Here is a 63,053-nt window from a genome sequence, read left to right as displayed (position 1 = left end):
CAATTTTATATATCTAAATTTCGTATTCTAACCAGCTAGTAATTACGGGAAATATGTACAGAATTGAGTTTGCTGTACACACTGTGTAACATATTTCTAGAAAAAAATCTTAAATAAATGTTATTTTGACTTTTCATGCTGTTTTAGCATTTGATGTTCCTTTCTCGAGAAATTGATATAAAACTGTCAAATTTCATATATATACAATTTTGTATAGAAATAGTAGGTTAAACAGATCATATTCAGCTAGTATGCAACCAATCTGAAAACGAAGATATCCCAGAGAAACCTTATTGTAACATACACCTCTGACCTGTTGCACCGGCTTAAAAACTAAAGAGTAAAACCAAATTAATTTTGGTTCTAAAATGTAAATATCTGTTGAGTTGAAAGTAAGTTACAGGGTGTCCCAAAAAACATGGGAATTCAGTGACGAATTCAATATCGTCTTTGCTATGAATTAGCATTGTAATACCTAATTTCAAAAGCCATAATATTATTATGTCTGCTAGAGTTTATTTTATGAAAAGGGTAAAAGACTTGTAAAGATGTGTCTATAATGTCTCTGCAAGATGAACAGTGAAGACTGACAAGTTTACTCTGTTTGTATACTGCAATTTTCTTGTTTTACTAAGTACAACCGTATGCAGTCAAAACAAAATGTAAACATAGCAGACGAAACTCTTACAGATTAAAGCTTTCTCAGTTGGTATCACTATACTAAATAAAAGAATTATTTAAAAAGACGATATCGAATTCGTCACTGAATTCCCATGTTTTTTGGGACACCCTGTAGATAAAGGCCAGCGCGCGTTGCAACTCTTAAAAGTCAGCCCAGTCTTGAGAAATAATGTAAATTGTCTCAGCAGCCTAGACACCTGGATCTGTATCTATGTGAACGATTTCTATGGGTATATCAAACATTTATAAATAATGGTTCTTTACATATTAAACGGTCTCCATTTTCTTTGTTGTTATGTGTCGAAACAATCTCACAAAATTCATTGTAAAACAGGAAATTTGTATCCAATAAACGTAAAACCGCTGGACCGATTAAGTTCAAAAGTACAAACAAACTCCGAAAATTTTGAAAATCCACGAAAAATGTTATTAAATCAAAAATTAAATTGAAAAATCCCTACAAGAACTGTCAGAGTTGGATCATTGTGTGCACAACTAAGTGTCACGTGATGCAAAGACGATTTTTAATCACTTAATAATCCTGTTAATTGGGACACCTGTGTCGTCTTCCAAATTCAACAAATTAGATCAGACAGGATTTTAATGAATGAGAAATCTTTATATTTTTAGTAGAAAATTAATTATATTCAATTTAGGTTTTAATGTTAAAGTAGCATGATTATTATTCAAATTTTAGAGCTTAAAGGGCACCATTTTATGACACTCTTTGACATTAATTTAAATTACATGAACAGTCCCTTTAAGGCCGTGTTCGATCGAGATGAAAACTGTTGAAATGATCACGTTTTTCTGTTTTACTGATAGATTTTGTTAATTAGGTCACGCAGTGTGCAGTATATTAAAGAACGGAGTTGTTGGAAAAATGAATTTTTGTATCGGGGCCTCAAATAAATACATTGCCTTGTATTTCATTAAAGGGATTGTATAAGTAAGTTCAAGTTACTCTTCATCTAAAGGTTGAATGTCCTATTATCCCTTACATTTCTATTCATTTTTTAAACAAAAATAATCTAGAAACCTAGATTGAAACTAATCACCTTTCTTTTTTAACAAAATAACGATATATCTCATTCGGACGTTTCTTTATGCTAAAGAGAGACCACTTAACAAATGACGCTTCTTTTATTTTCTTTTCCATATTATTATATTGTATTATTTTGGCATCAGTTTTTATTTTGTATTAAAAGATTTTCATAAAAGTAATTCTTCTGTAAATTGATTCACTTCATTGAATTTTGCTATAAGGGAGAGACCGGTAATTAGGGCTGGGCACGCTCCAACTTTATCAAGTCGTTTCGTTAACAATTGGTTCCTACCGTCTTTAAGAATAAAATCTTAGGTAGCCGTTTGTTTTTTAGGGTAAGAACAAAAATTAGTTTCGTTAAGGATATTTTCTGTTATTTCTTAAAGTTACCGTTAGTTAACGCTCTCAATTTTATTAACGGTGTTAACGGAACATTTTTCACTATTATTACACAATTTTCAGCGTTAAGAAAGACAAGCGCCGAAAAAAAATTTTAAGAATAAAATCACGTAATTATTTTCTTTTTTTTACAAGTTCAATGCAAATTTAAGCAGAACAAAAACAAAATTAACCGTTTAAAAAAATCCGTTTCATTTTTATTTTCAACCGTTATTTTTTTTTATAAACGTATATTTCCTGGATTTTTTAAAGAAAAGACGACATTCGAAGAATTTGAAGGAATCTACGATCAAAGGAATTGAGTCTTTGCCACAAACTCTGCTTTTCTAAACCCTATATTTTTGGATTCCAATGTTGTAAACCTTAGATATTTCAAACTATGAATTTTGTTAGATCAAACAATGTAAGCTTGAAATATCAAAAATTTGCGACATTGGGTTCCAAAGATATAGGGATTATAAATTCAGAGTTTGTGGCAAAGACTCAATTCCTTTGGAAAGAATAAGAAAATCAATTTAATGATGAAAAGGAAACAATTGATTTAGTTAATTATACTGAGAAATATGTTCCTTAACATCTTATTAGTTTACTGTAGAAATTTTTTTTTATATTTTTCTTTGTCGTTTTTGAATAATCTAAATAAAACCGATTCTCAAAATCATCCTTCCAAAATTTTCAATCAATGAGGATTTTAAATATTGAATTTGCGCCGTTGCTGAGTAAATATACACCGTAAAAACGTCTAATAGGTCTCAAATGAATCATAAAATAATCTCAGTAATACTGCAATCTCAGTTCAACAACCATACATTGCCGGCCACTCCCTTTAATTGAAACATTTATAAAACATATTATATTTTATTTTTATCTATTAATCAACATCAAAACACTACAAAAATAATTGTTAAATATTAAGAAAGACATTCAATATTAGTTCTTTAATTGAAACAAGTAAAAAGAATGTTAGATCAATGAAAATTTATTTATCACATATCAAATAATTTAAATAATGTACACAAGGCATATATTCTTTAAGAGATACAACATAAAACATAATCAATACAACATACAGTGGTACCCAGAAACCAGTGGGATAATTGTTGTCCTCTTAATCTATTCAAATAATTAAATAACTTCATGGATTTGTATATTATGACTGATTTGATTTCGATTTGAACAATTTAAAGTTTTAGTTATGTTCAGTTAAATTTAAAAGCAAAAGAAACAAATAAAACTGGAACTATTCAACAGGTTTCTAATTACCAATAAAGGATTCTCAAGCACTCATGGCCAGGTTAACAGATACAGGAAAATCTCCAATTACTTCAGGGTTAACTGACAGTAGCATTAACCTCCAAAGTACTCCAGGGTTAACTAATAGTAGTAAAGACCTCCAAAGTACTCCAGGGTTAAATAGCAGTAGTATAAACCTCCAAAGTACTTCAGTGTTAACTAATAGTAGTATAAACCTCCAAAGTACTCCAGGGTTAACTAACAGTAGTAAAGACCTCCAAAGTACTCCAGGGTTAACTAACACTAGTATGAACCTTCAAAGTACTCCATGGTTTATTAACAGTAGTATAAACCTCCAAAGTACTCCAGTGTTAACTAACAGTAGTATAAACCTCCAAATTACTCCAGGGTTAACTAACAGTAGTATAAACCTCCAAAGTACTCCAGGGTTAACTAACAGTAGTATGAACCTCCAAATTACTCCAGGGTTAACTAACAGTAGTATAAACCTCCAAAGTACTCCTGGGTTAACTAACAGTCGTAAAAACCTCTAAAGTACTCCAGGGTTGACTAACAGTAGCATTAACCTCCAAAGTACTCCAGGTTTAACCTACATGTATGTATGAACCTCCAAAGTACTCCAGGGTAAACTAACAGTAGTAAAAACCTCTAAAGTACTCCAGGGGTAACTAAAAGTAGTAAAAACCTCTAAAGTACTCCAGGTGTAACTAAAAGTAGTATAAACTTCAAAAGTACTCCAGGGGTTACTAAAAGTAGTATAAACCTTGAAATTACTCCAGGGTTAACTAACAGTAGCATAAACCTTCAAAGTACTCCAGGGTGAACTAACAGTAGTATAAACCTCCAAAGTACTCCAGTGTTAACAAACAGTAGTATAAACCTCCAAAGTACTCCAGGGTTAACTAACAGTAGTGTAAACCTTGAAAGTACTCCAGGGTTAACTAACAGTAGTATAAACCTCCAAAGTACTCCAGATTTAACTTACATGTATGTATGAACCTCCAAAGTACTCCAGGGTAAACTAACAGTAGTAAAAACCTCTAAAGTACTCCAGGGGTAACTAAAACTAGTAAAAACCTCTAAAGTACTCCAGGTGTAACTAAAAGTAGTATAAACTTCAAAAGTACTCCAGGGGTAAGTAAAAGTAGTATAAACCTTGAAAGTACTCCAGGGTTACCTAACAGTAGTATAAACCTCCAAAGTACTCCAGGGTTAAATAGCAGTAGTATAAACCTCCAAAGTACTTCAGTAGTAACTAATAGTAGTATAAACCTCCAAAGTACTCCAGGGTTAACTAACAGAAGTAAAGACCTCCAAAGTACTCCAGGGTTAACTAACACTAGCATAAACCTTCAAAGTACTCCATGGTTTATTAACAGTAGTATAAACCTTCAAAGTACTCCTGGGTTAACTAACAGTAGTAAAAACCTCTAAAGTACTCCAGGGTTAACTAACAGTAGTATAAACCTCCAAAGTACTCCAGGGTTAACTAACAGTAGTATAAACCTCTAAAGTACTCAAGGGTTAACTAACAGTAGTATAAACCTCCAAAGTACTCCAGTGCAATACAGGAGAATACCTTAAAAGGTTTATTATCAGGAGTATCTGCTACCTCCTGGAGTAGGTGAAGATGGATAAGATTGAAGAAGGAGCAGGGGGATAATACATAGTTCCACAACCACCTAATCGATAAAATAAATTAGTAAAGGAACTATAACCGTAATTTCAAGTGACCCTCCATGCAAAGATAAACTGGAGACATTTACTATTGAAAATTTAGAAATTTAATTGCTGGTACAATGTTTATTTTTAACATTCTATAGCAGCATTATTGTGGATTTTTTAAAAATACTATTGCGCATTTTGAACAAACTGATATGACTTAAACCATAACACTGCACTTCAAACAGAAATGTGCGCACGCAAAACTGAGAAGTATTTTGAAAAAAAACTCAATTCAAACTTACGCTAGAAAAAACTGCAATTTAAAAGTTGTCTAGATCTAGATGAAAAATTTGTATATGTATATGTATATGTATATGTTTATGTATATGTATATGTATTTGTATATGTATATGTATATATATATGTATTTGTATATTTATATGTGTATGATGTATACGTAATCTGCATCCCCCTGCTGCTATGGATTTGTTTCCTTGTTTTTGAACTTTTCCAAAATACATGTAGCCCGACCTTTACCCTGAACTTACCTGAGCTGGAAACTTAAGAATGAGATAACTTTTATCCAAAGAGAATAGAATATATATTAGAGGGGAATTTAATTAGCATATTTATGCTATATAACCTTTTGGGCCTTTAACATCATTTTCACTTTGAACTCCCTTTCAGGCTGAAAGGGACTGAAAAAATTCATACCGAGAGATTCGCTAAATTCCCCTCTAATATATATTCTATTCTCTATGCTTTTATCCCGACTTCTCAATCCGAAGATCTAATGTGGACACTTTTAATTTCTTGCTTAATCCAATCTTTTTTGAATGAAGTATAGAAAAATCAAAACCCGGTTTTTCAAAATCAGACAGTCATTCCCGTTTCTGTATAGTAATAATAATGGCGCCGCGCCAAATTTCAAATTTCCCGGCTTCATATACGAGACTCTGATTGGTTGAATTTTATACACTTTTCAGGATACAAGTAAAAGATTAGGTTAGTCTAGAGATTAAGAAAAAAGAGAGGATCAATCATTGATCTCGATATCCATGCCATTCTAAAGTTCCCAGCTCAGGGCAAGATGGGTTTGATTTCTTCAATCTTTAAACTTACAGAGTTTTCTTTTTTATGCTTTTCATCTACCAACAAGAAGCACGAGAAAAGTGAAAAATGTGTCATTAATTAGGATTTTAATTATTTTTCTCGATAAAGTCAACCCACTCAATTTAGAATCTTAAAACAAACCTAATAACATTTCCGTCCATGGCTTTACCGATTTCCCTAATAAAAATGTGAAAAAAATCGGTCCTTGGATTCCTGAGCTATAATCGGACAAACAAGCAAACAGAGTTTACAACTGTATAGTGTATATAAATAGATACCATGTACCTCCAGAATGTTCCGGAAATAAGGAATTCTACTTTGGATCCTGGAACCTTTTCTCGTGCAAGACCTAAACAAAGGAGTTGAGTCTTTGCCACATACGCTAATTTTTTTTCAATCCCTTTATCAATGCAACCCAATAGCGTAGATCTTAGAAATTTCGACCTATAAGTCCACTAGATCTAATAATTTAAGTGTAAAATATCTAAGGTTTACACCATCTTGTTGCTAAGATATAGGAATTAGAAAATTTGAGTTTGTGGCGAAGAATCAATTCCTTTACACTCGATGATATTTAAGAAAAAAGGTAAATATTTGAATTTCAACTACCCCCCCCCCCCCATCCTATTGCAAGAGTGAAGTCTTCAGTTTGTTCGTGTTTCACCATAGTATCAGTAGAAGTAAATATTTCCATTTAGTGATAGCGCCGATTGAAGGATTCTTATCTCTGATTGGATAATGTGATAGATAGAAGCATAGATGTTACCGCCATACTATTGGTTCAGAATAGACAACAAACACATGACTGAACCCTAATTGGATCAGGTGCTAATGAACTCGGCATACAGGAGTGGTTTAAGTCGTGTTTGGTCCATAATTTTCTTTCTGGGTCAAAGTTGACATTATGTGTTTTTAATTTTTTATTTTTTTATTCTGAACATTTTCTACTCCTGCACTATGTAGAGTGTTGACCTTGACAGAATAAAATATGCAAAAAAAACGATGCAAAACGATGTAACAACGATGTAAAAACGATGCAAAACGATGTAAAAACGATGTAAAAACGATGTAAAACGGTGTAAAAACAATGTAAAAACGATGCAAAACGATGTAAAAACGATGTAAAAACGATGTAAAAACGATGTAAAAACGATGAAAACGATGTAAAAACGATGTAAAAACGATGTAAAACGATGTAAAAACGATGTAAAAACGATGTAAAACGATTTAAAAACGATGTAAAAACGATGCAAAACGATGCAAAAACGATGTAAAAACGATGCAAAAACGATGTAAAAAACGATGCAACAACGATTCAATTACTAACGCTCGTATTTGGATAAATTAAAGATATTTTATAAAACCAAACTCTAAATTTGAAATTTTTGAAATTTTTTATTAAAATTTTAAAATATGTCTCTCACATATACTAAAAAAGTTTACATTGCATGAAATCTTAGATCTTTTTTAAACAAATCCCAACCCTACTCTCTAGCACTAGAATTATATCATTTTCTTCTCTGCCACTTGCATGAAATCTTATCGTATGGAATTATAAGAGAAATAAAAGAAAGTATTTTACCTGTAACGAAAATATCATCAACGAAATGAAAAGGTGTTTTACTGGCAGCAATGCCAATCTTTCTACACTCACAAAAAATATCAAATCTTAAATCAGAATTGAAATTAGAGCCGAAAACTTTTAAAGTGATAGAGGATTAGACCGATGAGGATTAAATAACTTTAACTCAATCCCTGTTTAAAAGTACCCATATTCGGTTCGATAAAAAACCTTCAGAATTTGCTTTTGAATTAATATTGTAATGTTTTGTTAGCTTCAAAAAAATCTTTTAATCTTTTGTGTGGATACTGTTAATCTTAAACGCTAGATATTGATATCAAGTGTGGACACTTGTAAATTTGAGGATTAACGCTTGATTTCTCCAGAAAAGGTAAAACCTGAGACTTGAAGAGGAATTAAATTAATCCTTAGATCTGCATGAAATAGAGATGTCGTCTTTTCAAGATTTAGTGATTTTTCAATAACCCTGAGGCAGAAGTCCAAAGGAGTTACGCGCATGCTCTCTCTCTCTCTATGTCTTGTAATTCAACGCTGCCTGCGCGGCACTCCTTGGGGCCTCAGGGTTATTGTGAACAAAAAACTCCTAAGCCTTAAAAAGACGACATCTAGTGTTATATCTGTGTTTTAATTAATCTATGTGTTGAAAACTCATAATCTCGATTTACCCAGCAGGCACTTATAATTTGAGGATCCATGCAAAATCTCTACATTTTAGTTATCCCTTCAGGGTACACTTACACTGCGGATATCGAAAAAAATATTAAATTGATCTGCAGTTTAACAAAAGATCAAGATAAAGCATTAATCTTGATATCCACAATACAAAAGCTCCCAGATCTGAGGGTATTGTAGAATTATTCAAAATTATAATTGTATTCTTTGCCTCGCTAATTTAACATCTAGCACATACAACCAACCGTTACAGTAGTCTGGGTATTTACTTCTAATTTAAGAAAAAGCGTCAAGGGTTCTTACCACAAAATTCAAATAGTATTACCCCTATATCTTCCCAACCTGATGGTGTAAACCTTTGATATTTCAAGCTTTGATTATTTGATCTTACGATATTCATAGTTTGAAATATCCAAGGTATATAACAAACGTAAACAAAAATCACTCGTCATATTTGGACATTATATGCAGTATTTGAGTAGGCCCCACTAGTGAATTATGAAGGGTTTCCCTACCGAAAGTCTGACCAATAGGAATGCTTCTATTAGATGTTTTATGTATATATATATCATCATATGGAGGGTTGATCATTCTTTCATGTACCGAAGACGACATGCCTGATCGTCTTTTTTGCGAATGTCGTCTTTGATGAGTAAAGACGACATTTATTCTACGGTTATGGTACCCCATTGTTCCCCTTCCCTCTACAGTTATTCCCCTGTCGGGTAGGGTTATCTTAAAGGGAGTGACTGGCTTGGTATTGTATAGTTAAACTGAATGAGAATGCAGTATTATTATTGACAAAATTATTATGATGCATTTGATGCCTCTATAAAACAATTTTAGGTTTTCTTTATGAACAGGTTGAGAAACTGAAATTAACTTATATCATCGAAAACAGGTGTCCCGTAAATTTCCTGCAATTTTGTTGCAAGCCAACATTAGAAGAAATTTGAAGAAATCTGCGAACACATTCATAAAGAATAAAGAATACAATATAAGGATTATAAAGAAGTAATTGATTCTACCATTGATTTCATCGTTGATTTTTATAAAAGATATATTCCGTAACAACAAATTAGTCTACCATACCTAGTCAGTCACTCCCTTTATAGTGCAAAACAAAATGACAAATTTCTTTAGTTTTTTCTTCCTTGGATATTCTGCTGTAGAAACTGACCATTTCTTGTTCAAAGAATCTTTTCTGCGTTCAGGCCTAAACATGTAAACAAGTAAACATATGAACATGTAAACAAGTAAACATATGAACATGTAAACAAGTAAACATATGAACATTTAAACAAGTAAACATATGGACATGTAAACAAGTAAACATATTAACATGTAAACAAGTAAACATATGAACATATAAACAAGTAAACATTTGAAAATGTAAACAAGTAAACATATGAACATGTAAACAAGTAAACATATGAACATGCAAACAAGTAAACATATGAACATGTAAACAAGTAAACATATGAATATGTAAGCAAGTAAACATATGAACATGTAAACAAGTAAACATATGAACATGCAAACAAGTAAACATATGTACATGTAAACAAGTAAACATATGGACATGTAAACAAGTAAACAAATGAACCGCAAACAAGTAAACATATGGACATGTAAACAAAGCTGTATGGGTCCCAGTTTAGTAAACTAATAGAAAAAGTATAAATAAATATATAATAAAGTAAAAGATAAAGCACTAAATATATGAAAAGTAATTGTAACTAATAATGGTGATCGTTATAAGGTTGTCCGTTTTTAAACATTCATGGATATTGAATCTTAGTCTCCACAAGAATCTGAGATGTGAAACCTATTTTTACATATTATGCTTGATTGTTAGTTTGCTTTATTAGATCCATTATGCCAAACATTATACAGAATAGTTTTGATAAATCATTTCGAAAAATGGTTAAGTAAAATATCTTTGGTTAGAGTAAAAATGTTGCATATTAATATAAAGCAAACATATAGAAAATCGAATTTCATTTTGCTGTGTAATAAACATCTACAAGAGCACATTTTAAGCAAAAACAAAAACCTTGGAAGTGTAACAACGGACCTTAAAGCGAAACCCATCCCTCAGATTGTCACCTGAAATTTCTGAAAACAGTGCAATGAATGATATTAGGATCCGGGATAGTATTTCTAGGATATTTTTCCTCAAGAATATTTACTAGCTTCCAGGTATCTATTTCCAAATCATCATCAATCTTCACTAAAATGTATTTATGATCAAGTATATCAATATGAACTATAATTAAAGATATATATTCCCGTATTAACATCAAGATCCACTGAATAATAATCATGATCAAGTATATTAATATGAACTATAATTACAGATATATATTCCCGTATTAACATCAAGATCCACTAAATAGTATTCATGATCAAGTATATTAATATCAACTAAATTGAAGGTATATATTCCCATATTAACATCAAGATCCACTTAATAGTATTCATGATCAAGTATATTAATATCAACTAAATTAAAGGTATACATTCCCGTATTAACATAAAGATCCACTAAATAATATTCATGATCAAGTATATTAATATCAACTAAATTAAAGGTATATATTCCCGTACATAAAGATCCACTAAATAATATTCATGATCAAGTATATTAATATCAACTAAATTAAAGGTATATATTCCCGTATTAACATCAAGATCCACTAAATAATATTCATGATCAAGTATATTAATATCTACTAAATTAAAGGTATATATTCCCGTATTAACATCAAGATCCACTAAATTAAAGGTATATATGCCCATATTAACATCAAGATCTACTAAATAATATTCATAATCAAGTATATTAATATCAACTAAATTTAAGATATATATTCCCATATTAACATCAAGATCCACTCAAAATTATTCAAGTATATCAATATTAACTAGTTCAAACGTATCTTGTTCAATTATACACTAATTATGATTACGATCAAATGATTGTGGATTAGGACTGTAAGACTTAGTGATGTCATTACACAGCCCAATATACACAAAACACAGCAAATTTGTTGTGTACACTGTTTATAAAACCTTTTCCTTTACAACAATATCAAATACTCATAAAATTGCAAAATGTCGTCTTCCTATTTTCCAGTCTGATGGATCTTACTGTACAAAATTTTACCTATATATCTAGGTGAGTAATTATCAGCGACCCAGAGAAATCCTGATATAGATTTATACGCTAGGTTCTGAATTATCATGTGATTCACTTGTTTCTGATTTCTTAAAGACATTGTTCTTGTAATTCCAAGTAAACCTTCATGTTGAGAGGGCCATGTTTGAATACAAATGGTATCTTTTAAATCATTGTCTTCCAATAAACATAAGAAATAAGTTACGGTTCCAATTCCTATGTTTACATGGTACACGTACCCGGCCTGTAGATATTCTCTTTTATTGCTGAAAAGGAATTGAGTCTTTGTCACAAACTCTGATTTGCTAATCCCTTTATATTTGCAACCCGAATTCGTAGACCTTTGATATCTCAAACTATTAATTCTGCGAGTAAAAAGGGTCTAGGTTTGAGATATCAATGGTTTACATCGTCAGGTTTCAAAGATATAGGGATTAGAAAATTTAAGTTTTTGGCAAAAACTAAATTCCTTTAGTCCATGGAAAGTTGAATTGTAATTGTACCCAGTGTGGATATCGTGATCAAACGATCGGGATGCTGAGTATCCGGCACAAAAAGTTACTTAAAAACCAACCCAACCTGCCTATAAACCAACCCAACCTGCCTATAAACCAACCCAACCTACCTAAAAACCAACCCAACCTGCCTTTAAACCAACCCAACCTGCCTTTAAACCAACCCAACCTGCCTTTAAACCAATAACCTGCCTATAAAACCAACCCAACCTGCCTATAAAACCAACCCAACCTGCCTATAAAACCAACCCAACCTGCCTATAAACCCAACCCAACCTGCCTATAAAACCAACCCAACCTGCCTATAAAACCAACCCAACCTGCCTATAAAACCAACCCAACCTGCCTATAAAAGTTAGAGATCTAAGAACTCTAGAACTCAGGAAAAGTATCTAGAAATTAACAAAAATTAAGATGTGAATCACCCTGTATCTGTCAGGAACTGAAACTTGAAGAATATCTCCATACTTTGAACTCTCCTCTTCCAAACCAGCCTGATATACAGATATACAGATATACAGATATACAGATATACAGATACAGATATACAGATATACAGATCACACCTCCCCGGAAGCGATTTTGACCTCGTGTTACGACCACCTCTAAAATTTTATAAGTTGAATGAAACACATGGGAATACAAATCTGTTTTTATCAAATTATTTCATCGGGCCCACTGGATTTTATGGTTAAAATAGCATTGTATCTAAATTAAGAAAATTTTGAGGAAGCCCAGGAATTAGAAAAAAAACTTCTTGAATCTATTTTTGTTTATATTGTGTTTTTGAAACCCCATTTTACAGTTTTGAAGGAAAAGAAGAAAAAAATTGATAAAAATTTATGCCTTGAGTTACCAATTAATGCTGGATTTTTGACTTAGTCCAGGATATTTCAGCACGATACCAGCTTATGTAAATATCAAGCTAATAACCCACTATACATTTCTGTTGGTTTCCATTTCACTGAATCAAAGAAATTGAGGGAAAAGATATTTTTTTCATCTACTCCTTATAAGATCAGAAATTCGAAATAATTAATTTTTTCCAATTCATACCAAACAATGTAGAAAAAATACAAGACAGAATTTTTTTTTTCGTGATTTTCTATTCCAAAACTGAATCTACATAGAAATTACCAAAGAACTTATGTTGAGAGTTGTATCCCTGTATCCCTGCTTCCCTGTATCCCTGTATCTCTGAATCCCTGTATCCGTGTATCCGTGTATCCCTGTATCCTTGTATCCTTGTATCTCTGTATCCCTGTATCCCTGTATCCCTGTATCCCTGTATCCCTGTATCCCTGCATCCCTGTATCCCTGTATACCTGTATTCCTGTATCCCTGTCTCTCTGTATATCTGTATCCCTGTATCCCTGTATCCTTGTATCCCTGTATCCCTGCTTCCCTGTATCCCTGTATCTCTGTATCCCTGTATCCCTGTATCCTGTATCCCTGTATCTCTGTATCTCTGTATCCCTGTATCCCTGTATCCCTGTATCCCTGTATCCCTGTATCCATGTATCCCTGTATCCCTGTATCCGTGTATCCCTGTATCCCTGTATCTCTGTATCCCTGTATCCCTGTATCCTGTATCCCTGTATCTCTGTATCTCTGTATCCCTGTATTTCTGTTGTATCCCTGTATCCTTGTATCCCTGTATCCGTGTATCCCTGTATCCCTGTATCCCTGTATCCCTGTATCTCTGTACCCTGTATCCTTGTATCCCTGTATCCCTGTATCCCTGTTGTATCCCTGTATCCTTGTATCCCTGTATCCCTGTATCTCTGTACCCTGTATCCCTGTATCCCTGTATCCCTGTATAAATAACTAAAAGTATCTGAAGGGATTGTCCTATTAATAACATATAATAATGCTTTATATATATATATACATCATTATATAAATATATAGCATGATGATATATACATATATATATATATATAGCATTATAATATATACATATATATACATATATATAGCATTATATAAATATTATATTGGCTAATATAATCAGAATGACATCTAATGGTTTGATTATTGCTTAATTGCATCTTTTTCTAGGGACTTGGGACAAATTTCCTCTAAGAAAATAGTACATGTACTGTACTTTTGTAGTTGGGTGCTGTACTGTACAATAAAGATAAGTACTGTACCTGTACAGTTAGGTTCTGTACTGTACAAAAATCGTGTACTTTACCTACAGTTTCTGTCCTGTAATGTACAATAAACATGTACTGTAGCTAAGTTGGATCCTGTTCTGATAAACATATTAACTGTACCTACACAGTTAAGTTGTATTGTACAATAAACATGTACTTCACCTGTAAAGTTGTATCTTTTACTTTACAGTAAACATGTGTACTGTACCTGTACAGTTGGGTCCTGTACTGTACCCAAGATAAAGACATGTTTGACTATTCCTCTGTACTCCGGAGTATTCTCCGGGTACCAGGATACACTCCTAGCTCTCCTTCTCTCCTCCCAGTGGGTTGGAGCTGATAGAACCAGGACCAGGAGATATATTTCATCCTTCTCCAGGTCAGGTTCAAGTAATATATCTTCATATCTATCTATACACCTAGATATAAACCAGGAGATATATTTCATCCTTCTCTAGTACAGGTTCAAGCAATATATTTTCATATCTATCTATACACCTAGATACAAGGAGATATGTTTCATCCTTCTCTAGTACAGGTTCAAGTAATATATCTTCATAATCTATCTATACACCTAGATATAAACCAGGAGATATATGTTGTGTAATTTATTTAATGGTTCTCAATAATTTGTTAAATGTTGTTGGAACGCGGTTTGTAAATTGAGAACAGTCCCTTAGCGAACTTTGTAAATTTAGAGCAATCCCATAAATAGCTTGATTAAATTCGTGATTTGGTTCTGAATAATAATATTCTCAATATTTTTTACATATTCTGTTTGTTTATTTACTGTTTGTTTACAACTTTAAACCAGTTTGCACTAAATTCTGTGCAGTATCCTTGGTCATCTGGTCTCACTACCAGGTTAGAACGATTGATCAAATTTTTCCACATAAAGTCAAATTGGTTAAAATTGTTAAAATATTTTAATTAATAATTTGGAATTCTTTCATTTTTTAGTTGGATTTAGTTTGTGAAATCGGCGGATCTGAGGTAGAATTTTATATTAAAGGCTCTATTTACGGCTTTATTTACAAGTGAAATCTTTTTAAACAGTGAAATAGTTATTAACCCATTGATGCCAAAAGCGTCGTTTTTTGATCTGTTCTAAAACTTTTAAATTTGGAAGATTTTCTTATTTCATTTAACTTTTTTCAATATTCTNTGCAATGGAAGATGTCAGTTTTCTAGCTTTCAATTTACTCTTATCTAATCAATACAATGGAAGATACAGTCAGTTTTCTAGTCTTCAAGGTATTTACTTTTATCTAATCAATACAATGGAAGATACAGTCAGTTTTCTAGCTTTCAATTTACTCTTATCTAATCAATACAATGGAAGATACAGTCAGTTTTCTAGTCTTCAAGGTATTTACTTTTATCTAATCAATACAATGGAAGATACAGTCAGTTTTCTAGCTTTCAATTTACTCTTATCTAATCAATACAATGGAAGATACAGTCAGTTTTCTAGTCTTCAAGGTATTTACTTTTATCTAATCAATACAATGGAAGATACTGTCAGTTTTCTTGCCTTTTCAATTGCTTCTGAAGCTCAATGGAGGGAGAAGCTTTTAAGAGATAGAGAGGCCATAAATTGAAAAAAAGAAATAAAAAAATCATTGTATTCTTGATCAGACATAGGTGTAAAGGGCACCGTTATGATTCTGGGCGGCATGACACTCCCTTTTCATCCGATTCCACAACTCGATAGGTACCACTGTACACAGTACACTGTACCTGAAAGTCTTGTTTGTCTGAAAAATTGTTTCATCAAAGTTGGAAAAATCAAACATTTCAACTGATTCTACTTTCTATCTCAACATTTTCAGTTTAATCGTAAAGTCAAATTATTAAAAAAAATAAGAAACCATTGATTTGATTGGAGTTAGTATTTATAAACGGTTAGAACCAGAAAACTTTGGAATAGGAAGACGACATAAAAGCAAAATTTAAGTGTATTTGATGTTATTAAAAAGAAAAACATGTAATTGTAAGTTATTATTTCACTTATAAAGAAGGTCTGTTTAAACTGCACAACTGCTGTGTCTAATGTTCATATGACTTGAGTCTAAAAGTCGTCTTCCTATTCCAGAGTTTTCTGGTTTTAATGCAAATTTTATGTATATCCATTTTCAGCAAAAAAATTAAACCGATGATCCNCCCACAGAGGTAATTTTTAAAGCACAAAAAAGTCGTCTCTCAACTCTCATGTTTTTTTTTGACACCCTGGCTGAACAAGCCCTTCTGGATCGTTGGTTCAAATTATTGAATCACCAATTCAAGGCTAAAGTTCAATGAGAATTTGAATCAGTCATTCAGGATTTGAACCAGTGGTATATGTAGTTCAGCAACCTCTCCAATTAATTCAATTTGGTCTCTGTAGAAGTTTTTAAGTTAATTGAAAATGGTTCCTCGTAGTTGAGAAATATATACATCTTCCATGATGAGAATATTGAGACAAGAAAAAGAAAAAGATATTTTTTTGAAATCATTTTCTTCTTTGTTCGGCACCATCTACAGTGATCCATCTTTTATCCAAATACATCCATTCTTTCTGAAAAATATTCAGAGCACAAGATTTATCTAAAAGTCGTCTTCTTTGTAAAGTTGGGTTTTCAATTTTTTCCCGAACCAATTTGGTTTCGTGAAGGCCTTACTTATATAATTCTGTAGCTGTTAAGAATGATAAATATTTGGAAATTCAGGTCGTGACATATTTTCTAATAAATATACCCCCCTAGATCTGCAGGGTTACCCCACGTGAATTTAACGGATCAGAAAGCTGTGACTATCTAACACAATTTGACCCATAATACATAATTTATTAGCCTTTTTTCTAAAATACTTTTTTGTCGGCATATACATTTTGAATGAAAAAGTATAGTATAAAAATATGCGTAAGTTTAAAGATTGTTGAATAATAGACGAAAACACGTATGTTTTCAAATAAAAGAAACCATATTCATCTCACTCTGGTTAGTCTAGGATGACCTACAGAGGATGAGACTTCAGAGATGACTGTACAGTGTACAGTGTACAGTGTACAGCGTACAGTGTACAGTGTACAGTGTACAGTGTACAGTGTACAGTGTGCAGTGTACAGTGTACAGTGTACAGTGTACAGTGTACAATGTACAGTGTACAGTGTACAGTGTACAGTGTACAGTGTACGTGTGCAGTGTACAGAGGATGCGACTTCAGATATGACTGTACAGAGGATAAGTCTTCAGACATTGCTGTGCAGTGTACGCAATTTCACGCATTCATTCTTATCCTTATGACTCCCTCCACTTATAAAATAATTTAATCATTGAATAAGCCATTGAAAAACTATATATTCCAGACAGAAGACTTGATGTAATCAAAATGTCCTGTCGTCTTTACAGTCACATCATTTTTGTGTATAACCCTGTAAGTGTGACATGCTGAACAGGTCTACGGTACAGTTATTCCGTACAGAACTGATCAGGAATATTCGTTAGCGTTAACTTTGTTTCAACATAGATGAAGTTAGATTTGTTCTTAAAAGGAGTGTTCGTGAAAAATGAAAGGGGTATAGGGTTACGGCGAAAAACTATTGATAGTGATCGCTACTAATCTTACTTCTATCTGTTGCGTATATAAGGAGAAAATTGTTAAAAAAAAAACTAACACCGAAGAACTTAGCGTCCATACAAATTCAGAAAGTTGCAACATTCGACTCGGATCGTAAACAAATCAATTTAATTCCAAACAAATCATTCAGATATTACAACCTATAATAAGCAATAATTTTTCGACTCAATCGTGTATAGTTGATATCTCATAATATTGTTTGTTTGCTTTATATACATTGCACTTAAAAGGTACCGTAAGGCCTTTAAGGAACCAAATTTATCCAGACAAAATCGGAAAAATATTCGATTAACAATTTTCAAATCTTAAACTGTGTAAAAGTGAGAAATTATTAAGGGATTAATTCTCTTAAAGTTCCTTAACTTTGCAGCATAAATCTACAACTCACGTTTGTAGAGAACAGCCAAGTTAATATATTTTTTAATATTTTTAAGTATATGCATTGTTGTTATTTCTCAATTAAAAATCCCCCAACTAAGACACTAAAAGGTAAAATTACAAATCGCATTTGTTGCACATGGTTAATCGCGATTGGTTGCTTAACATATTTGAAGGTGTTTTTTTTTGCAGTATGAAATTAATTATTAAACACACAATTTTGCACAAAAAAAACATTTAAAATTTCGGGCACATTGGGTTTAATTTTTCACCTTTTTTTCTACCAATTTTCGTAACTGATTAAGGTAAATGTAATGGCATCTTCTAGCAACCCTTTTTACAGTCAACAAGAATGGGTTCACACCCTTTGCTAATAGTAGATGTCAAAGTCTACTACAGACAACGAGTATGGGTTCACACCCTTTGCTAATGGTAGATGTCAAAGTCTACTACAGTCAACGAGTACGGGTTCACACCCTTTGCTAATGGTAGATGTCAAAGTCTACTACAGTCAACATGAATGGGCTCACACCCTTTGCTATTGGTGGATGTCAAAGTCTACTACAGTCAACAAGAATGGTTTCACACCCTTTGCTAATGGTAGATGTCAAAGTCTACTACAGTCAATAAGAATGGGTTTACACCCTTTGTTAATGGTGGATGTCAAAGTATACTCCACTCAACAAGAATGGGTTCACACCTTTTGCTAATGGTAGATATCAAAGTCTACTACTGTCAACAAGAATGGGTTCACACCCTCTGCTAATGGTGGATGTCAAAGTCTACTACAGTCAACGAGAATACATTGCTTTTCCCCCTTGGTTCATCCCTCCCCCTTGGTTCCACCTAACTGATCAAAACTATAACATCCCACAACTTGATATATCACTGTGTTAACTCGTCAGTGGCTGACAATGAACTAAAGATTTGAAGTTCAACAATGTCAAAATATCATTTTTTTAACATTAACTTTTGAAAGAATGATCTTAAACATTTAATTATTTGTATTTGTATTAACCATTCCTTTTCTAGTTCTAAGTAAAAAAGGTTTAAAGAATTACTAAAATTTGACACAATAACCTAGCATATTTTTGGCTCAAAACAGGTAATTTAAAGGTTTTTTTGCAGATCAATTAAAGCGTTTTCCTCTTCTGTATTTCATAAATATTCATCCTTACAATTTTTTTCCTACTTGAAAGAATTATATTATAAAGATATTATATATAATATCATTTTGCAGAATTAAAGTTTACATTTTATACATTTTATAAAGTTCTTAAGAAAATATTTGCATTTCACAATTCTTAAATCATGAAAAAAAGTTTCTTGCAATCTTACCATTAAATTTATAAGTTTAAACATACATAGTTCTAGAGAGGGTTTATGTTAAACCATAGAGTAAATATAGTTCTAGTAAACCATAGATTATATGTATATGGTTCTAGAGATGGTTTAAACTGGTCTGGATCTGTATGGTATTCCTTCAAACTGTCCTATATCTGTATTCTGTATGAAGTCCCTTTAAACTGGTCTGGAACTGTACAAAGTCCTTTCAAACTGCCCTATATCTGTATTAAGTCCTTTCAAACTGCTCTATATCTGTATTAAGGCCCTTCAGACTGCTTTATATCTGTATTAAGTCCCTTCAAACTGCTTTATATCTGTACTAGCCTTAGAGGGCGCTTCGTGCCCATCTTCTAACTTAATTGTGAACATGTTCTCTTTGTGTCCCACAAAAAATTTGGGCCCGATCGGTTCAGCCGTTTTGACGTTTATTGGATACAAACAAACAAACAGACAGACAAGCCAAATTTATATATCGATTAATTAAGTCACTTCAAACTGCTCTATATCTGTATTAAGTCCCATCAAACTGCCCTATATCTGTATTAAGTCCCTTCAAACTGCTTTATATCTGTATTAAGTCCCTTCAAACTGGTCTATATCTGTATTAAGTCCCTTCAAACTGCTCTGTATCTGTATACAGTCTCTTTAAACTGGTCTGGATCTGTATACTGTCTCTTTAAACTGGTCTGGATCTGTATAAAGTCTCTTTAAACTGGTCTGGATCTGTATAAAGTCTCTTTAAACTGGTCTGGATCTGTATAAGTCTCCTTAAACTGGTCTGGATCTGTATACAGTCTCTTTAAACTGGTCTGGATCTGTTTGATTTTCCTCGCATGACTGATCATAATCCCGATCCTTCACATCCTTAAACGCACGATGACAATTTTACAATTTTTCACAATTTTTTTTATGATTTCACCTTTCCAAATCATATGAAATTGGTCCGGGATGACAAGCGTTTTTTAAACATATAGTTTTTACTCCAACAATAATGTAGATATTATCTAAACCTATCTAATTATGTTTATTATTATTATTGTTTTTATTAGTATTAGTATTATTGTAATTATTATTATTATTATTATTTTCATTTTTAATATTTCTGATTATAAACTGATACACATATCAATCTAAAGTATACATGCTTTCACTCTTCTTTTTTAAGTGATATTGAGAAGAATAATATTGTTTTGTACCAGATAAACATGGTAATTGAGAAAGTCGTCTTTGATTTTTGATATTTAATGCAAGGTGAAGAAAGTAAAAAAAGAGGCCAAAGTACGTCTGATGAGCTTAAAGTGGTCTATTTTCTTGTATCTGAAAATTTTTGAAAATCTCAAGACCAGAGGTTCTCAATATTAGATGTTAAAACTGGAAAACTGCAATAATTGTGTTTATGAAAAATGCAGCATGGCTCGAAGACGATAAAAAAGTAGTCAATAAATTCCCATGTTTATTGGGACGCCCTGTACCAGAGGAGCTACGAGGCCACAAATTAGTAGCAGTAATGTCGCATAAAGTTGACGTTATCGTAAATAACGTTCAGGTTCTTTTGTTTCATGTTTTTGTATTGCTGGTTTTATTATTAGTATCATCATTACTAAATAAATCACCCATTTTTATTATCATTTTGAAATAATTCTATTGTTTTTATTGTTGTGCATTAATATCTACATTTAAAGGCAGAAAACATTTTTATCACTTTATTACTTTTTTATTACTTACATGAGGGGAGGACGGACAGACATTACAATTTTAAGTCCGAGCCACATTCTCCTCATTTTATCCTCCGAGCCACCTCGAAATCTTCGTTTTTCTAATATTATTTTTTTTAAGTGTCTGATCCTCCAAGATAAGCCTATTTTTTAAGAATCAGGCCACGTTAGGGCATAAATGAAATATTGAAATTTTTTAAATCGAAAAAAAATCAATTTAAATAAAGATTGCGAGTTTAATGTTCTTAAAAATAATCACTTTTCCTACACGCATTTTCAGATATTTCTTGTGTAGAATGCCGCACATAATTCCGAATTAATTATAGTGAAAACCATAGAATTTTCCCGGGTGGTTCCATGTGGAAAATGATAGGCAGAGGTGTGCCAAATATTTTGCTATCTATTTTATATCGCGAAGGTTAGCCAATATGGAGGCAAAAGCGATTGAAGTTTTACCTTATTAAAGTTTAACATCATTCTCATGGCTTTAAAGATTCCAACTTGATGTAATCATTGCAATACAATAGTCTATCCATATCTTATGCCCTAACGTGGACATATTTTCATAAAATATTTTTATCTTCAAGAATTACAACTTTAAAACAAATAGTAATCAAAGGACGAGGATTTCGAGGTGGCTCGGACGAGAAAATGAGTAGAATGTGGCTCGGACGAGAAATTGTTGTCGCTGTCCCTCCCATACTAGAAACAGAATTATACAAAGATAACATTTAAAAGAGAAAAGATTATAAGCGTAATTATTTTAAAGAGAATGTAAGCGTAACTTTAAGTGATCCTGTCAATAGAGCTATGTGCAGTACAAACTTGGACCGGAAAAATTGACCCGGCTCGGAAATTCATATGTACTAGGGCTGCCCGTGCTTTCAAAGCAAAGTTGACAATGCTCGATTCACAACGTTACTCTTGAAACCTTTATCTGATCAATAATATGGAGACTGTTCTTTTTTTCTAGGTTTAAAAGTGTTTAATTCTTATAATTCCGATGTGTTTTTCTGCAGTCCCGTTTTGCAGAGAATCCAGAATTGAAAATAATCAGTTTTCTAAATTTTAAACATGGATATCTAATTTACATTTAAACAGCGCTATAAATGGTACCGTTGTGAATCGGACATTGCCATATTTGCATGGAGGATCACTTGACATTGAGCTTACAGTCCCTTTAAGAACATGTGAGAAAGGCACGTTAAGGTCGTCTTGAAATACTTATTTTTCAACCAAAAACTTTAAAGATAAAAAAAAAATATTGCTTCATACTTTAATTTGGAACTTGACAGCTTCATAAAAGGTAAAAGCACGGAAGATATATCGGAAGAATCGGGAATGAAAAAACAACGTTTTTCAAATTTATATTATAGTTAGCCTTCAATCATGTACACTGTATTTCCAACATTCATTCAGAGCAAACTGCTTTGGTTTAAAGTATTATGATTTAAAAAAGACAGCTTAGTCTGCTTGTGGAATGATTTATCTGATTTATCTGTAAGCATAATTTAAAGGGAGTGTTAGCGCTAAATAAAAGAGGGGATAGAGGCTAACGGCGATAAATCATAGCACTTGAAGTGTACAAGTTACACATATAGTTACGGCAAATCACTTTTGCAATCAGAAATTATTTTGAAGAAGTTTTCACAGTTGCTTGGGAAATACAGTGTAGATGAAAACTAAAACTTTTGTCGATTTTGATGAGAATATTCTTGTTTTAGTAGATGTTTTCTAATTGACAATCAGAGAAGCAAACACCTGAAATATATTTTACATATAATTTATAAACCTTAATCGATTATTCAGAAAACTTTTTGGACTCTCAAATATACATAAAAAGGAAAATCGGATTGTAATTTTTTTTAAGTAACGCTCCATATAAAGCGTTTTACATCAACGATTTAACAACAAATGTTTACCCCTTAATAAACTAAAACACTGTTAACTTCAGTGATATGTACTCTGTACAGTTATTTGTACACTGTACAGTGATGTATACAATATAAAGTGATGTGTACACTGTACAGTAATGTGTGTGCTGTACAGTGATGTGCACACTGTACAGTGATGTATAAACTGTACAATGATGGATAAAATGTACAGTGATGTGTACAAGTGTACAGTGATGTGTACACTGTACACTGAATTGAATAATAAATTAATTAACTAAATACCTGTCCTCCTTCTAAATGATTTTTTCCAAAAGCTGTGCAAACATACAATCCTTTAACAATTTATTATTATCATTATTATTATTATTATTATTATTATTATTATTATTATTATTATTATTATTATTATTATTATTATTTTATTAAGATGATGACCTGCTTGGTTCCTTTGTACAGCTGGTATCTCTAACCTGCCCCTAGTTTGAGTACTACCCGGAGCTAGGTTTAGGTTCCCAGGCCTACTCCAGGATACCTGGAGGAAAATACAGATCTTAAACGGGGATAAAGCTCAAACCATTTTTAGAGATGTTTGTTACTTGATATTTAGAAGATAGTTTTTAAACATAACTCTTCTTTCTGGAGCACCCGCTAAGCTTTCAGTGACCGTAGATATAGTAGGGTTTAGTGGAGAGTGGAAGATTTATTCATAAATTTAAATCAAATAAAGTTGAAATCATACTTTGGGTGTATAACCTAAACTAATGTTGTAACGAAGTCACAAAGCCTTGATATTTAACACTTTATATTGTTCTAATTCGTCGGTCTAATGATGTAAAAAAATCCGCCAAATTTATTATCAAATATTAAACCAGTTTTGACCGGATAAATTGGACATTCTAGTCATCAGGACCATTATTGAGAGATTAAAAAACTAATAAATCATATTATTTAAAAAGCTAAAACATCCCATCTTTAATTTAATTTTCAGTGCATAACAAAAGCACAACTCAAAAACAGAACACATGGATGTTTTATATTTTTATTTTTATTACCTCAGCCCTGGAGAGTCCTTCATCCCTACATTGGAAGACGACATCCTCCCCCTCCCTTACTGTCAGTGTATCCGGGTACACCTTTACACTTACCTCCCTGTAATACAATGATCTGAGGCCGAATTATAAGAATTTGAGCCGCGTCTCCAATTGGAGTTTGTGGCAAAGACTTCATTCCATTACTGAAATATGACCTGAGATAATGAGAAGTTGAATCCATCTTTATTTTTCTATTTTCTTCAATATTTTCCCATGATTTCGTAGATCTTGGCTCAGATGGTGATACAGACGGTTTTGATTTAGGTTTCAAAGATGTCCTATATTCAGGTGTTAAAGATGGATTTTTGGTTGGTTCTGATGCTTCCACATTTTCTGGTTGATGAGAAGGTTCCCTAAAATTTAGAAACTGGAGTAGTCAGTAAACTTGTAAAGTAGGTTTTATGTCTTAAAATTGAATTGCGTTTTTGAGAATGTTTTTAAAATATCAGATTTCTTATTTTATTTTTTTTAAATTCTATATCATTGCAACCTGATCAAAAGCATTATTAATTTTTTGAGATGTCTCATGTCTACGGGATTTGATTGCGAAGATTAAAGAATTATAAAATTAGAGTATTACACTGTAAAGACTGTTAAACGACATGGCACAACAAACGAATCCGCCCTTTTAGGGAGATTCTAGTGATGTAAGTAATCATTTCTTTAGACTACTTTTGCATACTTAATAATTAGATAAAATAGTTTTTAGGAATATATAACTGAATTTTGCTTTTAGGGCACTTCGTGCTGAGCCTCTATTTCAATTGTGAACATGTTCTCTTTGTGTACATTGTAAAACAAACAAAAAAACAAAGAATTTCGCGGATTTTATAAAAAAATTCGTGGATTTTTTAAATTTTCAAAAAATCAAATTTTGATTGAGGCAAAGTTTTGAAAATTCGATCATCCATAAACGTTCTCTGGGGTCACGCGAGGTCCCTCAACAAATTTGGGCCTGATCAATTCAGCCGTTTTGACGTTTATTGGATACAAACAAACAGACACACACCCAAGCTAATTTGTATATAGATGTAGATTAGAAAATTAAAAATTTAAAGTTTTTTGTTTGAGACGGGTTTAATCAGTCCCATTACCAAAGGAGGTTCTGCGCAGGTCCAATACTGGAAGGTTTGGTTTGATCTGAGATGATAGATTGATAGTCTGGATAGCCGCCATCTTCTTCTAATCTATACTCTAAACCGGTTATATTCCTGCAAATTTTATTTTAACATTTAAAAAATGACAATGATACCCTTATAAGCTTGAGTTTGATCAAGTACGACAATATCTTGCACATCGTTGATCAGTAACCAGTGTGAATCGGGCATTGCTCGAATTCTAGCCATAATCTTAAAGTGTCTGTGTCCGATACAGGAATTGTTTGAACGGAAATTTAACTTAATATTTTTAAATATTTTAAAAGTAAATTTTTTTTTAAATGTCAGTATTCAGTGGTTAAAGTACATCTTTTCTTCAGAAAACAAAACCATATTTTTTCTTGATTTAAATGTTAAAATTCAACTTTGTGTTGATATTTTTTTAAAACTTACATTTGACAAAAGGTTTTTGCTTCGAAAATATTAAGACTAATCTGTGTTGCTAACAAGCCTATTGCTTACCTATCGTTATTAGATTCTATACTAGAAGTGTTTCTCTTCAATTCCTAAAAGAAAAAAGCTATGAAAAATACCGGTTATGACTGCTTATAACTATAGGACTGGCCAACTTGCTGTCAATGGTGATACTAAAACAAAATACTGTTGAACACTTAATCAGATTTTAATAGCTTCTAATAAAAGGATTTTAATTTTTCTCAAACAAATTTTTTTGTAAGATTAGGTTAGGCATTGCGTGAAACTTAAGTATATTGCACGCTAGATTTAAATCTTAATATTTTCAATCATATCTTATCTTACTGTAGAGAGTATGAGAGGATAAAAATGGGTTGAACTTCTATTATAAAGCCAGATAGATTTGCACTTCTCATACTGGTGCGCGCTACAAGGTCTCAAAGTTGTGTCATTGATGTAGCATAAATTTAATCATTTCTTTTTGTCTAGATTGCAGTGGTAGAAATATTAAAGTGTTTTGCGTTAAGGAAGGTCGGCAATGTTCCTTGGGTTATGTGAGTTGCCTTAAAGATGTTGAGCTTGATCGGTTTATGTTTATTGGTTAAAAAAATCAAAAAATCCAATATACCTGGTTTTGAAGTGAATGCCTGTGAGATGAAAAATCACAATTTTGTTCATCTGAATTATCCTCGCAATCCAATATACCTGGTTGTGGAGTGAATGTCTGTCCTGGAGAGATGAAAAATCACAATTTTGTTCATCTGAATTATCCTCACAATCCAATATACCTGGTTGTGGAGTGAATGCCTGTGCTTGTGAGATGAAAAATCACAATTTTGTTCATCTGAATTATCCTCACAATCCAATATACCTGGTTGTGGAGTGAATGCCTGTGCTTGTGAGATGAAAAATCACAATTTTGTTCATCTGAATTATCCTCACAATCCACTATGCCATCACAAACCTTCTGTCTGTCCACACACTCACCATTCCTAAACAAAAATGTTTTTTTTTTTAAATCCTTAAAATCAGTTGAAAAAGTAAGTTCTTAATTTTTGTTGTTAAGCATCAGTTTAACTCTTTATTAACTGATATGGTGTATTTTAAAACCCATAAAAATCTGTAACTGCTTATATATAAAGATATATAGGGTGAGTCCAAAATACACCTAGAAAAACAATAAATTTTAATTCTAATATCTTCTTTTCAGGGTACATGTGTAAGGTTTAATATAATCAAATGTAGTGAGCAAAAATATTTTTTGGTATATATAGATATAGAAAAATAAATCAATTAAACGTTTTATTTCTGAAAAATATTACTTTTCGCAGAATTCTATGCGAAACCTTCAAATTCTATTACATCCCAAAATGGCAAACTTAAACCATTAGAAAAATACAAAAAAGTTCAAATACTATATCACTTATGCAAATCCCCCCACAGACCATTACAAAATAATATTTGCCCCCCCCCCTAGCAAAAATTTTGTTGAGCCTATTAAATTATATTATTTACTTTCTTTAAAATCAACAAAATGAAGACGACATTTACTTTGTTCGCTCCAGTGCAAGGCGGTTAAATTGGTGGAGGAAAAACTGATGGACTCCAGCTCCTACCTGCAAGCAAACTCCTGTATTTTGAAACAATGGCAGTGTTTCATCTCGTCTGATCCATCCAAGCAATCTGGCACTCCGTCACACAAAGACGACTAAAAATAGTCGCAATATTTATCAATTCCACTCTATATAGTATTACGTATGCTTTAAAAACTTTTTAATATGCTTCTCAGGTTCTTGTGAAGCTTGCTGATGTTTAAAAACTCTAAAAATTTTAAAGAACTATTTCTCATAAAATTCTCTTAAAAAAAGGTTATTTTCAATAGTGGTTTCTTCGTAAAGTGAATCGCGCATATCTGTTCCCGAAACAATGGAGGAAATTCAACAATTTTTAAACAAGAAAACAGGATGATATCTTCCACATTTTTGATCAGATAAAAATTTTATGGTTACCATTAGGAATTGGGCATGCCTCTCACTAAATGGCAGATCACTTATGACTAAAAAGATGCCCATCTCTACCTGTGATGTTCAAAAAGGAAAAACTGATGTCCAACCCTACCTTTGGTAAATAAAAATAAAGAGATGTCCATCTCTGCTTTGGTAAACTAAAATTAAGAAAAATATGCCCATCTCTACCTGTGATGTACAAAAATTAAGGAAAATATGTCCATCTCTAGCTGTGATGTACAAAAATGAAGAAAAAGATCCCCATCTCTACCTGTGATATACAAAAATGAAGGAAAAGATGTTCATCTCTAATTGTGATGTACAAAAGTGAAGAAAAGATGCCCATCTCTACCTGTGATACACAAAAATGAAGAAAAATATGCCCATCTCTACCTTTGATGTACAAAAAAGAAGAAAAAGATGCCCATCTCTATCTGTGATATACAAAAATGAAGAAAAATATGCCCATCTCTACCTGTGATGTACAAAAATGAAGAAAAAGATGTCCAACCTTACCTGTGCTTTTCAAAAATAAATAAAAAAAGATGTCCATATCTACCTGTGATGTACAAAAGTAAAGAAAAAGATGCTCATCTCTACCTGTAGTTTACAAAAAAAATGATGCCCAACCCTACCTGTGGAATACATCCTCCGTCTTTACAGGTAAACTCGTTCAGATGACATTTAAACTCACAATTCTGCTCATCCTCACCCTAACATCAAAATTTTAAATAATTTTTGTTTCTCATTTTTTTTAAAAATTGCTATAGAACTTGAAATATGTAAACAAATTATCAGCAAGTTGAAATATTTTTGTAAAGTCATAAAAAATACTATCTTGAATTTTTACTTAAAATTTTGGTAAAACTTTTTTTTATGTCGGGATTGTTTCTGATGCAAGAAAATTGTTGATTCTAAGTGACTTTATCAATTTATTTTTCAATTATGATTATGACGTCATAGTTCCTGTCCTTCTAATATTCAAAATAATTTCGTCTCCCATAAAAAATTGAAAAAACAAACCTCATAATATCTTTGTCAATTTTGAAAATATGAACGAAAAACTGCAAAGAACACATTAGGAAAAAACTTAGATACTCCGATGGCATTTGTTTTTTACTGGAATACTTAATAGTATTGTATTAATAAAACAATATATCATTCTTATAAAAATTAGAAGCACTGGACACTAAAACCCCCAAGAGAGATTTAACGATAAACCCAAGAAAAATGGCACTCCTTTATTAAGCGTTAGTTTTAACATGGACCTCCATAAATAAGTTTAGATCACATATTAGGCGGGATTCAATTAAAACTGCTCCAAAAACAAGCCTTTTTATCATTCCCATGATTTATATGACTCCCTGAAATAAATCGAAAGATACAGGGTGTCCCACGAACATGACAGTTGAGGCATGGCTTAGAGGTCGTCTTTTACTTTTAAAATAATTTTCAGCAATCATTCTCCAATTGTCAGTCTACTATTACATAAATGATCCATGAAACAGTAATAGGCATTTCCAAATTGATGGTCTTATTTTTAAACGCTTTCAATATTACAGGTGATATCAAGAATTATCACAACTGGGAAATGAGGGAGTTTTCTGATTATGCTAAATTAGGTTGACGACAGAATTCTCAAAATTATTTCAAATACCAAAGACAATCATCAAGTCGTCTATCAACTGTCATGTTTCGCGAGACACCCTATATTGTTCCAACCTCCTGGCAGTCTGGAACTCCGTTGCATCGTTTCTCCATGTTTATACATTCTCCATTATAGCACTTGAACCGGTTTGGGAAACAAATATGTTTTCTAAACATTAAAAAATATCGTTTTCGTCCTATATATATTTATCAAAGGAATTGTCAAAGTAATTTATAGTAACTCTTATTTTACTATTTTTACATGTTTCAGTGCGGTTCTTGCCTTCATTTCAGGATCATTTCGTCGTTCCAAGTAAAAAGTAATAACTTTCTATTTATTTTTTGACAGAAAAAAAAATATAATTTTTTTTCTTAGACTTAGATTTAAAAAGACTGCGCAGTGCGCACAACAGATAAAACACAGTTCCTTAAAACAGCAAAGACTGTGCAGTGCGTACATCACATAATACAAAATACATCCTGTCTGCATAAGAAAATTTTTATCTTTAATTCAAAATCTATCCAAAAAAACTGTAACGGATTGAATATTTTGATTTTTTAGAATATATGTACAGCCAGCTAATTCGAAAAATCTTTATAAAATGGGTTAAAATGGGCTCTAAATTCAAGGATAATTTACACCTTAAATATGTATTGAATAACATTGTTAAATGGTAATTTTTTTAATGATGACCCTAAAATACACTCAATCGATTTTATTGGCCTAGGATCAAAAGGCTGTGGGACATGTCTTAAATATCGAAATTGTGAACTGTTTCTTTAAACCAAATATCAACATTGTGAACAGTTTCTTTACACCAAATATCACCTATAGGGACAGTTATGTTCGTCTGAGCCATCCAAGCAATCAATTTTCCGGTCACAGGCTTTCTTTTGCGGGATACAATTCCCGCTCCCGCACCTTAACATTTATATCAATTATACAACAATTCCCGCTCCCGCACCTTAACATTTATATCAATTATACAACAATTCCCACTCCCGCACCTTAACATTTATATCAATTATACAACAATTCCCGCTCCCACACCTTAACATTTATATCAATCATACCATAATTCCCACTCCCGCACCCTAACATTTACATCAACTATACAACAATTCCCGCTCCCGCATCTTGATATGTATATAAATTAAACAACAATTCCCACACCTTCATTTCTTTCAATTATACATCAGTTCCCACTCCCGCACCTTAACATTTATATAAATGGCTCCCACACCTTAGCATTTATATCATCTATACAGGGTTACCCAAAAAGCATGAGACTTCAGAGACGGCTCTCTGAAACTTCTTTAGTCTTTACTTGAACACTAAGCGTTCTCACAGCTTTAAACCTTTTGCTTTCCTTCCCAAATATTTAATGATTTAATTAATTTATTAATGACTGAAAACCAAAATTAACCTCCATATTGTCAGAAATAAAGAGAAATTTTGCCATTATAAAGTCCCATATTTTTTGGGTATCCCAGTAGTATCAGATATCTTTTTGAGTTAGGACATTATGACACTTTTCCTTGTGGATTCAAGTTTTGTAGACCTTTTTTCAAGTAACCTTCCATTTTAGAGAAATTTACGATCCACAACAGGATACATTTAGACTACCACAACATTACGTCCCCTAAAATTCATCCCTACTTAGTTAGATCTACATCAACGGGATGTTTAATGACGACATATCTCCACCTGAACTGATTGTGACGACATCCAGGGCATCCAGCTTCATCGCTCACATCGTTACAGTTTACTCGGCCATCACATCTCTAAACATATATTTTAGCTCTGATTTATACAATTCTAGGCTTCAAGTGCGCTTCGCACCCTCTTTTCTAATTACTATTTTTGCTATTAATCGGTGCTCTTCATGCTTTCACTTTTCTTTTTAAATCATATTTCGCAGATTTTTCTGTATAAATTGATGCATTTTCAAAAATAATAAATTAAGACATTTTTTCCAGGAAAATCTTTTTTTCTTATTTGATCGTCCATAAACCTTCCCTGGGGTCAAGAAAAGCCAATGTTCACAATAAACAAGTCTAACAACATTTGTCTATCTTACACTATAACAAATTGTGAGTTGTCATCCAGAATGAAAATATAGGCAAAAAGGAACTTAAACAAGCTATAAAGTTACTGAAACTTATGTTTTATGCTCATTTATCAGAAGTTTTTATAATGCAAGAACAAATAACTTTTACGCAAATAAAAATATATTAATTTAAAATAGAATTTTTCTATTGAGCGTCCCATATCATATTAGATTATCTCCAAGCTTTAACACACCAAAATGCCCACCTAATACTCGGAAAACCTGCAATACAATTTTTAGTTTAACCTGATACACATTTTTAAATGTTTTTTTCTGATTAATCTCTTCCTTAGGGCACTATACAGAGAATATCCTTAGCCTGTTTCGTACACTCTGGGAAAAGAGTTTAGCTTAATTCCATGTTTCCCAGTGACTTGTTCTCCGCATACAGAGACAGCGTGCGGAAGCCTAACATCTCAGTTTAGAGCTATAAACGATCTAATATGATGTGGGACACCCTGTATTAACCTGATGTTCTTTTATACAGTAACCATTATCACAGGAGAACCCTGTACAAGTACAGTTCCACTCATCAGAACCATCGGAACACTCAGGTATCCAGTTACACCGTACATCTGTACTCCTGTACATATATATTTAAAGTTACACCGTACATCTGTACTTATGTACATATATATTTAAAGTTACACCGTACATCTGTACTCCTTTACATATATATATATATATGTAAAGTTACACCATACATCTGTACTCCTATACATATATATATATATATATGTGAAGTTACACCGTACATCTTTATTCCTGTACAGTGTACATATATATGTGAATTTATACTGTACATCTTTACTACTCATGTACATATATATGTAAAGTTACAATGTATATCTATATTCCTGTACATAAATATGTAAAGTTACAGTGTACATCTGTACTCCTGTACATATATATTTGATGATGAATGATGAATGATGAATGATGAATGATGAACGACGAATGATGAATGATGAATGATGAATGATGAACGATGAATGATGAATGATGAATGATGAATGATGAATGATGAATAATGAATAATGAATGATGAATAATGAATAATGAATTATGAATTATGAATGATGAATGATGAATGATGAATGATGAATGATGAATGATGAAAGATGAATGATGAATGATCAATGATGAATGATCAATGATGAAAGATGAATGATCAAGATGAATGATCAATGATGAAAGATGAATGATGAATGATAAATGATGAATGATGAATGATGAATGATAAATGATGAATGATAAATGATGAATAATAAATGATGAATGATGAATGATGAAAGATGAATGATCAATGATCAATGATCAATGATGAAAGATGAATGATAAATGATGAATGATGAATGATGAATGATGAATGATGAATGATCAATGATGAAAGATGAATGATGAATGATAAATGATGAATGATAAATTATCAACAATGAATGACCAAAGTTGAAGGATGAAAATATTTTATACCTGTTAATACAAGACCCATCATTACAGCGATATTGACATTCCATCGAGAAATTTACCACACCACTATCAATAGCGATTTTTCATCATTTCTCAAAAATGATTTCAAAAAATTTATTTATCTAAAAAAAATAAAACTAAAAAAAATTATAATGCTAAAGATTCCTTAAAGATCTACAGATTTCCAAAGCAGAACTCAGAATATTGTTATTGTCCTAAAAAAAAGATTTAAACATAAATTGGGAAATTTCTTATAATTTAATGGACTGTAAGCGTAATTTAAAGTGACCCTCCATGCACAGACTACATTTTCTTCAAATTATGAACAACATTTTTTAACAAGTTCAAGATATTCGTTTTTTTAAATGCTTTTGTTAACTTAGATATTTCTCACAAAATGTTATTTTTGGGTTTCTTATCGCAGTTTGAAAAATAATCAAATATTTGAGTCGGAAAATGTGAAAATAAGAATGGGTTTAAATGTAGGTCAGTTGATACAATGTCGTCTTTATTATATTGATATAATTCCCTACCACCGTACTTGATCAATTGGGCACCGTTGTAAACCGGATAAATTGCTATCTTTGCATGGAGGGTTGCTTGAAATTATGCTTACAGCCCCTTTAAAATTAGATTTGCCACGCACCTGTTCTTTATTTCCATTTGCTTCTTCATCATCTGCTTCTTCATCTTCTTCCTCTTTCTGTTCTAATTTAGGATTGCAATTTTCTACAGAGGCCTCAACCTGCACCTAAAAAAAATACAGAGTGAATGTGATTTGTGGCGCATGATGCAAAATTGTACCTTTTTTGTGGCAACTCTCCTGAATGGAGTTTTGTCAATATTTTTTGAAAATTTGTATTTTTTTTTGGTACTTCAATGGCCCAAAAAAATCCGCGAACCTTTTTTTACTCTCAAAATCAAAATGTGTAAATAAATTGTTTCTTTCGAAATCTAAAATTTTATAAAGATTGAATCACAGAATCACAGAAAATTTGCAAAATTGTAAAAAGAAAATTCGCAATTTTTAGTTCTGGTCTAATTTTTACGGAAAAAATGTTTTTCAATGGTTCTTAAGGTTTCATCTGAACAGCGTATATTTAATACTTTAGAATATACTAAGAAGAAAGGAACTAGAGAATTTAAATAACTTTTAAATAGCTTACCCACAAGAAACTTTAAAATTTGAAAACTGTTGAAACAAGTGACACTCAGGGCTCGATTCTGCGCAATTCCGCGAATATTTATTTGCTTCTTTGTTCGCAATTATAGCGCAATTGCAAGCAATGAAAAACAGAAGCAACCATTGCGCGCAATTCTGCGCAAAGGAATTCTGATTGGAAACCCTAGTTTAAAGGGTACCGTTGTGAATTAAGATGTGTCACTTGAAAATACGTTCTCAATCTCTTTATAATCAAGATAGAAACTTGATGGAGGGGTGCAAAGCTCACTGAATTTACATACAGTTTAAGCCAGAACTTTTGAGACATCCAAAGAATTTATAAATGTCGTCATGACAATTTTTCAATGGGTCACTATTATAACTAAATCTCAAAAATTGTAAAAATAAATAAATAGCCATAGCGGGGTCAGTTTTAAAGAGCTCCATATAATCATTCAATTAAAAAAGTAAATATCTGCAGCGTTCCATTATCAGTAAGTTTAAGTTAAGAATACGATGTCTATAGTATATTTAAAATTGTCCTACCTGATATTCTAGCCCTGGCCTGAGCTGGCTTACTTCTATATATTTACCAGACTGTAAAGGGCTGCCTTTAACATATTTTAAATGTCTTTTCTCATCCCTAAGAAGGAAAAATTATTCCTAGGTTACAACTAACATACACTGTAAATTTCAATCATGAATAAATTACCAAAATCTGTTCACGAATAAAATTTTTTGTAAATAACGATCAATAATATTTTCTTTCATAGTGAAATTACAACAATTTTATGGAATGAAATATTTTAAAATATTGATATGTAAAATAGAGGAAAATTCAATAGGTTAGTAAAAAAATTTGAATATTTTTTATGAAATTCTGCTATTCAAAAATTTTAAGTTTTACTAAATTTTAAAATTAACAGTGTAACAAAGAATTAGTTATTAATTTTTATCATATTAGTCATATAGTTCAAGATGGTCCTTGGGTTGCACTTCAGCGATGGTATAGGTTTTTTTGCCGCCATCAGACTTTCTAATTTTTGTATTATAATTATCATATCAACAAATATAGGTAAATTTACAGAGTTTTTACTGGTCAAAAATACCTAATTGCCATTTATTAATAGATAACGTTGCATTCGGAGTTTTTCATGTATGGGTGGAATTGATTAATAAATTCGCTAATCCTGTATAGAGTTGGTAGCCTGATAATTGTAAGATTTGATATTTCAAACTACAACTATAATTGATCATAGTTTGAAATATTAAAAGTCTACGACATCTGGTTGCAAAGCTAAACGGATTATAAAATTATAAGTTGAGTTGTTGTATTTTATGTTGCCGTAATGAAGAAAATGAAAAAAATACTAAAATTCAATCTAAAAACGTTTACCTGGTACAGTTAGGACAAGTCCAAACCGTTTTAAATGACGTGAATCCTAAAAGAAAACAATTTAACCCACCATTACGCTTAGTTTTAAATAATTCAATCTTTTTAAGTTTGCTAAAAAAAATGTTTTTAGTCTAAACATATACCGGGCGGAATTCTATTATATTCTATTATTCTATTATAATTCTATTATATTCTATTATTCTATTATATTCTATTGTATTCTATTATATTCTATTATATTCTATTATATTCTATTCTATTAATTGTATGAACGAAAAAAATCCCAAACAAAAAGAAAATCGTTGATACGGATACTCAAAATACTATCGGCAGTTTCTTCAATAGTTATAAAATACTAACCCAGCTTTTCCTGCAAACCAAACTTTCTTAGCTTAAGTCAACCCACTTAATTAAGAATTTTTAAACCAAGCTAAGCACATGCCCGCGGTTCTACCGAGTTTCCAAATCAAAATTTAAGGCAAATCGGTCCAGGGGTTCACGAGTAATGATCGGACATACAAACAAGGAAACAGAGATTACTACTTTATATATATATATTATAGATATATAATAAGGTGTACCTGTATGAGGACAAGGGTATGCAATCTCTACCATGGCTCCTCCCTGCACCGTTTCCTAAACAAAACATGCGTTAAAGGGATTTTGATAGTTTTCAGATATTACAGCTGCTTTTTATGGGCTCAACAAGAACCTGACATGTCCTCGCACCTCTAACCCTTTAGTAAAAGTAAATTCAAACTAAAGTCTGACCACGTCAAACCCAGGGTTTGAAGTAAAATTCCCGGGTTTGGAGTAAAATTTAAGGATTGGAAATAAAAATAATCAATAAAATTTATTTTACGACAAAAAATATTTAAAACCTTTATACGAAGTATTTGTGGGATGTGGGGTTGAGTTGCAACTGAATCCACAGTAATCGGAGGACTTGGTGAACCAAACATTTCAGATCTAGTTAAAGCAGACACACTCAACTCATATCTGGTACCTAAACAATACATGTATCCTGTATCCTGTATCCTGTATCCTGTATCCTGTATCCTGTATCCTGTATCCTGTATCCTGTATCTTGTATCCTGTATCCTGTATCCTGTATCCTGTATCCTGTGTCCTGTATCCTGTATCCTGTATCCTGTATCCTGTACCCTGTACCCTGTATCCTGCCAAAGTGAATAAATACTAAAGTGGAACAGACTAAGGCAACGACGACAGGTTGGGCCATAAGGTTTTATTTGGTTTGGAAATAATTTCATGAAAATATTTCGTTTGGAAAGTAAAGACTAGAAAAAAAGACTAGAGACCCATGTAAAATGTCGTCTTCAGATAGAACTTCGAAATTTTCACGATTTAAAATATAAAAAATTTGTACGTTTCTATGTAGTTTATATGTAAATACTATTAATACAGAGGCGTATTCAGGGGGGGGGGCTATTGGGGTTCATCCCCCTCCTGGATCAGTGAAATATATGCCTTTTTTTTGGGGAGGAGGGGGGGGGGTCGGCCTTCCCCCTCCCAAAAAGAAATGTAAGCCCTTACTTGGAAAAAAAAACCTTAATATCTTTAAAACTATGTCTAGTTCTCAACCACTCTTAAATCTGTCAAAATACAAAAGTGAAGACCAGGAGATATATTTCGAAGATCTTCATTTTTCGGACTTATAGTGAAAAATATTCTTTTCGGGGAGTTTTGGCCTCCCCTCCCCCCTAAAAAGACGAAGAATTGTAAGCCCTTCCTGGGGAAAAAAACCTGAATACGCCTCTCTTAATATCTTTAAAACTATGTCTAGTTCTCAACGACTGCTCTCTTATATCTTTAAAACTATGTCTAGTTCTTGTATCTTGTATCTTGTATCTTGTATCTTGTATCTTGTATCTTGTATCTTGTATGATGTATCTTGTATCCTGTATCCTGTATCCTGTATAATGTTTAATGTATACTGTATCCTGAATCCTGAATCCTGTATCCTGTATCCTGTATCCTGTATCCTGTATCCTGTGTTTTGTGTCCTGTTTAATAACAAGGATTTGCAAACGAATATCAAAATTAGAAACTGCAACCTAATGTTTTATACATTCAGATTTCATGGTATTAAATAAACAAAATAGTTGGAATTTAGTCTCAAGGCCATTACTAGAGGTTATTATTTTTTCAAGAAATTTACTTGTAAAATTAGGACGACGAGCGAATGCCGCAATTTATTTCAAAACTAAAAGTCGTTTCTCAGTCTCAACTGTCATGTTTTGTCATGCACCCTTTATATCTAACTCAGCCAATAAGGAAAACCAGTGTTTGGCAATTGGCGATTATTATGAAAATTGTCAATCCAGATTAAATGTCTTTGGCAATGTTTGACAAGCGAGGGAGGGAAACCCCTGCCGCCACGAGCCTCCCGGATTGTAGATTATATATTTTATAACAAAACTTCAAAAGTTTCATACGCAAAAATGAAGAAATTAAGAGAACAAATTTTGAAGTGAATTTGATAAGATTTGTTATAAACTTTTATCCTAACGATGAAAAATATTTAGATTAAATATTTACTGTAAAGTGGACACTAGAGGCCGAATATACAGGGTATCTCACGAAACATGACAGTAGCAAGAAAAATTGGAAGTCGTCTTTGAACTTTGAATTTATCTGTGACTTCGTCAAGCTACTTTCAAATGTATTTTGTGATTATCGACTCTAGAATTTTAGGTTTAAGATAAGGTTTACAAATAAATTCCGCAAATTATTTAAAATATCAACGACGACCTTTACTTTGTCTCTCATGTTTCGTGGGATACCCTGTATGAAATGATGATGTCATACTGGAGGGTATCATACATATAACCCTCCAGGTATTCATGGAGGGTATGTACGATACCCGCCATGAATACCTGGAACAGTTGATGTACAGGGTGTCCCAAAAAACATGGAAATTCAGTGACGATTGGATATCGTCTTTGTTATGAGTTAGCATTGTACTACCTTATTTCAAAAGCCATGACATTATTATGTCGGCTAGAGTTTATTTTATGAAAAGGGTAAAAGACTGTAAAGATGTGTCTATAATGTCTCCGCAAGATGAACAGTGAAGACGGACAAGTTTACTCTGTTTCAGAACACAGAGAGGGAACGAGATTGAGGAAGAAGCCAGTTGTGCGCCAGCTCTCACAAGGAGAGGATGAAGATATTCGCCAACTCCCCACAGTGGTAAGAAGCAGTCAGTCCAAAAGAGTAGAAACTGCTTGGACGGATTGGAGCTGTGGGAAAGCAACATGCTGAAGGAGATTTGATACCAGAACAAAGATGGTGCCAGAAGAGATATGTTGCCTGAGGGGATAATTGGCCTGAGGAGATATGTTGCCTGAGGAGATACGCAGCCCTGAGGAGATACCATGTTGAAGGTATCTAGCCAAGGAGTATACAGCCAAGGAGTATCCGGCCATAGGAGTAACCCATCACTGAGTGCCAAATCTGTGTCTCTTGACTTTAGTTATTTATTCCTTCATTTTGTTTCTTTTTAATATAGATGTTCAACTACTTTGTTCTATTATTGGTGTGTGACTTTAAGACTACTAGAGTATTGTTACCCGCCTTTGGGGGTATCCTTTCAAATATAACAGTATACAGCAATTTGCTTGTTTTACTAAGTACAACCGTATGCAGTCAAAACATAAACAAACAAAATGTAAACATAGCAGATGAAACTCTAACCGATTACAGCTTTCTCAGTAGGTATCACTATACTAAATCAAAGTATTATTTAAAAATACGATATCGAATTCGTCACTGAATTCCCATGTTCTTTGGGACACCCTGTACAATAAGTTGGTTTGTTTATGCGAGTTTCACATTTTTAAAAGGCTCCAAAAAAATCTGATAGGTTTTACACAGGATATTAGTGATTGCCATAAACTCAAATTTTCTAATCCATATGTCTTTGATACCTGATTGCGTAAGCTTTTGATTACAAATATGGTCTAAAAGAATTTCTAGTTTGAGTTATAAAAGGTCCATAACATTGGGTTGCAAAGATATAGGGATTAGAAAATCAGGCAAAAACTCAATTAACTTCAAAGTTATTTATTCTAAACATTTACTTTCTTCTACTTTGCCAAATTTTGCCACTAAGAGCAATCCAAACCAAAAATGAACCTGTTTAAACATTCATTTGTAGGTTCGTTTCTTATCTTTGAATAAAAACGTTGCAACAATTAATTTTACCCTCAAAAACAGTTTTTAAATATTGGAAGTTTAATTAAAAGTTTTTAAACCGAAGCAAAACGAGTAATAATACCTGGGACCACTTGTACATCAAATGAAGTAATGTTTCCAATAAGGATTTCTTCATGATTATCACATTTATCTTCACTGACAATCATCTCAGAGCAATCTAAACCAAATATGAATGACGTAGTCAATCGTTTCTGTTTTTCTGTTTTGATGGATGTCCGATCATAACTTATTTGCCTCCAATTTTGATTGGAAATTGGGAGAACCACGGGAATGTCCTTATAGCTCGGTTAAAAAAAATCTAAGTTGAGTGGGTCGACTTTTAAATGGAAAATTCTAGACAAAGCCGGGTTTCCGAGTTAGTATAAAAATATATAAAGTAGTAATCTCTGTTTGTCTGTTTGTCATAATTCAGGAACACTTTGTCTAATTTGTCTAAAATTTTGAATGTGCATGGACAAATCGGTAGAACCCAGGAAATGTCCTTAATGGTTTAAAAATTGACTGGGTCGACTTTTATAGGGAAAATTCCCAGCAAAGCTGGGTTTCCGGGTTAATATTAATATAAAGTAGTAATCTCTGCGTGTATGGATTTATGCATGTTGACTGACTTTCCTAGGATTTTTCTGGGGGAACTTGGTTAAACCAGGGAAATGGTTTAAAAAAGTGTAGTTGAGTGCTGATTTTTTATAATAACAAAAGTTCCGACAAAACTGGGTACCCAAGCTAGTATAGATATAAAGTAGTAATCTCTATTTGTGTATGGTTGTCTGTATATCCGATCTTATATAAACTTCTTGACCGTTTGAAATTTTGATTCAGCATTTCAGTAAGTTGAGTGGGTTGACGTTTATCAGAAAAACTCCAGGCAACGCTTAATAACTTAGTATACATATAATGTATTAATCTCTGTTTGGATGTTTGTCTGATCGTATGATCTTAATTTATAACTCATGCACGCACCTCTGCCCCTTTAGTAAAAGTAAATTCAGCCTATATGAAGCATAAAGTCTGATCGCGTCAACCTTGTTGCACCGGCTAGTCCAGTCCATAGAGCTATGTACAGTACAAACTGGGTCCGGAAAGGTTGACCCGGCTCGGATGAACCCCTTGACTGATTATTATTGGATAACTTGGTTAAAAAATTTAAGATAAAGATTAGTTGCCCAAGTTGGTTTAAAACATATCACCAATCTTATTTTATTAATGATATTTAAAAAATGTTTTTGTTGTTGAAAATAAGAAAATAGAAACCTGTTCTGTTGAAGTTTTCACATTTAGATCTGATTACAATCTGAAGAAAAATTTAGGATGAGTTCCATAAATGCTGCCTGGCTAAGATGTAGTACTAGACATCTTCGTTTATTTTATTCATTTTTTTTTGGGGGGGGGTGGTTGCTATATGGTACATATAGATTTAGCTTTTCTCTTGGTTTTTTTTTTTTGGGGGGGGGGTTGCTATATGGTACATATAGATTTAGCTTTTCTCTTGGTTTTTTTTTTTTGGGGGGGGGGTTGCTATATGGTACATATAGATTTAGCTTTTCTCTTGGTTTTTGTCCAATACGTCGAAATGGCTTGACCGATGAAGCCCTTGTTTTGTAGTCACATGACATGCTTTGAAATGATTTTGATTTTTAAAAACTTTATATGGACATCCGTCTACAGGTAAACAGGTAAACAGGAAAATCCACAAAATTTGCAGTTGTCAATATTTAAAAATGTAAGATTGGCTAGCAGATACAACAAAATTCTGAAAATATCAAAAAGATAAGGACGAAGTACCCTACCTTGTAGTTTTGTATTAGACCCATGGGTTGTTCCGGCGGACTCCAGTCTAGTTGAATACTTCGACTACTTTTACTCGGAACCTTAAAGGAATCAAAGGACTGTAAGAATACATGTAAGAGACCCTGCATGCAAAAATAACAATGCCCTTAAAACCTTTATCTGATCAAGCGTGAGGATGATATTGTCGTTTTTCTAGGTTTATAAGTATTTAACTCCAAAAACTCTTATATACACTAGTCACTTTTGTAGAGAAACCACAAATGAAAATAATCAGCATTGATATCTTATTCTTCTTGTTTAGACAAATCTTTAAAGGGTACCGTTGTCAACAGGTCAAATGGTTATCTTTGCATGGAGGGGGGGGGGGGTCACTTAAAGTAGTTCGCTCAATGCATTCCTACATTAAAAGATTTACAACAGCAGATTCCTCCCAAGGAGTATGGAATATAAGTGAGATACAACTGACGCGGCCTGCCCTACAATATGATTATACATGTTTTGCAGACGATACTTCATTTGTATAAGAAATATTTTTCTGATGTATAATTACCGCGTATACAATACCTATCCTGAGCTGAAAACTTTAGAATGGTGGATATCGGGATTATTGCTTAATCCACTCTTTTTCTTAATCTCGAGATTAAATATTGCTTGTTCTCCTCTCATTTTTAATCTTCAGATTAATTATCAGAGCAAGATTAAGGATATCACATTCTAAAGTTTTCAGCTCTGAATATTTCTTATACAAATGGAGTACCGTCTGCAAAGCATGTATAATCATATGGTAGGGTGAATCGCGTCAGTTGTATATCCCTTCTTTTTAATTCTCCTTGATTCCCCCTGTGTAAACCAATGTCCGGGTAAATATGTTTTTTTTAAATCTAAAAATTAATAATTTTTTGTTTCCCCTTAAAAGTGAATAGCAGTTTCATGCTACAGATAGAAGAGAGTAAATAAAAAAAAGAAATCTCTTTTCAAGATTGTACAAGATGATATCCGTGGTTACTCAGATACAGGTTTAAGAATCACATTAAATATTTTTTTAACATTTTTCTTATTTTCTTGTTTTCTTACAACTATTTGCTTACCCTTAAATTCACCGGCTTTGATGCAATCCCATCCTATAAATTAAATAAGGCAATTAAATCCCATCCTATAAATTAAATAAGGCAATTAAATCCATATCAAGACATATCAGCAGAAAATCAAAGGAATTGAGTCTTTGCGTCAAACTCTGATTTTCTAATCCCTATTTCTTTGAACCCAAAATCATTGACCTAAGATATTTCATACCATAAACTATGTTGGATTAAAAATAATCTAAGTTTGAAATATCAAAGATCATACACCATGAGGTTTGAAGGATATATGGATTTGAGTTTGTTGCAAAGACTCAATTCTGTTATGCAACAAATGCTTTTCAACAAGAGGAATTATAATTGAAAATTGTTAGATTTCAATTTACTTTAATTCAAGGTTGTAAAGTAAGGTTGCTTACTCTCGATGGGCTCCAATGTTCGGGAAATTTTGTCTCCAAATTAATACATAGTTACAATCGGTAAATGACGCCACAGTGTGGTTATGGAGACGGTTTGAGTATACAAAATAAGATCGGCCCAAACAGGCCTAAAAACCGTCCCATACTGCCACATGAATTTGTAAAAATTTGGCATACTGTAAGAAATACAAATGTACTCTTTGGCCGTCATAATTATCCTTCACATGTATATCTAAACATTTATCTACAATTATCCTTCACATGTATATCTAAACATTTATCTATAATCATCCTTTACATGTATATCTAAACATTTAGCTTAAACTTTAAATGTTTAAAAGTCTAGTTTTGGTAATTTATACAAGAATTCCATCTAACTTGAGTGATGTTTAAGTGCAAGGTACAGTGATTCGCAAAATATGATGAGACTTGTGATAATTACTAAAGCTGCAAAAACATAACTTCCTATATCCTTCAAGTACAGCAATTTGGATAGATAACCTTCATCTAAATTGTCAGGCATAGTCCCTTAGACTTATGCAACCTTTTATAGCAGTTAGGATATATTTGAAGCAAGTAGTTTTCTTTTGGTTCAAATAAAGGATTAGTTGTGTATTCTGCAACTCAAATAAATTACCATTAGTTTAAAAGGAAAGGGAATCCACGGATAGCCTTATAACTATATTTAAAGTTTAAAAGTGTGGATCAATATTAAGGAATCAACCGAGAGCCTTATAACTATATTTAAAGTTTAAAAGTGTGGATCAATATTATTTGTTAATGAAAAATGAATAGAAAGAATTTAAATGGCGGCATATTGCAACAATATTGAGAAGAAATATAGAAACAAGAAACTGGAAATTTGCTTTAAAAATAACTCATGATTTCGGTAAGATCTTTGTTTTTGAAAATTGCAAACTCATCAATTAGGAAGTCATTGATTCTATGATGAATAACTTTTACGACTTTGAGACCTCGTAAAACCACTAAAGTTTTCTTATTTACAACTAGTTTTGTTGCATATATCAGAATTTTTATTTTTTAATCTTACCATTTATAACTGTAAAGAAAAAAAGTTGCGCTGAAAAACATACAAGATTTCAAACTATAATGAAATCAACTTTATTTTAACATGACTTTTGACACTCAATTTTATCTTTCCTACATCTTTGCAACCTTATTGATTAGATTAGATTGCGGCAAAGTCTCAATTTCATTTTTCAGCTTTTTCATTTAAAAAAATTAGCCTACTTTGTGAAAGGTGTCAGGTTCTGGAATTTCATTAATCTAGCTGGACCTTGGCGTAAACCTAAAAATGAACAATGTATAGAATTTAAGAAAATCATTCTTGACCCGAAAGTTTCTAAATATTTTAATTATGTTTCGCTTAAAAGGACTTTCTGCATGCAAATATTGTAACTCCCGATTCACCACATGCACCCTCGTAACATTTAACCATGATTAATAATATGGAAGATATTGTCGTTTTCATAGGGGTTTTAAAGTATTCAATTCTGGTAAACCTGGCAGTGTTTTCCTGCAAGTTAAAATGCATAAATCACTTTTGTAGAGGAACCACAATTGAAAATAGTCAGTTCTTAAAATTATAAACATTGATGTCTAATTCACAATTGTTCAGATAAAGCTTTTGAGGGAACCGATTATTGTGAATCGGGCATTGCTATCCTTGCATGATGGGTCACTTGAAATAAGTCTTACAGTGAGCTAATAATAAATATCCAAATAATTCAGCCTTATTAGCCAAATACAGGGACATGGGTGTCCTATTTAACATGACAGTTGGTGAATCCTCTTCAATATTATACTGTATAGATATTACTAACTTTTTGCAGATTAATTCGTTAACCATGTAACCAGCATGAGCTCAATAGCTCGGAATAAGGATAGGTCCATTGATGTAACCCCTTTAGGGATGTTACCGTTTTCATTTTTTTGAAAAACGATCGTTTCGTTAAGAAAACGACGACGAAAAATCGAAAACTAAACGATCGTTTTCAAAACAGTCGTTTTTTAAAAAATCGTCGTTTCGTTAACGATCGTTAACGACGACCCTTCATTAAAGATCATTAACTAAGAGAGGAAACCGACCTGAAGGGCATCTGTACTTATCTTTGAGTAGTTTTTAAGAAAATATTAAGAAGTTTAAGCTCCCCCACAACTTTTAACTTCAGGTAAGACGATATTCAAAAAAGTTGCATGTAATTTTTTTTTTCAAAAACGATAGTTTTTTCCAAAAACGACCGTTTAAATAAAGTTACTCGTTTTGTTAATGATCGTTAACGACAACCCTTTGTTAACGATCGTTAAACGACGACCCTTCGCTAACAATCGTTAACACAATTGTCAATAATTTATTTTTGAAAAAACGATCGTTTTTTCAAAAGCAATCCTTTTTTAAAAACAATCCTATAAAAAACGGTCGCAAATTGTTTTTAAAAAACGATCGTTTTAAAACGATCGTTATTTGTTTTCTAAAAGTTCAGAACGAGTGGGTTGTTTATAAAAATGATCGTTTTTTCCCAAAAACAAAACAATCGTTTTTGAAAACGATTGAAAAACGAAACCAAAAACGATCGTTCGACGATAGTTTTCAAAAACGATTAACAACCCTACTTCAGTTCTAATGCTAAGCTCAGATTGGATAGTTCTATTGATGCAAACTCTTCAGACCTCATATGAAACTGAAGCTAAACTCACATTGCAAGTGGTCCGTCCTACAAGCAGGGCAGTTTATTAGCTCTTTTTATAGAGATATAGGTCGGACAGACAGATGATGAGTTGCTTCATGTATAACGTGTAGAAATATTTGTCTGTTAGAAAATGTCGGCTCCTCAGAAAACATGCTTTGAACGTGTGGAAAACCGAAGCCACCTTTGCCCCAGAATTCTATTTTAAATTCAAGCCAATAGGCATGAACCACGGCTTGGAAGGAGAAAATAGGATATGCCTGGGCTAAACCCGAAATGGAGTTAGTTGTCACGAAGAATCAGAAGGGAAAAGATTAACTCGTCGTATGAGGCGAATGAAAGGCGGAGAGTGCACCAGAGAGCTCTAGCTTTCCACGATTCATTAGTCTCATTTTATTTGTTCTTTTTTACTTGTAAATGCATTTTTTACTATACTCTGTAGACCTGCTCACATCAGTTTCAGGCTTTAAATTTCCTTTTTTTCCACAGCTTTTAAATGTAATGTACTATAATGTGCCATACAATATTTTTTTTTCATATTCTCTTTAGTATTAAACAACTTAACAATTTATGGAAGAAGACATTTTAAACTGACATGTTTCATGGACACCCTGTATATTCATGGATACCACTGTATATTCATGGACACCCTGTATATTCATGGATACCACTGTATAGCTACAGTGGATCCCAAGTATATGAATACATAGCTAGAGTTTTTATAATGTCGATTTATCAACATATTTCAGATCAAATGCCGCGTAAAAACGAGTTTAATATATCAACTGCTGTCCTTCTTATTTCAGGCCTATTAATTTACCTTGAATAAAAAAAAACATTTTCTTAAGAATTATCCAAAAACTTATGACGTTCTTCCATGATATTTGAATATGTTTTCAGGAATCGTATTCAACCCTTTGAAGCAGCTTCCTTGTAGTGCAGACCAATGGTGAAGCAATACAGCTGTCATAAATTCTTAAATAAATTTCAAGACGACATTTAATGCACTCTTGCTTTGTATTCATATCTGTGAGATTGGCTGTAGTCTACCTGTATTCCCATTGTCGTCTTCACATGTTATTGACAACTCGTAGCTTTGATTTCCAAATTCTCTGCCTATAAAAAATCTTTTAATAAAAATAAATAATTTTTTCCTAGTCAAATGATTTTCCCCTTATTAAAAAAATTCGGTTAACGTACAGTGATAACCAGAAAACTGTAGGATAAGATGACGACATTGAAGTTGTTAAATCCCTTATTAAATAAAATGGGTCTGTTTACTCTACAAAATTCGTGTGCCTCATGTTCATTGGACTATTAACAGTCATAAATCGGGTCTAAAAGTCACTTCCTATTCCAGAGGTTTCTGGGTATCACTGTATATTTATTTTCAAAATTTAATTGTTAATTATTAATTGAAATTTTAAAAAACTTTTTGATTATACACTGTAAAAAAGTTATTTTTTTTTATTTTTTAAAAATGGACTGTTTTTACAGTGCTTGTTGATATAATTGAAATAATAATTAACAGCAACACATTAATGAACTAGCTTGTGTATACAGTGGGACTAAACTTGTGGAAACTGAAGATGAGATTTAAGCAATGTATCTTGCATAATTGATATACTTTATGTTCATTGATCTTTTCCAAAAAAATACTTGAATCTCACAGTCGTCTTTCCATACCACAGTTGCATGGAGACCGCATGTTAAAAGGTTGTATACTGTATAGTAAGGTTAGATACTACAAATGGGCTCCAATGTACAATAATGGACGTGGGAAATCCTTCTACCCCCCCTCACTAGCAACGTTGTCACTTCAGCTTCTGCCAATAATTAGTTACGTCATATGTCCACTGCTGTGAAGACGACATTTCTAGTAAATTGGATCGAGCGTATCCAGAGTATCTAATCTTACTATACAACCTTGGTAAAACCATATTATAACGTTATCTCTGTATTCTAGGCATAAAAAATTTTAATTGAAGTTGTTTCAAAACAACTTATTTTAATTTCAATTTCTAACCTTGTAATTCTATGCCTAGGGTTGAGCTTGTTATAAAGACGACCTCCATACGCAGATCTAATTTGGTTCTCACAGGCACTGTTAACAAAATATTTAATTACCTAGGATTATAGAGCGCTACGCGTCCCCTTCCCATTAACAATTTTAGCTTCTAATTGTTGCGCTGTCTCAAAGTCGCTATTTTTAATAATTCCAATTTCCGCGGATTTTTTAAAAATTGGCGCATTTTAAGATAAATGTAGATATTTGGTTCATTCTAAAGTTTTCAGCTCTGTTTAAATTTTCAATTTTGACGGTTCATAAACCTCCCCTGGAAAATATGTGAAACGGTTTATGGAACATCAAATAAAAAAAATTCCTGGAAAATAGCTGGATTTTTGATTTTTTTGAAATGTTCCAATTCAAAAATAAAAATCCGCCAAAATCTAAATTGATTTAAAATGGCCAACTTTCAGAGCAACAGTTAAATGTTTTGTTATTATTATAAAATGAAAGATTGGATTAAAAATGTATTACCAAGCTGTGATGAGTAGAATGTATTATTATCATGGTCTAGCCCAAGCACCTGAACCTGCAATATCTAGGATTACCCACAATAGAACAGACGGTAAAGACGACTTTAAACTCTTCAAATATTACAGTCATACATTTGAATTAAGTCTTCTGCCTTATTTAATGATTTGGAATAGAAAGGAAAGAGGTTTGAAGGTGCAGGGAATCATGAATAGAAGGAAAATGAAACTGTACTCCGGATTAACCAGAGTGCGCAGCATTCGGTTTCTTCTATTTGAAATCAAACATATTTTGGTCTATAATTCAACAATCTTTTACCTTACAGATTTGTCTTTTCAATACTTTTTCATTCAAAATGCATATGCCGACAAAAAGTATCCAAGACAAAAGGCTAAACAATTATGTTTAATGGGTCAAATTGGGATCGAAAGTCACAGCTTTTTGGAATATTGACAGAACCGTTAAATCCACGTGACTGTCGTCTCTTAAGTCTCGTCCTTTGTGAGTAACTCTGTATTATAGTTTTAAGAAAGTACAGCAAAACCAGAAAACAGGATTTTAAAATTAATCTTCCTTTCAACTTTACTGTAGGTTAATGTAAAACAGTGGTTGACATGTGTGAGCTTTGGCCTACACTTTTAAAACCAGGCAAATTGAAATTATTGGTTTGAAACTGTAGTCATCTAATTTTTTTGGTTGCATCTCAAGAATTAAAAACATATTCATCTGATCAATAGCTCATGCAACAAAAATTGTTGTATTTAAAAATATATTAAGAAACTTTAACAGAAATGAAACGAATTTTAGTTTAATGTTTATGTGCGGAATACCTTATATAGCGTGTCTGAGTTTAAACCCGTAAAAAGAATTGAGGTTTCATTATTTTCTAAAACTTCGTCTTCAATTCTAATACACTCTTGTTCATCACAGTTCTCGTACAGTTCAACTAAACAAATAGTAAATGTGTATTGTGTACATGTACATACAACTACAAGTATTGTACAAAATATAATGCATTAGTACAGTTCAACTAAACAAATAGTACATGTGTATAGTGTACATAATACATATACATAAAGGTATTGTACAAGATCTAAGACAAACAGTCAATTTGTATATGTAAGTACATGCAAGTAGTGTACAAGATCTAAAACATTCTTGCATTCTTCAACTAAACAGTACATTTATAAATACTTGGACAGGGTTACCAAAAATACTTCATAGACATTATATTTTAAGATTTTTAGGTCGTTATTAAAGGGACCGTTCACTAATTTGGGTAATTTCAGGGTAAACTGAACTGCCTATTCGCTCTTGATTGGTAATAGTCTTACTTTTCAAAGACAACTGTGGCCGGAGAAAAAGCCGATTTATTGTTCAGAATTTGAGCGGAAAGGGATGGTCCCTCTCTATAGACACTATTTGATGTTTTTTTTCAGTAACAACAGCCCAATAACATTTAAATTTATTATATTTTAATGTCATTATGTGTTCGTTATTATGAACTAAGATATGAAAACTTTTGATATTTGAGTTAGCAAGAAATTTACGTTTTTCGTATTAAAACATGTAAAATATGTATACAAAGACGACGTCTCTATGACAATCAATTAATCATTACTCGTATTTTGGTTGGTAGATTTTGTAGATTTTGTTCGCGTATGTGCACAACTTTTCATTTGTCACGCCGCGTTCAATTCAGCTTTTTACACAGGCAATACACAATTTTGAATGCGATAAAATAGTGTTATTTTAGAAATAGAAAGTTAAAAAACAACAAAAATTAAAAAATAATGACATTTACAATTAACGATCAGATACTACAGTTTAATTTTATATTCGAAATTTATTTTGATTCACAACATACTGAAAAAAACATCAATTAGTGTCTATAGAGAGGGACCGTCCCTTTGCGCTCGAATTCTGAACGAAAAATCGGCTTTTTCTCCGGCCACAGTTGTCTTTGAAAAGTAAAACTATTACCAATCAAGAGCGAATAGGCTGTTTAGTTTACCCTGAAATTACCCAAATAAGTGAACGGTCCCTTTAAAGTTTCCTTATTTGTATGTAATCCTGTACGTAGAACTAACTCAAAATGCATCCTGTCTGTATCGTAATACATTCAGTCATATTTTGATCAAAGCCTGTGAAAAGTAGTTCAAGAAAAAGATATAAAAAAGCAAGAACAAAAAGTGTACATTTCATGGGTGAAAATGGTTTATTACGTTCAGATTTACGGAGCTTTTAAGTGCAGGAATTACCTTAAGTTTACTTTCCGGGGAGGGGGGAAGGGTTAATGGCACAACTATATAATAAAGTTCTTCGTTCATATACAAATGTCAAAAAAAGTGTGGTGCAAAATTGTAGCTTTTTTGTGCAACTCTTCTGTATAGTGTTTTTTTAATATTTTTTGAAAATTTGTAACTTTTTTTTGGTAATCCAAAGGCTCAAAAAAAATCCTCAACCCTTTTTTTCTTTCAAAATCAAAAGTTCAGAAAATCAAAAATGTGTATATAAATTATTTCTATCGAAATCTAAAATTTTAAAAAGATTGAATCACAGAATCACAGAAAATTCGCAATTTTTAGTTCTGTTTTAATTTTTAAGGAAGTATTAAATGCTGTTCAGTTGAAACGTTAAGAACAATTAAAAAACAAATTTTCCGTAAAAATTAGACCAGAACTGAAAATTGCGAGAAAGCCCATTGATATCCGAGAGGTAACAACATAAGGTAGAGAAATAGGTTTTTAAAAATTTTATTTTTTTTCTTCAAAATTTGAACGCCGATCACGAACAGCTAGTTTAATAATATGTAAGTTTAAATATACCTGTATACTCTAATATACACTTGCTTCGGCTCTCAAGCAGCTCGACCTAGGGGGAAACATATAATTAATTCATTAATATGAGTTCAAAGGGACTGCAAGCGTAATTTCAAGTGACCTTCTATTTACAGAGGGGTATGTCCGATTTACAACGATCCCCCATAAACCTTTGTTTGATCAAGGATTTCCTAGATATTTTTATTTATATAGCATGAAATTAAGTGCCAAGTGTACACTAGCACGGAGAGTACAGTGTACACTGTAACCTCCAGTGTACACTATCACGGAGTGTACAGTGTACAATGTAACCTGAAGTGTACACTATAGCACAGAGAGTACAGTGTTTACTGTAACCTCAATTGTATTGTACACTAGTACAGTAGCACAGAGCCCAAAACTTAAGACAGGGTATCGTTATGAAAACCAGTTTTGAAACCCGGGTTTCAAGAATGGGGTTAGGCAGTTTTGTGGATATCAATGTTTTTGTTGTGAAATATTATTTTATTAAGTTTCTTCATATTCTTAATTTTTTAAAATTGCTTAAATCAAAATCTACACAATTGCCAAGACCCCAAAAAGGAAACTCGGGAGTTTCGTTTAACGATACTCTTTTAAATTTCGGGCTCTGAGAGTACAGTGTAGTCTCTAGTCTCCCGGTTCTAAATCTTCAGCTAGAATATCTACCTCATCGTCGTTGTTCGGACTAAGGTTTAAAGGTTGAAAGGGTACTGTTGTGAATCTGTCATGCCTCTTTGCGAATGGAAGGTCACTTATATTACAGGTACAGTTTCTTTTAATATGAGTTCAATTGTTAAAAAAAAACGACATTTATCTTCATTTTTATGCAGAATTCTGAACAATATATTGCTTGAACAATAAAAAATTCTCTAATGACTTCTAGCTGACGTAAACATGTAAAAAAGAGTCCATTAAACAACAGAGCCCCAGATCTTGATTGAGATTAATATATACTTTGTACAAGAAGTTCAAATCCTTAAACACGTTTTGGACTACGTTTGAATTCGACATATTTTAACAAGTTGTATTGTAGGCGTGGGTCACATTTTCTTTATATTTTTCTTCTTCAAATAACCAAGGCTTAACTAAATATAATTACATTTGCTTGTCTTATGAATTTTATTATAATCATTATAATGATTAACTTCAAATATTGATACACAATTGTTAAATACAAAAACAAGGATATCTTCAAAGTTTTCCCAAGAAGAAAGATAAAAGAATACATTTGTGGATCGTATGTCCATATGGAAATCAAGAATCACTAAAATTTTCGTCAAATAACCCATTTTCAGTCCCTTTAACAGTCCCTTTAGTATTAAATATTATTAACCTGTATAATAACAGTACCTCTAGTTTTAAATATTACTAACCTGTATAATAACAGTCCCTTTAGTTTTTTAATTATTAACCTGTATAATAACAGTACCTTTAGTATTAAATATTACTAACCTGTATAATAACAGTCCCTTTAGTTTTAAATATTATTAACCTGTGTAATAACAGTACCTTTAGTATTAAATATTATTAACCTGTATAATAACAATCCCTTTAGTATTAAATATTATTAACCTGTATAATAACAGTCCCTTTAGTTTTAAATATTATTAACCTGTATAATAACAGTCCCTTTAGTTTTAAATATTATTAACCTGTATAGTATCTGTGGTAGAATTTGTTGAGATTGGTATTTCAGGATTATGTTTGGTTATCACGATCATCATTTGATATTCAACAGATCTTAAAAGTAAAAGGTACAACTTTTAATAAATCTATCGTCTTTGAAATAATTTGCGGATTTTTCAAACGAATTTTACTACGTTTGATTCTTGAAACAATAATCATTAAAAGTCTTTGCATTTTCAAAATTTGGTCTGCCTTAATGTTATTTTTAAAATCTCCGGATGTACTAAGAATTTATAAAAAAAATGCCCAATCGTTTAACTGCGTAGCCATATTTTAGGATAAAAAACTTTATACAAAGCTTAAATAAGATCAGTTCTTTTCAACTTGAACCGGTCAACAAGAGAAGTGTTTTAACCTAGTCTATTTAGTTCAACTACTTATACCTTTCTTCATTTGCTAATCCATAAAGTTCAATAACGTAGTCAGTGCAGGGTTCCAGTCCATCTAGCATATGCGTCCTTACCCCACTTTCTGTAGGACAAAATAATGTTACATGAAGATAGTAATTTGATTCTTAAGTTCTGCATGAAAAGATTTTAAATACAAATAAAGCATTCTGAAATTTTCCTAGTAACCAAATTCCTAAACTAATTTCCTCCATGATATCGTCATATTTCTAAAAAAAACATTTGGTAATTCAAAACAATAATATTAGTTTAAACATTGTTATCTTATGAATATATAGCAAGCAGGTTTCTATAATGTCGTATTCTCAACATATTTAAGATCTTAATGCCGCGGAAAAACGAGGTTTTATATATTGATTGCAGTCCTGCATATTTCAGAGCTATTAATTTATATTAGATTAAAAAAATCAGTTTCTTAATGATGTTTGGATATATTTTCATAAATCGTATTAAACCCTTTGAAGCTGCGAACATCTCATCATCTTTCTTTTTGTGCAGAACAATGATAAAGCATTACAGCTATAATTCATTTTAAAATAAATTTCAAGACGACATTTTATGAGCTCTTGCTATGTATTCATACATATATATATATATATGAGATTGGCTAAAGGAGAAATCAGCTACCCTTTTGTTTGTTATATCTAACTTTATTTGACATGCGTTCGTTATTCCGAACTAAATGTTAGGGATTCAAATTTATCATTAGTCGAAAATAATCTAGATAAAATTAAAATTAAAATTTTGATCGGATCTATGCATATACAGTGAGAACCAGAAAACTCTGGAGTATAAGGACGACATTAAAGCAACCAATTGTATTTAATGTTGCTACAGAGCAAAAAGTTTTACTAGTAACTTATTAAGTCATCTCTTCAGTGAAATGGGTCTGTTTACAATGCACAATTGCTGTGTCACATGTTCATTGAATTAAGTAAAGTCATAACTTGAGCTTTACTGTCGTCTTTTTATACCAGAGTTTTAAAACTGCTTTTGATATTACAACAAAGAAGTTAGGGTTTCTTCTAACAATGTGGAGAAATGATTTATGAGATTTTATGAATAGCAAAGACGATAGAATAGTAAAAGATAGGGCATTAGGAATTAATCCGAATATTGTGTACGCTTTGTACACTTTAAGTGGCCAAATTTTTTAAATCAATTACATTGCAGTCTGTTTTAAGATAAAGTTTATCTAAAAAGATAAAAAAGTTATGCATTTCTAACGGTAAATTATGTAAAAAACGCAAGTTTTTGGTGATGTAAATGCTTAAAAAGTCCTTAAATCTGTTTAAATTAGAGAAAAGACGACATTCTTTTGCTTCTTATTGAACCCAATTGAGGCGTCTGGTTTTCCGTATAAATCCCAATGCCTACTTTTTATTTTACAAAGCTCTTTTATGAATAGCAAGACAATGATTGTTTAACTCCGAGCTTAATTAAACCACTTCTCTTCAAGTTACCATGCAAACTAACAAAGTGGTTCAACTAAGTCTACGAGGTTCAACTACAGGACTACCCACAAAGGATGAGAATGTAAAGACGACCCAAAACTCTAAAAAAATGACGATTTGAAGCTTGATTTTTGGTTTCTGAATTAAATTGAGTATTTTGATGGTTTACAAATGATAAAGCACAGATATAAGCCAGTTTTGGCCTACATGCTACAAATGAACTCTGAATGTAAGAAAATGGACTCAACAAATTCGGTACAATAGTCTCTGAATTCTCATCCTTGTTGGGTAACCCTGTATGTGCGTCTGGTCATGACTTTGAAAAAATTTTGAAAATTTTGATCCTATCTGTAAAAAAACATAAATACTAAAATTCCAAGAAGATTTTTTAAAAACTTTTGTTTAAATTAAAATGTTCTAAATGTTGCAAATGTTTCCTTAAGAACTAGTATGGTGCCTCTAGAACACTGTGAGTTCTCCCATGATATCAGTAGAGAGGTAGAGTTTATCTCCTCTCTGTATATATATATATACATATAAAGTATGATCAACGAGGATATAGTGTATAGAGTGATGATGTACGCTAATTCTTTACTAATTTTATAGGCCATAAACTATACCGAGAGCGTACTGCATATTTGTTTATTATAAGTTGATTCTGGCCTAACCTATAGTATATCAATATTAGTAAACAGTATACAGTACAGCTAACTGAGCATACAGGTAGAGAACTATCATCCCCCTGAATATAATAGCATTTCTCTTGAAATGCAATTTAGTTTTTTAAGTTTACGCTTGGGACTGTAAGCGTAATTCAAGTGACCCTCCATACAAGGATGGTAATGGCCGATTTACAACAGTGCCCTAGAAACCTTTGTCTGATAAATTATAAATTAGATATCCATGTTTTTGTTCCTTTCAACTGTTAATTTTTATTTGCGGTTTTTTGGCAAAAGTAACTTGCGCATTTGTTGTTTATAAGAAGCAATGGAGAAACTTACAGAAATAAACACTTTTCGAGTCAGAAAAACTACGTTAAATCAAATTAAGGTTTTACGGGTACCGTTGTAAATCGGCCATTGCAATCTTTGCATGGAGGGTCACTTGAAATTACGCTTACATTCTCTTTAAAGGTGGCTTCTTCATCAAAAGCAAGAAATGTATAAAACAAAATTAATTTTAGCACATTAAAATAAACAATTAAACTAACTGTGAAACTATGAAACTATGAAACTATGAAACTATGAAACTATGATACTATGAAGCTATGAAACTATGAAACTATAAAACTATGAAACTATGAAACTATGAAACTATGATACTATGAAGCTATGAAACTATGAAACTATAAAACTATGAACTATGAAACTATGAAACTATGAAACTATGATACTATGAAGCTATGAAACTATGAAACTATAAAACTATGAAACTATGAAACTATGAAACTATGAGAATAGTTTACAGTTTTTTGAGGGAAAATCCGGCATTTGTTAAGTGCATAATGTGCTTGCAGTGATCACCAAAAAGAAATGAAAAAGCATTGAATTAATAAATAATTTTTTTGTCATAATTTTTATCCACTCAGTGCAGTATCTTTTCTTAGATTTTGTTAAAGATAAAATATTGCATTTAAATAAAATTTAAATAAATTTGAAAACTGCGGCATTATTCTGCCTTCTCAATGCAGATAATGCAAAACATTTTCAGATACAATTCTATTTGTTTCAGTATTCAATTATAAATAAAAGGACACCGAACATTTCTATTAAATTACCACTTTCAAATGTTTATTGGAACACCCTGTATTTGAAATATTAGTTAATTGAAATATTTTAATTTTCGCGAAATTGGGAGACATTTTTTGCAAGTGCAAGTGCAGTGCTATTTAAGGAAAGTCACAGTTTTGTAACGAACTTTAGTGGTTTAACCCTAATTTTAGTAAGGGTAGCTAGATATTGTAAAAAAACCTTGGTCTTAAGTTAATATTAAGAGAAGAGATTGAAGATAGATTTGTGAATCAAAGCTAAATAATATTTACAATATAAATATATATTCCTTGAAGAAACGTTGAATGGTGGTTCCGGTACAGAGATAAACATAAAATCATGTTTATATTTGGTTTGGTTAATTTCAACTCCACCGATAGATGGGGTTATCGTCAGCTCGTAATTCTCACAATCTTCAAACTCAAATTCAAAATCTTTCAGCTGTTCGAGGTCTATGTTGATAAGAAAATCATCTTGGGTTTTCACCTGAAATAAACTGTATTGTACTGTACTGTACTGTACTGTACTGTACTGTACTGTACTGTACTGTACTGTACTGTACTGTACTGTACTGTATATTCATTTTGTGTACTGTATAGTCCCTGTCATTATAGAAGTTTGCAAATATTTTTTAAATTCTGTAAAGTATTTCAGATCCAGATTTTCATGCAGAAAATATACTGCAGTACTGTACAGTGTACAACTGTACTGTACTGTACTGTACTGTACTGTACAGTGTACAACTGTACTGTAGTCAGTACTGCAGTGTTCTGTACTGTACTGTACTGTACTGTACTGTAATGCACTGTACTGTATTGTACTGTACTGTACTGTACTGTACTGGACTGTACTGTACTGTACTATTCTATACTATTCTGTACTGTACTGTACTGTACTGGACTGTACTGTACTGTACTGTACTGTACTGTACTGTAATGTACTGTACTGTACTGTACTGTACTGTACTGTACTGTACTGTACCGTACTGTAAATCTAAGAAACCATTATTTAAAAACATTGTTTTATTATTTAAAAATGGATAATTTTCAATTGTTGCAGTTTACTTTAGATTACTGATTACTATTAGACAGTCCCTTGAAGATACAGTGCTAACCACAAAGGATGAGCCTGTGAAAAAGACAGGAAACTCTTAAAATGTGACGATTCCAAGGTTAAATTATGTTTTCTATCTGAGATATATGTAGTAATCTAAAGAAACAAACAAGTTTATGTTGCAGGGAATCATGAATATAAGGGAACAGACATTATAAATTCCGTAAAAATCTTCTCTGAAGTCTCATCCTTTGTGTGTGACCCTGTATTTTCTGCCCAGAAATAAGAGAGTACAGAAATTTATTTAGGGCTAGAATATGGATATTTTCCACAGCAGGTTCCATTGTGTACAACTGAAGCAACCAGAGTATTTCTTTAAAAATTGTAAAACTTACCCCTGAATGGGTATTATATGCATCAAGTGGCCGTTAGACGGCAGTCAAAAACCTTTCGTGGAAATGTAGCATGTCGTGCCGGGATAACTTCATGCCTGACTTTCCAGGTAGAGCTTATGAACAGTGTATGTATATCTAATCTGTGTTACTACCATTACCTGCGGTGATTCAAAAACTCCTTGCCAGCAGATTGTTTCAGTATTTTCAGTTGAACACACTTTAATAGAATAATCTTGAACACATGGTTGGGTGAGAGTCCAGCTTATATCCAGTAATCCATCCTCAACTCTAGTCTAATCAAACAAAAAAATATGCACACTATTATTAGAGTTCTAAAATTTTTGGAATTTTCTAAATTATAATTTTGCCAACGTTTAAAACGTAAAATACTTTTAGAGTTTTTAAAAAAAGGTAAAAAACTGAATCTCCAATCTACGTTAAAAAGGAAAGAGGAATATTAAAAGATACTTCTGAGAAAACCCTGATACATATTAAGTTCTTTTGAAACTCATTTTCGATATCTAATTGGGATTTAAAAATTGGCAGGACTACAATAAGAAAATAAGAATTTAAAGGGTTTCCAAATAAACATAGGAATTGAGGGATTCGTGATGCCTTTGTTAAGAATCAACAATGTAATACCTGATATTATTATGTCTGCTAGAGTTTATTTTATGAAAACGGTAAATAGTAAAGATGTGTCTAAAATGTAGTTGAAAGATATATGAACAGTGAAGACGGACATGTTTACTCTGTTTGTATACGATAATATTCTTGTTTTATACTAAGTACAACCATATGCAGTAAAAGAAACAAATTGTAAACATAGTAGACAAAAATCTCACGGATTGCAACTTTCTCTATAATCTATATTATCTATAATATTAAATCAAAGAATTATTTAAAAAGACGATATCGAAAACATTACTAGCTCAATTAACATGTTTATTGGGACACCCTATATCACGCTTCAAACACTAGCAATGGATACACAACATATAAACAGCGTTTGTACAAAAATGTTGTTTGCTTTCAAGAGTTTTATTATCATTTATTTAATTTATTTTTTTTATTCAAATATAATTCAATTATCAAATCATTTGAAATCAAACTCTAAAGTCTGCACAAAATAAATAAATTTTGAATTTTGAATTTATGACATTGTCTTTTCGTTATTTAATGACATGTTTTAAAAACTATATATTTTATTATTTCCTAAATTATTCTTAACATTTTATTATAACATTTGACAATTTATTTTTTAACCTTGAAATCCTGGAGATGGAAGTTAAAAGACTCCTCATCGTAATCTAAAAAAAACTTTAATCAAATAAAATGCTTAAAAAATAATTGCCTTACAGCAACGAAAAAACTCGAACTTTTCTCGCAAAATATAGATAGGGGGGCATCCGACAACTCGCAAAGTTTGAGACTGTAAAGATTTAAAATTTAATTTTTTAAAACCTTTTTTAATTTTTAATTTTTCAATTTTTTTAAATTACCTGTAAGTAGATAATCAGAAAACAGGGTTTTATTAGTTCCCGCATCCTGGATACCAAACCTAGTTTATATACAGGGTGTCCCAAACCTATTTTATATACAGGGTGTCCTAAAAAACATGGAAATTCAGTGACGAATTCGATATCGTCTTTGTTATGAACTAGCAAAGTAATACCTAATTTCAAAAGCCATAATATTATTATGTCTGCTAGAGTTTATTTTAAGAAAAGGGTAAAAGACTGCAAAAATGTGTCTATAATGTCTTCGCAAGATGAACAGTGAAGACGGACAAGTTTACTCTGTTTGTATACTGCAATTTTCTTGTTTTACTAAGTACAACCGGTTGCAGTCAAAACATAAACAAACAAAATGTGAACATAGCAGACGAAACTCTTACAGATTACAGCTTTCTCAGTAGGTATCACTGTACTAAATCAAAGAATTATTTAAAAGGATGATATCGAATTCGTCACTGAATTCCCACGTTTATTGGGACACCCTGTATATAGAAGCCTAGTATGCGAATTCGACACACAACATGTGAAATCTACGGTGGGAATGGAATGATTCAAAAGATGCTGGCTACTAGCGCGCCGATCAGAGTGCTCAAACAGGTTTTTGAACCATAAAAACATAATCATCGGGTCCAAAAACATATAAATTGATATACATCAAGTAAAATTTGTGGACCGGCGTGCTAATAGCCAGCTGTTGGCTATTAGCACGCCGGTCAGAATGCTCATTTATCGGTCCTCCGAAATTTATTCCAAATTTACTTCTTCTTTAATGCATTTCATGATTATACTAATATTCTAGATTAAGCCAAACTTAGCATGGAATATAACCACCAATATTTCTTTCAATACGCGCGCGCAGCGATGTAGACCTTTTGGTGTAAAATTTTTTTAGCGCATATTTGTTTTGAGATTCATGATAAAAAATTAAGTTCATTTAGTAATGTTAAGAATGCTTAACTGTGAAAAAACAAACGAATGATTTTCAGAAAAAGCGCGAAACCTTTTCAAAACGGAAAAATGCAAAATTCATTTATTTGAGTCGACATGTAACAACTCAGTCTACCACAGCGATGCTAAATTATGTTTGCAAACTGTTTAAATTTTTCGGAGAGTAATAGGTTTTGTGAGCCCCCTCCCCCACCCCTTTTAAAATATGAAAAGTTCATTTTGATAATGATCCAACCTGTATACAGAGCAGGGATTAATCTGGTTCACAACCTGAAATCAGATTAAACAATTTCATGAATAAATTATGAGCACTTTTATCATTTATTCCCAGTCCGGGTTCAATTTCATAATAGCAGTGCCATAAAGTAATCTTCGTGCATTAATGTGAAATTTTGTTAACAAAATTGGAATTTTTTCTTTCAATTAAAATAAAAATACAGCAGAAATTAAATTTTTTTCATTTCACTGACATCTGGGACAAAACATAAATTCAAAAACTCGATAGAAATGCGAACCAACATTAAAGTTTTAAATTGTCATTAAAATAAGAAAATTGACACTTTATTTAAAGATCTAAAGGTTAAATTTCTTATTCATATTTAAAAATCATATGCCCTTTAAGTGTAATTTATGCAAATGTATAGAGAAAATTTTGGCAGATTTTTATGGAACCTCCTGAAATTCAAGAACCTTGATTATTTAAAAATGGATCAAAACCCAAACCAAATTTTAAAAAGAATAATAAATTAAATGAAAAAATAACCAAAATTTGTAAAATATAAAAATATATATATAACAAATTGTCTAACCTGTGTCAAATATCCTCGGTAAAATGCTTCTTTATTGGACTAAAAAATAAGAATTTAAATATTCTTTTAATTTTAATAAAATTTGAAAATCGTTTAGGTAATAATCTTGAGGAATACGGGAGGAGTAGGGGGGGGGGGTAAGAAAATAACTAATAGTTGCCCTAAAGGGACCTAAAGGGACTCAAGACCTAATTTTAATTGACCCTCCGATTCACAGTGCTACCATTGAACCTTTCTCTGAAGAACGATGAATAGCTAGTTAAAAATTATTTTCTAAGCTTCTTCTGTAAAAGTGACTTGGGGATTAATGTTTTTAATCTTTGTGAAGAAACAATCTCAAGAACTGACGAGGGTCAACCCAGACCGAAATATATTTTCAATAAATGTGGAACTAACATCTACTTTTTTACTCTACAGAGGTTTGGTCCATCACCATCACTGAATTTTAGATTAATGTTACAGAAACAATTGTTGTAACTCTGTATGGGTTTAAGGGAAAAATGGCTATAACATACATTTTTACAATTTACATTTTTTATTTAAATTTAGTTTTCCTTGATAGAATAGGTTGAAAACTTCTCCTTCTCACAGGAAACGGGGAAATCACAAATACTGATTTTCAAAAAAAAACTTGAAATAAAAAATGATAAACGTAATAACAATTTATTCGAATATATCCTATTTCTATGTTCGATCCACCATGATACCCACAACTGATGAGACTATATAGTGACGACTGTACGGAAATTATACTGTCTGTTTCCTTAAATTCATGATTTCCTTCAAACAATTTTAAAATTGTTTCTCTCTTTTCCCAACTTTAAATACAACATAGCCTTTTAAATACCACATTCATGATGGCACACTACCTATTTCAACCTTGAAATCGTCATATTTTAAGATTATTAAGTCGTCTCTACAGCCTCATTTTTTCTGGGCAAACACATGTATCTAACATGACCGGAGACAGTTCGAACGTCAATGGTTAAAATATATATCATTTAAATTTTTATTAAACTCTGAAAAATATCATAAACCTTCGATAGAATTCATAATTACATGCTAGACTCAAGACAGTATTAAGGCTTAATTTAACTTTTCTAATGCAATAATTTAAAAAATTTATATAATTTTGATATGCACACTTTTCCACATTCAGAACATGTAGATTTACTTTTTGTACCGTAGACTTATTCGTAATGATTTGTATTCCTTTTAAAAGTTTCTTTTTCTGACGCTTTTGAAATTTTATCACTTCAATTAAGAAATTAATTTTTTGCTACATACTCTGATTCTATAACTCTAAGTCTTTAGAACGCATGTCGTAGACTTTAAATATTGAAAAAATTTCATTTTTGGAAATATTTATGGTTTACACCATTAGGTTGCAAAGATATAGGGATGAGCAAATTAGAATTTGTTGCAAAGGCTCAATTCCTTTCCTGTTATTTGTCTCTTATTCTGATTTATTTTTGAAATTGTAAAACATAATTAATTTATTCATGTTTTTGTTTTGCCTAAGATGGTATTCCCCAGCACATTTATCTGAGAATATAAATTCAACCTGAGAAGCCTAAACAAATATTTATATACATTTATATCAATATAATGAAGACGACTTTTCTATTTAAGTTTTGATTTCTAACAAGCTTTTTCAAATTACAAGTCTAAAAGCAAACAAAGAGAAGCTTCTCTTTTTTTAAAATTTATGTGTATCCATTGAATAT

The 63,053-nt window shown here is 32.0% G+C and overlaps 3 protein-coding genes and 1 long non-coding RNA gene across 4 annotated transcripts in view; 1 reads left to right on the top strand and 3 right to left on the bottom strand.

The window, feature by feature from the left end:
* Positions 1 to 134, top strand: part of LOC111699575 (uncharacterized) — a 13,906-nt gene extending 13,772 nt beyond the window's left edge. The window contains exon 4 of the mRNA XM_023470278.1: positions 1 to 134. This exon is cut by the window's left edge and continues 1,644 nt beyond it. The gene's annotated coding sequence lies outside the window, so the exon portion shown is untranslated.
* Positions 135 to 3,148: 3,014 nt separating this feature from the next.
* On the bottom strand, positions 3,149 to 7,803 carry LOC111699567 (uncharacterized). The gene is made up of 3 exons (XR_002764778.1): positions 7,740 to 7,803; positions 6,443 to 6,506; positions 3,149 to 5,061 (listed from the first exon to the last, which is right to left on the bottom strand). It is a non-coding gene; the product is annotated as an uncharacterized LOC111699567 (long non-coding RNA).
* Positions 7,804 to 9,503: 1,700 nt separating this feature from the next.
* LOC111699572 (beta-1,3-galactosyltransferase 4) lies at positions 9,504 to 16,078 on the bottom strand. The gene is made up of 6 exons (XM_023470274.1): positions 16,007 to 16,078; positions 14,475 to 14,685; positions 12,533 to 12,601; positions 11,581 to 11,647; positions 10,521 to 10,644; positions 9,504 to 9,627 (listed from the first exon to the last, which is right to left on the bottom strand). The coding sequence occupies exons 1-6, from the start codon at positions 16,060 to 16,062 to the stop codon at positions 9,504 to 9,506; spliced, it is 651 nt and encodes a 216-aa protein (XP_023326042.1). The 5' UTR covers positions 16,063 to 16,078.
* A 6,935-nt stretch (positions 16,079 to 23,013) lies between these two features.
* Positions 23,014 to 42,818, bottom strand: LOC111699579 (low-density lipoprotein receptor-related protein 8). Its single transcript, XM_023470284.1, has 25 exons — positions 42,789 to 42,818; positions 41,700 to 41,780; positions 41,164 to 41,203; positions 39,974 to 40,069; positions 36,555 to 36,679; positions 36,255 to 36,309; positions 35,674 to 35,719; positions 34,824 to 34,920; positions 33,762 to 33,866; positions 33,281 to 33,330; positions 33,119 to 33,181; positions 32,114 to 32,228; positions 31,243 to 31,319; positions 30,364 to 30,456; positions 29,610 to 29,703; positions 28,523 to 28,600; positions 27,498 to 27,589; positions 26,753 to 26,873; positions 25,930 to 25,973; positions 25,405 to 25,521; positions 24,466 to 24,663; positions 24,272 to 24,368; positions 23,655 to 23,751; positions 23,502 to 23,551; positions 23,014 to 23,085 (listed from the first exon to the last, which is right to left on the bottom strand). Exons 2-25 carry the CDS (start codon positions 41,721 to 41,723, stop codon positions 23,059 to 23,061), a joined length of 2,001 nt encoding a protein of 666 aa, XP_023326052.1. The 5' UTR covers positions 41,724 to 41,780; positions 42,789 to 42,818; the 3' UTR covers positions 23,014 to 23,058.
* Between the last annotated feature and the right edge of the window lie 20,235 nt (positions 42,819 to 63,053).

The sequence above is a fragment of the Eurytemora carolleeae genome, unplaced genomic scaffold (genome assembly GCF_000591075.1).
Source record: "Eurytemora carolleeae unplaced genomic scaffold, Eaff_2.0 scaffold327, whole genome shotgun sequence".
Taxonomy (NCBI): Eukaryota; Metazoa; Arthropoda; class Copepoda; order Calanoida; family Temoridae; genus Eurytemora; species Eurytemora carolleeae.
Note: the sequence above shows the minus strand (reverse complement) of the source record. Positions and strands in the feature narration are given on the sequence as shown.

Coding starts and splice junctions, on each gene's coding strand:
- LOC111699572 (XM_023470274.1), bottom strand. CDS start 16,062: ATGTTTGATTTTTCCAACTTTGATGAAACAATTTTTCAGACAAACAAG. Junction 11,648..12,532: donor CAGTTCCTGACAGATACAGG/GTGATTCACATC, acceptor ATGATAATTCAG/AACCTAGCGTATAAATCTAT. Junction 9,628..10,520: donor ACTGTTTTCAGAAATTTCAG/GTGACAATCTGA, acceptor TTACATGTTTAG/GCCTGAACGCAGAAAAGATT.
- LOC111699579 (XM_023470284.1), bottom strand. CDS start 41,723: ATGGGTCTAATACAAAACTACAAG. Junction 36,680..39,973: donor TGATGTACAAGTGGTCCCAG/GTATTATTACTC, acceptor TGTATTGTTTAG/GTACCAGATATGAGTTGAGT. Junction 30,457..31,242: donor TGTCGTCACAATCAGTTCAG/GTGGAGATATGT, acceptor ATAAATGTTAAG/GTGCGGGAGCGGGAATTGTA.